Source organism: Pavona decussata, unplaced genomic scaffold (assembly GCF_977016875.1).
Source record: "Pavona decussata unplaced genomic scaffold, jaPavDecu1.1 SCAFFOLD_4, whole genome shotgun sequence".
In the NCBI taxonomy this organism is placed as follows: Eukaryota; Metazoa; Cnidaria; class Anthozoa; order Scleractinia; family Agariciidae; genus Pavona; species Pavona decussata.
Window position 1 is genome coordinate 1,520,858 of NW_028145428.1, and position 71,430 is coordinate 1,592,287.

General features: G+C 38.3%; 3 protein-coding genes, 2 long non-coding RNA genes and 1 pseudogene across 8 annotated transcripts; 2 read left to right on the top strand and 4 right to left on the bottom strand.

Moving 5' to 3' along the window:
* The first annotated feature begins 4,453 nt into the window (after positions 1-4,453).
* Positions 4,454-5,690, top strand: LOC146489704 (uncharacterized; annotated as a pseudogene).
* A 1,057-nt stretch (positions 5,691-6,747) lies between these two features.
* On the bottom strand, positions 6,748-27,542 carry LOC146489705 (NAD kinase-like). Of its 2 annotated transcripts, XM_085104022.1 has the most exons (11): positions 27,414-27,542; positions 24,590-24,691; positions 13,502-13,631; positions 13,286-13,394; positions 12,733-12,815; positions 12,002-12,104; positions 11,592-11,686; positions 10,993-11,092; positions 9,980-10,137; positions 9,524-9,606; positions 6,748-8,402 (listed from the first exon to the last, which is right to left on the bottom strand). In XM_085104022.1, exons 1-11 carry the CDS (start codon positions 27,512-27,514, stop codon positions 8,255-8,257), a joined length of 1,212 nt encoding a protein of 403 aa, XP_084960148.1. In that variant the 5' UTR covers positions 27,515-27,542; the 3' UTR covers positions 6,748-8,254. The 2 variants fall into 2 exon arrangements, with proteins under 2 accessions (XP_084960148.1, XP_084960156.1); XM_085104030.1 differs by lacking the exons at positions 24,590-24,691; positions 27,414-27,542 and adding an exon at positions 17,640-18,179.
* Positions 27,543-29,583: 2,041 nt separating this feature from the next.
* LOC146489706 (DBH-like monooxygenase protein 1) lies at positions 29,584-45,951 on the top strand. The gene is made up of 14 exons (XM_085104477.1): positions 29,584-29,874; positions 33,127-33,273; positions 34,501-34,671; positions 35,177-35,260; positions 35,639-35,824; positions 36,397-36,499; positions 37,216-37,382; positions 38,046-38,118; positions 39,967-40,052; positions 40,853-40,891; positions 41,422-41,481; positions 43,046-43,170; positions 44,777-44,915; positions 45,677-45,951. The coding sequence occupies exons 1-14, from the start codon at positions 29,584-29,586 to the stop codon at positions 45,833-45,835; spliced, it is 1,830 nt and encodes a 609-aa protein (XP_084960603.1). The 3' UTR covers positions 45,836-45,951.
* Positions 45,952-48,062: 2,111 nt separating this feature from the next.
* Positions 48,063-53,379, bottom strand: LOC146489707 (uncharacterized). Of its 2 annotated transcripts, XM_085104483.1 has the most exons (5): positions 53,220-53,377; positions 52,340-52,393; positions 51,386-51,534; positions 49,385-49,534; positions 48,063-48,251 (listed from the first exon to the last, which is right to left on the bottom strand). In XM_085104483.1, the coding sequence occupies exons 3-5, from the start codon at positions 51,510-51,512 to the stop codon at positions 48,244-48,246; spliced, it is 285 nt and encodes a 94-aa protein (XP_084960609.1). In that variant the 5' UTR covers positions 51,513-51,534; positions 52,340-52,393; positions 53,220-53,377; the 3' UTR covers positions 48,063-48,243. The 2 variants fall into 2 exon arrangements, with proteins under 2 accessions (XP_084960609.1, XP_084960615.1); XM_085104489.1 differs by lacking the exon at positions 52,340-52,393 and having other exon boundaries at positions 53,220-53,379.
* A 3,135-nt stretch (positions 53,380-56,514) lies between these two features.
* On the bottom strand, positions 56,515-62,083 carry LOC146489708 (uncharacterized). The gene is made up of 3 exons (XR_014863572.1): positions 61,634-62,083; positions 60,144-60,298; positions 56,515-56,705 (listed from the first exon to the last, which is right to left on the bottom strand). It is a non-coding gene; the product is annotated as an uncharacterized LOC146489708 (long non-coding RNA).
* A 2,116-nt stretch (positions 62,084-64,199) lies between these two features.
* LOC146489709 (uncharacterized) lies at positions 64,200-66,049 on the bottom strand. 2 transcript variants are annotated; one of them, XR_014863573.1, is made up of 3 exons: positions 65,891-66,049; positions 65,206-65,352; positions 64,200-64,432 (listed from the first exon to the last, which is right to left on the bottom strand). It is a non-coding gene; the product is annotated as an uncharacterized LOC146489709 (long non-coding RNA). The 2 variants fall into 2 exon arrangements; XR_014863576.1 differs by having other exon boundaries at positions 65,206-65,337; positions 65,877-65,948.
* Positions 66,050-71,430: the final 5,381 nt, after the last annotated feature.

Consider the following 71,430-nt stretch of genomic DNA (forward strand, 5'->3'; position numbering starts at 1 on the left):
AAATCTTCTGACTGGCCAGCCCGCAGAAACAAGGTGAATGTCTTTTCAGAGTCAGTCAAAGTAATTTAAAACAGTTTTGTGAGAGTTTTGTTGAACTGGATATGTAGTGCTGAATGAAGATGGCCAGAACTGAATCAACTGAATTAGTGCCTGTGCGCCCTCTCGCACACAAGCCCTATAGATTGTCGGACAATCTATAGGGCTTGTGTGAGAGAGGGCACGTAGGCCATTGGTGGTTTGTTTTGATGTGACAGTCTAATCTTATGTTTACCAGGTTTTGTTTTTATTAATTCAAAAGTCAGCAGAGTCTATTTACACCCTATGCGTAAACCAAGGAGTAGGCACGGCAAGCTAATAAAATAATAAGGAAGGGAGAGATTTGTAATCCACTATTGATTACATAACACACACAGCCGTTTTCGTGAAGTTACGCACCCCTATTTACCACAGAAGAGTTTACAACTTGAGTCATTAAATTCTCTCTTAGTCCGGCAGATTAAAAGAGTTTGGCATCTTTTCGTGATCTGTTGTTTGACCAAAGTGAGATTAAAAATGTTTATCGACAAGTATGTACTAGCTAGACACGACAATGTTTTCATGTTATGGCTGTCGAATTTGTTAACCGACTGTCGGTTTTTAATTCATGACCTGTCTTCAGTAACATTTTTTAAGCTTTAAATAAGTTCAATGCTAGCCTGATTAACCATCCAATTCAGTCATCAGTTTCACCTGGTTTCACAAACAACATTCAATTAACGTCAACATGATTATTTTTAGCTCAATATAAACGTTTTATTTCTTAAATTAGAATTCTTGTTTTGGATAGTTTGCTCGCGGCGGAACTAAAGCCTCTCAGTGCGAGGACCTGCAAGTCGGTTGTAAACTACGGATCGGTGTCTCACAAGCTGAAGGCATGGCGGTGAGAACATGTGTGTGGCCGGAATGGCAGTGAGTAGGCCTCTCTTGTTAAACATAAACAATGACGGCTCAAACATCACATGCTTGTCAGTTGAAAAACATTCTTAAATCCTTGGCAACAAAATGAACACTCAAGGTAAAAGGCCAAAACACGTTCAATGCACTCGAAATATCGTTGTTTCGGTAAGCTAATTAAGAAAATTCTTTCTTAACAAAATCATCGACGGGCAGTTTAAACGAAATTGCATGACTCTTTGATGAGTACGTACCCTGCCAATCTTAACAGAGTCTTTAATCCGAAATATTACCTTAACTGGATAATAATCTGCGGCCGGCGATATAGCTGGTTCGTGGTTTACGGGCTACGCTAAAGCCGTGATAATCAGATTCTTAGCACGGCTTCTTTTGTTTACTCAATTTTTTCTATAACACGAAAACAAACTCTTCATTCAATTCAAGTCACGGACATGAGTAATGTTTAAACAATGTGACCGACACCTGACCCACCCTACATGCACGCAACCTATGCCTACCTTTCGATGATTTGCAATAACAAACGGAAACGAATTCTCCGCTGTTGTTCACGTATCGTCACGTGTAATAACTGATTCCGCACGCACTTAGATTCCACAGCGTGAAAACTCGAAACCCTTCCATCACTGAACACAAACCTGCAGTGATACAATAGATGGCTCTGCTAATTATGTAGGACTGTCAATTCACATGAAAATTAGTTTAGAAGTATGTGTTTTTGTTTTTGTCCCCATTCCTAAGAAAATGGCACTCGAGCGATGTTAAAAATTTTGACCTTGATTACTATCCAGCTACCGTTTGTTGATTACAGGTATAATCTGTTTTTCATCACCTTCGCCCGACCTCAAATGCATAACAGTGAAGGGTTCATTGACTTTCACAAAATGTAGAGAGGAAAAAAAAAAATAGATATGGCACCGACACCAGGACGCCGGACGATTTATGACAATGCAGAGATTTGTTAAAGGTGAATTGGTAACTGAAAAATCAGTTAAGGCGCAATCTCAAGGTATAAGCTTTGCAAATTGATAGTTTTTTAAGTCAAGCCTCTTGTGTGATAAGAAATTCGACGGAATTAAACTTAGACAAATGAAGCTGAGGAGGCTACTTATTGCTGAACAGCGTGCATTCAAGATTGGTGTCACCTACAATCTGCTTGTTTGAATGTGCAATTTCTTTCGTTGATACTTTTCTTCTTTTCGCTCTTTCTGTCGTTCTTAATGTATTTTCCTTGGTAGTCTTGGTAGGATCTGTAAACTACTGTATTTATCAGTAATGAATTTTATCGTGCAACGAACAGTTGAAAAGATAACTTGGAATGTAGCTTGCCTATTTCCGGTGTCCTCTTGATCTTACTTGAAGAAAAAATACTGTTATGAGCAAGCTTAAAAAAATGCTAAAATGGGACGGAGGATCTAGAGTGTCTTTGAATTGGGTTGTTCACATTATTTCGTACAGAGACAAGTTCGCAGCCGTGACGGAACGATGGGCATTGGATGAAGTACAAGGAAAAACTTTGTTTTTCCGTCTGCTCCGAAGCGTGCGTGAAGCAATTTTTGACATCTTCCGATGGTTCCGCTTTGACAACTTGTTTACAGCCTTTTCTTATTGGCCTATTTGAGGTTGGACAAGACTCCCACGTATTCAGTTAATCCTCCAAGATACGTCAAGGGTCTGAACGTGCTGAACATATCCTGGCGGAATTTATCTCAGACAAATAAACGCTGGCTTCTATCTCCCTATCTTAGTATTTTACCAAACCATTGCCATCGATTCGTTTCATCGATCCTTTCTTTTGATTGGCGAGAAACAACTCCACCTGCAACTGCAAATAATCAGTCTGACATGCGCTTTACAGTAGTTAAAAAAAGGAAGCCGACCTCAGTTTACCACCGGAATTCCAAAATCGTGAAAAGCAAGCGAAAGAATCAAAAATAACACACTCACTGAACTCTGTTGAATATCGCAGATTGAAAAGACCTTATTTTCCTGTTGAATCGGTTTTCAGCGATGCCTTTGATTTTTCTGTGGGTTTTATTTCAGTCTATTCACTAAAATAACTTCCTTTCCATTCGAATTGGCATGGCATGGCCGCCGGCCGTTTTGAATTGCGTCAAATATGGCTCGAATTACACTATCTGTATGGGAATCCGATGATAGATAATTTCCATTTGAATTCATTCCTGAAATATCGAAGCTCTGTAAACTGAAGATATCTGGCCAAAGATTTTACTGAACAATCGTGTGACATCTACAGTTGTAGATGCGATAAGACGGTCATGTAATCGTTCTAAGGAGCTAAGGGTGGCTTTGTTGGGCTAACTCAAAACGGATTGTATATATTGCCCTCTTTGTGATCCCCCGAACCTGACCAAGTCCCTTTAAAAGACATTTTTTCTTCCGAAATAACGGTCGGAGGATCACAGTGATGAAATGGTGCAAATTAGGTATTTATCCTCTGACCACCACGTGCAAATTCCACGCATTGATTCGCAGGCGTTCAAACCTCCCACCATGAAAATAGGGTAAAAGTACAGGCACTTAAACGGATTAAAAGAGCTAGATTTACAAGTATGGCTCTCCCGGACCCTCAGCTCTGTTAAACTTCGGCTTCTTCATAATAAATGGACTTAGAGCGTCACTGCTCCCTTACTACTCCTGGATGGGACGCTACAAGCTAGCCCATGTATTGCAGTCTTTCCACCCAATATTTTGTTACCGTATCCCAACTATTCCGGCAATTTGCATTTGTTTACCTGGGCCCAGTTTTTCAAAGCCCGATTAAACTAAGTCTGGATTAACGTGAACTTTGATTCGACTTTAACAACTAATCAATAAAGATTCTTCAAAAAGAGGTTTGGCCCCCAGTTTGAACTTTTCCTTACCTTTACGGCTTGAAATTAGCCTTTGAACCATTTTTAACGAGCGAGATGAAAACCTTGATTAACTTTTAATCGTAGATTAGCGTTAATCAGCTTTCGAGCACCCCGGCACTGCTGTAAAGTAAAGGAACTGACAAGGATTCATGTAACACACCTGCATGCAGAGATCAAGAAACAAAGAAACCACAGACGATTGGATGGAAAGACCACCACTCCGGTATACCCACGAATGGCTTTATCGTCACCGTCAGGGTATAGTTGACCGCTGCTGGGAACTGAGACTGACAGGCATGTCAGTAGCTGCTCGACACAGACCCGATCGATGTGTTTTTTTTTTAAATTTTCCTTTTTCAAAAAAAAAAAAAAAAAAAAAAACACGTTACCTTCTAGCACCATGGCTGCTAAGGTCCTTACAGGGTTGTTTGTAGTCGGTTACAGTATTGGTTCTACTGTACAAACACACGTCACTGCCGTAGATCAATCAGTTGAAAAAGCAACAACGCGTTGTGGACTTGACAATACTATGCCAAAGATCCTTAAATTGAGAATGATGTGTTTTTCTAGAAAGTGACACAGGCGAACTCGCTTGATCAGGAGTGGAACCTAAGACCTTCATTGTCAACCAACAATGTGTAGTATACAAATTTAAATGTAACCTGTGCGATGCAGGATATGTGGGCACCTGTATGAGCGCGTAGCCACGGACACAAAAGAAAGTCGTCTTCCATTTACAAACACTACCATCTTCAACATAATGGACAGATGCCACAGCGTTTTAGAACAGTTTCACGTGCTTGCGAAATGCACCAACAAATTTGATTGCCTCATTCATGAGATGCTATTCTTACGCAAACTCAAACCAGAACTGAACGTGCAAACTGATTCAATTCGCGCTTAAGTATTTGTTTAACCATCTATTAGTGTGTTAATTTTCAGCTCTAGCCTATTTACAATAATAATAATGATGATGATGATGATGATGATGATGATGATGATGATGATGATGATAATAATAATAATAACATCCCGGGGATGTGAAGTGTAGGCTATGTGGTCATGCCCAGGAAAGTGTCCCGCACATTCTGGCCGGGTGTTCTTCACTAGCTCAGAACAAGTATTTGCTCAGACATAACATGGCTTTAAAAGTCCTGTTCTACGAGCTCCTACGTGACCAAGATCTTCTTGACGAAGTACCACCATGGTACTCGCCAGTGATGCCAAAGCCGGTGTTCAAGTCACGGAACAAGTAGAAGCGTGGTGGGATGTACCTGTGTATGCAGATCATCAGGAGGTGCGAGCCAACCGGGTCGATGCGAGGGTTGTGAATCATGAGAACAAGAAAGTCATGACCATAGAGATGAGTTGTCCATGGAGGAGAAAACCATGAAGTATGGTCCCTTAAGGTGGGACCTGAAGGAGCAATATAAAGGATATGAGGTGCACCAGTATAACATTATCATGGATGTGCTAGGCGGCTGGTCGGAAGAGACAGAGATTAGTGTGCGATCACTGGTTGGGCGGAAGACTACTCAAGTCCTAGAGAAAATGCAGAAGGCGGTTTTATCGGCGACGCTGAACACTGCAAGAACTTTCAAAGTAGTAACATGATGTTTTATTATACCAAGATTGATAGACCAGCCATGAATAGACCAGCTATGACTTTTATACATTTTTATATAAACTATGACTTTTAGATATTTTTATATAATTTATATTTTTAGACTATGCCTTTTATATATTTTTATATACTTTATATTTTTTAGATATGTATATATATTTTATTGATTTATTTACGTGATATTTTAAGTTTCGCTTGGCTCACAGGTTACGAAAATGCGAATATAACCCAAATCGGCGCGTAAAAAATTGGTTCTTTATTGACTTGAAAACGCTCTTTCAGATTTTTTTTCCTAAGTTCGCTGAAGAGTCGTCTTAATGGAGTAGTTCAAATCCTGGAAGTTTTGTTGTAAAAGTCAATGTCCGTTACGAACAGAAATTACATAGATAAATCGGAGCTTGAAAAACCTTATCACTAGAGAATGTATGAAGCACATGCAGCCATTGAAGATAAAGTTCTTGACAGGGAACACTAATATGATACGAACCATGCAGCATTGCATGCGTGTTCACGGTAGGGGAGGGGTGGGCAAACGCGTGTTTCTGGCGATGGCTTATTTGCATGCTGCCGTAATTTTCATCTAACACATTTTTAATATAAAGATAATAACCTTTTTAAAATAGAGAGACAAATAAGATAGATCACAGGGCTGGTTTAGGAGAAAATGACCATTTAGTAATTGGCAGGTCTTAGCATTAACCATGGTTAAACGTACAAAATAAGAAAAGGCCGTTAAAGAAAAGGTTTTTACTTTGAGAGCTCAAAGATAAGTTTTTTGTGACTGTGAAATGTGAAAATGTGAAATGATTAAAATGAGTAAACTCACTGAGGCAGAAAAAAGTTATCATCTTTGACGGTCTTAAAGCTAAAACCTTATAGTTTGACTGCGGTCTAGGCTTAGCATTGAGAAAAACCCGCCTTTACAACGTGCGCGCTAATGACGCGAGAAATTCTGTGCTCTAAGAATGCGCAATGCAATTCAATTCAATCACCTTATTTAAAGCGTGTCGTATATATAAGCTGTTGTCTCCCTAAAGGATCACTTAACATGGGAATAGGGCAAAATAATTCTCGCGTTTATTGCCAATGCGAAACTACTCAAAACGGTAACCAGCGACGCAGGACAATCATCACGTGTCAATTTTGCCGTTGCCGTCATGACACCTCGCGCTCCCCATTCTACGTTCGTCTCCAATCTTCTCTCGCCCCACAAACAAATAACGACTGGGTGCGAGTGGGTGACCTCAAAAGTTACCTGCGTCGTTAAGATGTATGAAAACCCAACCCAGAACCCGATTGCGGCTACACATTGTTTATTTATGCAATATTTTATTACAAGCAATTTTCAAGAATTACCCTATACAACGTGTAATCAATTGATGGTGATATCAGAACTAATAAATAGCCCTAAAATGTATTATACAACTAAACATAGTAAACTATGTAACTTGTTAATTTAAATATTCTTACGAATACCATACGAGTTGTGGCTGGAGCATTTTGGATACACCACAACACATTTAAGTTTAAGTAAAGCATCCAAAATTCACGGTATGGATTCATTAATATAATTTCAAAACTGCGCTAACTTAGGACAATTCTCACCCTTTTTTTTTTTGACTGGATGACACGCTTTAAGGGGGGACTTAACGTAAACGCCATTTTATCGCACTTTACATGGCTTTAATGGAAATATCTCGTTCACGTTTCGAGCGATCCAAAAACTCTATGTTCATCCCGTAAATCTATGTTGTGGGGTGTTTTGTGAATTTTGGGGTGATTTTTGGGTATATTTGGGAGGGGATAGTTTTTCTAGAAGGATTGGTTAATTTAAGAGAAATAAGAAATATTGAAGAATTAGTGAAGTTTTAAAATGAGAATTTGTAGCTAATAATTAATAGACGGATACCTAGTTAGTCCACTAGCGACCTGGGGTGCTCTTGCGTGGGTTTCAACTGTCTGTTAGTGTTCCAAAAATCACTTTCTTTCTTTTATCCCTTCTTAAAACCACTTCAAATTTCATTAAAATTTAGGTTAAGTCCCCCCTTAAGCGCTGACAGGATCATCATCATAAAAAAGTGGATAAAACATGTACATTACCTAGTTATAATCCTAGGTGAACAAGGAAAAAACACTGTAAAAGAAAGCATCCCCATAAAAGTAGAAGACAAAAAGAAAACATAACAAACGTGAAACATCAAAATAAGAAAACCCTTCTAACAATTTTCCAATAGAGTGTGTGCACGGCGGCCATGTTGGAGGACTAAAACAATAGAAAATATTTGCATAAAAATAGAATTTTTTTCCCAAAGGAAAATTATTGTATTGTTTCGGTCCTCCAACATGGCCGTCGTGGACACACTCTAGACACCTTTTCAATCCCAGGGAAAGATTCTATGGTCTTAAACGAATGACATCACGTGTCAGTAAAGTGTAACTACCTCAATAACTCCTAATTTGATTCAAGCATGTTAAACCCAAACCCACTTTCCAATTCAATATGTATCTAATAAAACTCCGATTTTTTGTTAAGTCGAGGCACAAGTATGTACTTATGACATAGGTCAGTGTCACGTGACTAAGTTGTTATGTGAGGCGACGAGCATGACGCTGACTTGTGCACTGGAGTTCTTCAAGATGTGTTACATGGTGTAGTGTGTTGTTAATGAAAATTTTCTTTCTCGAAGGTGTTGTGACTTGAAGAATTCAAACGTGGGGGATAGGCAGAGCGGTCACGTCCTGCATTGTTGTAGGGTGTGGTTGTGAAAATGTTTCCTTTCGGCGGTGCTGTGACTTGAAGAGTTCAGACGTGGCAGTCAGTTATTGACAAGTGGCGCTGTCGCCGTCTTACATTCCAGTGAAGGCACTCGGCCAGACTTTTGAACCAGTCCGCTATCTGATTCTCGCTATTTACACACGGCACCGGATAAATGGAAGTCGTAATTTGTATACTGCGGAGAAGAAAAAATGAAATGAGAAAATTCGAGGCGCTTCACAGGAATCTAGATAAACATCAGATACAACTGTAAAATTCCAAATGTAAGTCTTGGGCTCATATTCGTTCAAATGACTTTTCTATTGCTTATTCATTCAGTTTCGGGGAGGGATTGTTTTCCGATTTCGGAGGGGATTTGTAACTATATGGAGGAAATGTTGTTTGACAGAAGAAACAGCTTAGAACTGTGAAGTGACACCCTAAAGCACTTTTGACAGCCCATATTATCAAATGGATAGGAGGAGAGCTCAAGCTCATTATTTTATGGTATTCCATGATGGTTCCAGAGTTTCCTCATTGACACTAAATGCCCTGAGGCGGTGCTTGGGCACGACCATTACATTAACGCGTCACGTTTTCAAGTAGTGCCCATGCCCAGACACGTGAAAGGGTACCCATCCGCACACAATTTATGGATGTTTGTGGTTTACCTTTCACCCACCGCCTAACGCCCAGGTTCCCAATTAATAATGCCAAAATGATTAACACTAAAGAAACCTTTGGAATTGTGCTTTCCAAGGTAAGAGATAGTTAACACGGTGTCTGAACATGGTTTCCTCTAGTATAACACGAACACCAACTCTAAACCGGGCCTCATTACAGTCTCGCTGGACATGGAAGGGACATGAATCGACGAAGATACATGCTCCTCTTCTACGACCAGCAGTAAATAGCACCAAGAAGCACAAGATATATTTCTATAACATCGTAAAATGAAAAGAAAAATCTCTTTCAGTGGGGATGCAGTGATCACCAAATTGCTGCGATGTACCCTTGAATTCGGCTGAAGAGTTACCGTGGAGGGTTAATTCACAATTGTGGTATAACGCTATAAGCAAAGTGATTGAAGTGGGGTTGTGGATCACAACGCACGTTTCACACAATTGTTCTAGAATTTTACTTTAGTTGAATAAAGATATATTTTCTTCTGGAATATTAAATGCCCTGGGTCGTAACAGACTCCTATGCAGCCCGGTTGCTTGCCGAAACAACGACTACGTGGCTTCGTAGGCCACTGTGGGTCATAGCAGCCGCTTGGACGTAAGGCTATGTAACACAGCAGCATAACTCACTTACCTGTCACCCACGTGAAGCTCTTGACGGTTTCTACCATCAAAGGAAGTCCACGCAGAACTTCTGCTCTCTGGACTCACCACAATCTGAAAAAAATAAAAATAATAAATAAATAAATAAAGAAATAAATAACCAAAGGTTGCCACTAAATAAAATGGTTTCGAGAGCTTCTGAATCTCTTACGACGACCAATCCAATTTAATGATAATAACAATCCTTATACAGGGAGCCCACATCACGAAAGTGATATTCATTGGGGCTAACTCACTTCACAAAACCATTGCGATTTTTCATTACCACTCATAATACCTAAATGTACAAGAACAAACAATGTTCCTAACAATTCCTGCTATCCCCCTCCCCCACCCCCCCCCCCCCCCAACTAAATGCTGGGTGGAAGTCAGAAAGCTAAAAGTACACTTTTACAAGTGGGAGGGCCGAAGGGCGTTCAAAAATTACCTTTAGTTCGACTCCCGCCGGAAGAATGATGGGCCTAAATGAGAGTGAGTGTGGGCAGACTGGGGTCACTAAAATAGCGGCCACACTGGGATGAACCATCGAGGCTCCTGCAGCCACTGCATATGCTGTGCTACCAGTTGGAGTGGAGACAATTAGACCTGGGATGAAAGCAAGGAAACAAACGTCACATAACACGCTACTACACAGGCCAAGGCTTATAAGTGGATGAATATAAGGGTGCCGAAAGTACTGAGGTTAACAACAATGGAGCTTCTTTTCTCTTTTGAACTGGCAACTTGTTTTGCGCCGCACTGCATGTTTTGTAAACTTTCGTACTGTTACATGCAAGTTCCTTGTTAATCACTTCCCAACCTCCTTCCCTTTGTAACATCATGAGGATTTATCAATCTGGACAAAACTGCAAAATTCCTCGACCTTGTCATAACCCACTGGTCTGTTTTTTGCGATCAGACTGCCTGAGTTTTCCTTCTCTCTCTCTCTATAAGCCGCCCCAATGGGTATGGGTTTTGAGCCATTTTGGTCTGAAAACGGGTACAGATTTTGACCATTATGGTCTTAAATCGGGTATGGTTTTCAAGGGAACCACGAGAGCGTATAAACGTATTTTATTTTAAAAGAGAAAGAGAAGTATGCAAAATATATCATTCGAGCTGAATTTTTCGGGTGAATTTTACCAATTCTTGACTTCGTCACTGATGCGAAGCTCAATTACGCTACAAGGTCTGAAAACGGGTATGGAAAACGGCAAGTTTTGGTCTGAAATAGGGTCAGGATTTGGAGAACCGGGCGGCACACACCTACCGCAATTTCACTTAATGCGAACACGTGGAACAAGTAATTGACTAATTGACGCTAAAGCATAATACATTTGTTTCGCAATTTTTATGAACTGAAAGGTTTCAGGCTAGGAGGAAAACGATTATAATAAGTCTTGAGTTTATTTGTAATGATTAACAAGTTACTGAAATATAACCGAGAGCATTTAATCTTACCGTCTCCTTGTACGGATGTGATGTGATTGTCATTGCAATATATTTCCAAGTTTGTGAGATACGACGACGGACCACGGTCAACAACGACTTCGTTCAGAACCTGTGAAACAACATTTTTTATGCTCACTGAGACAAGGAGAAAGAAACATTAATGGTAGTGAAGCGACACGTTAACACAGAAAAGAAAACCGGGAAAACTAGAATTAAACGGGCTCCAAACTCGTGACTAATGTATTATCTGGACAAATCCTTTATTGACTGAATTGTGCCGAGCTGTTTTGTCTGTTGATTTAGTACCCGGTTTTCCTTTTCCCTTACGACTAACAACACAATTTCCTTGATTTTTTATTATTGACTTTTTTGTCGCCGTGAAAGAAGAGGACGAGTATCAGAAATCAGAAGTAACAACTAGTTCTGGAGATGCGTTACTACGGTTTTTCCAAAAGTATGTCGATGGAACAACTGCGCACCCACATTATATCTTTGCCTCTCTGAAGTACCAGAAGCGCTTGACTTAATGCCAAGATTCCTTAATGCTGTACGGCTCTCTAAACGAGTCTCTCATGCATGGAATATCACTACGAGATATGTTAACTTACCAAGTAGCGTGATTTGTTTGTTTTAGTTTTATCTTCCTTGTCATGCTTGAAAAAGTCACACTGTAGTCTACTCCTCAGCGTCAAGCCTGCACGACCTAGAAGAGGGAGATGGTTTAGTTGTCATGCGTATATCCAGTGAGTCTGTCAGAGCGGTAAAATATGGTGTATAAATGAGCAATGCCGACTTGCTATTGCTAAGGCAACTCAACCAAATGCTCTGGGGATGACCTGGGATGGCCAAGTGTACTACTATTCCTGTTCCTCTAAAATGATTACTGTTGTATTTGATATTTTACCATTACGAAGCAAGATTACTAGCTTGTGATCATCGTCTTCATTGTCGGTCACTTTTGTGTTATACGCCTTGTGCTCTCAACAGTTTAACCTCTGTCTCACGAACTAGAATTTACCTTCAAGAATGCCGGTTACTCTCTCTTGAAAATCTTGAAATCTGAAAGACGTCAAGAATCCCAGCGAACCGAGATGAAACGCCATGACAGGAGGGCAGCTAAACTGTGGAGTGAAAAAGAAGAATCAAAACTGAATAAATTTACAACTTATAGTCATAGTCGGACAGGAAGAACTTCATTTCCAAACTGAGCATATTACAATGGAGAGGCGACGTTCTTATCTGGGGTTGCCGGCTTCATTTTCTCTTTGGACTTCTCCAGTGTTAATTACCCACTGGTAAGAGTAGCTGTTAAATTACCAAAGCCAGCAAACTCCAAAAGCATGCAGAGGAAGAAGAAGGAGGAGGAAGGGGAGAAGGGGGAGGGGCGGACGCAGAGACAGAGAGGGATGAGAAGGAGAAGGTGCGCTCCTCTTTCAAAGTCAATAAAACGGGAAACGAGTGAAAAGTTAAATGGTATGGAATCTTCCGAAGTGCGTACCGAACGACTGGAAAAGAACAGTACCTCTGAAAATTTTGTGATCTATTTGATTTCCAACTAAAACACCCAAACGCTCACACAACTCTGTCAACCGCGGAAAGTTTTGGAAAGAGGTTTTGAGACTAGTCTTACTTGTCTCCAGTAGTTTGGTAACATGTTTGCCAGCTGTTCTTTTCACGATCACACGCGCCTACTTGTGTTTACAAACACAGGTTTGCCAATTTGTGGTGTTAACGCCCCTTTTTTCTCACCTGAAATAAAGAGGACGCATGCAGAAGTGTACCGTCGCCTCCCATGCACACTATGAAGTCGATTTTGTCATCTAGCTGATCACCTTGAATAAAAAATATTAAAAACATAGAAATGATCATTGTTTGTTTGTTGAAGTCATTACTCATGACATTTCAAACCGAATGTCAAAAGCTATTACAAAGACGACGCCTGGATAAGGATGGTAGTATACCAAGTAGAGAATTCGCCCTTTTACAAGTCGGAAGATCCATGATTGGTTCTTACAACAATGCCTTTTCTGCTGGTCCATTAAGGAAAACTATTTGAATATTATATACATGCATTAAAGCCATTCAATCTCACTGTAAATGAGGTTAATAGTCCAGGCGGTGCTGCTGGCTAAGATAACGACGAACAACGGCCAGTAACCTTGTTGCGGTAAGATGTTGGCTCTGTGTTGGTTGTTTAACCGCGCAGTCTTGTCCGTTAGCGAAACCCCGACTTTGAATCCAGAAAAAATCATCAAAGGAGCTGCTTATAAACGAAATGTTGAAGGTAGTTTTCACTAATTACCTTGTTTGAAAATACAAAGTTTGGACCTCACAGCTGAGAATTTTTCATCCTTCAATACCGTAGGGTCATCAACAGCTGACGCTTCCACAAAAATTACCATTTTCTTCTCCTACAACAAAAACAGATAAAAGGTATTTAACTCCCTTTCCGCAATGCTCCTTCGGGAAATAAAGCCAATGTCCAAGTTTCCAAAAAGGTGATGCCAAGCCACCGTACCTCGACCAGCCACCGCGTGAGTTCTTTAAAGCACTTTGTGACTTCAGGGTCCATGAGTTTTTTAATTACTAGTACATTGAGGGCCGGCTTGTTCCACGCTAGGTAGTGTTCTGAAGGATCTACATGGCTACTAAAAGGACAAGAAGAAAGAAAACAAAGTGAGGTGATTCGCTGAGTTCAAGGTGTTTCGGAAATAAGCTAAGCTGCCCAGCTTTAGCACAGAAATGACCGCCAGATCGATGCGCACGGACGACCACAGAAACGGAAATCACCACAACAACAAAAACAAAAACCAGGTAGCAAACAGGTAGGTCAGATAGCAAATACCAAGATCTGAAGAAGCTACACTCTTTCTGGAGTAAAAGGGTAGGTCGCCAAATTACGATGCCAATATTTCAGGGTTTCTGAATCTTTAACTTACTTCTTTTGTGTTAATTTAAAAGAGGACTACTGTTCGTGTCTATGCTGTCATGCCTAAGCTACTCGCGTGTCTAAAAAACAGTCAAATAACTGTTCAACTCGGTATCGTCAAACAGTTAAGGGCGTTAATAATTATACCACGCTGCTTATATCTGACCGCATTCACAAACACTAAGCTAAATGACTGCATGTTATGAGCATAAATAAATTGTTATATATACACAATCTCGGCGACTTATCTTTCGGTTTTGGCCAGCTTGCGGACAAAATAAGCGTTTCAGTAACACGTGTTAACAGGTTCGACTGTTTGCTCTTTGCATTGTCCTGATTCTACGGTGATCAAATGTTCTCCTGGTAGGAATTCACAAAAGAGATCCCTCTGTTTTCATAACCTAATCGTTACCAAGATATGTTTAAATTGTATTTTATTTTCTAAATAGTATGAAGTGTTCGCCTTAAATCATTTATGATCAAAAATTTTTACTTTTCCCATCTTCTTTTGTGATTTCTTTGTTTTTTATCGAGCTCATACCCTCGACACCTCTTCTGATAAGAATTCTTTAGTCGTGATATTCAAATTTCAGTATGTCGCACCGCAATTAAAGGAATCATTGTACAAGTGGTTGTTCATCCATATTGAAACATCACTATTTGCAGTTGCTGCAAATCTTGTAACTGTTCAACTTTTTGTCGACAGAAATGTGCCCCGGCCATGTGCCGGGCCATGACTTTAATATTCCTTTTCTTGCTCAGTATTTATGCATAAAGAATTAGCTGATGAAGAAGGTCCAATACTAAACACAAATATTGACATGTCACTAGGCAAAAAGAAAACAGCTTCAAGAGGTAATAGATGTGTATTGATAAGCCGCCATTTTATAAACAAACGACACTTGAAATGATGTCTTTGTGGAAAAAGCTCAAGAACAATGACGAGTACAATGCCATGTTAAATTCGTAAACCAAAAAAGATTGTCATTTAGCAAAGAATAATTATTCCGGAGGAAAAGCAGATATCGAGTCACGCCACCTATTTTTAAGCGAATAAGCAAAGGAACAAATAACTCTACTATTTTTAAACAGATTCATGGATGTTCAGGATAGAAATGGATTACAACTTTGACAAAATATAGACAAGTTCTTCCTTCATTTCTCGGAAGATTACTAATTAAAAATCGTTTACGGTTTGTTTTTCCTTTCAGAACTGAATCACTAAATAAACTATTCAACGGGTATTTTGTGTACGAGAAAATATACTTAGTTGACCCCCAGACACAGAAAGAAAGCACCTTTAATAATAACGGTTGGACAGTGAATGCACACAAATTAATGCGTGAAATTCACTTACAAAGCAGATGAATTTAGCAGTCACCCAAAACATCCTATTCGCTGAGTGATTGAACTCTCTACTTGCCTATATTAACCTGAGCGACGTCTTATAGTGTACCATATGCCATTTAAGAAAGCAAATGTCAGTTTTCCTGCGTCCCAGGTCCTTATAATTAGCTTGTTATGTACCAGTTATTGCCCCAATCGAATATATCTTAATGGAGAGAAGCGGGGACGGTAGGTTTATTTTGCAAAACGGAATGTGAGTATAAGAAAAATTAATTCAGCCGAATGAGGGAACGTACGCTGTAGTGACAAACAGTTAGGCAAGGCAAGACTGCGTGAACAAAGACAGTAAAAACCTGCAAACTTTCAACGGAACAAAGACCCGACAGTTTATGAAGAAACTATATTTAACACTCAGAACGTATTCCATTTGAAAGAAAACAAACATCAATGTATCTGGCACAGGATATAACGTGGACAGTCATTCGGAACACAATATCGGACTCTTCAGTTCAGATACGTGATCAGCGCAACGAAAAAAATGGACATTGCCATTCTAGGTGCGATTAGAAGCTTGTCATGGTTTTGGTAGAAAAAAAAAATCATTGAAGACTAACAATAGCACTTTGAGAGAACAAACAACCGAACATTAACATTCTTTCTTGGTTCAAACTCAGAGAGCCTTGTAATGTGTTTAGTTCTTCTTTCGATAACGCTTCCACTACTGTGATCACTAGAGTAGACAAGCAGGTTTAAAACAGCTTCAAAGATGAACTTTTCCTAGGAGTTAGCATGCTATGTGGACTTGAGACTACTCAATGACTAGTTCGAATCAGCCATAAGAACAGCATGGCTTTGAAGTGAACGTTTCGCAAACCCAAGACAGTATACGTAGTGCTGAGGAAGAGAACTAATTGTTAGAGATTGCCGTACCAACGTCGACACGTTCTGAATGGTCAATGAAGGTTTTTTCAGAGTGGCAGGCACCTAGAATAAACAAGAAAGCGTATGAGGAGGAAACAATTCTGCTGTTTACATTTTGCAAATTCAAGACTTCGAAGCTAACGTGTGTGACCTGACGACGGCAGAGTGACTGAAATTTTTAATTAATGATATTTATTATGAAGGTGTGTTTCAAAGTTCATCTTGTTGTTTATACATATACATTTATACGTAAAATTTCATTCTCATATAAACAATATTAATGAGGGTATTGAAGAATACTACTGAAGTGGAAGAATATTACTGAATACTACTGAAGCATACTACATGTACTGAAGTGAAAGACAATCAGCCCCACTCTCTCCAAGGACTGACCAGTTTTTCAGATTGATGGTATCTCATCGGCTTTAAACTCTTCTCCACGTGACTGATTTTAGCGATGAGCTAGGCTATAATGCTCATGAATTATTAAGTTAAAAAAAAACGTGATGAGCTAAGCACTTCAAGAGATTGTTGTATCTTGATGTTAAGAAACAAGCCTGGCAAAGCTTGTAAATTATAGCCACGGTCCTCTTTTATTAGTCTCCTCTGACGCGAGAGTGCTCGTGCCTCTCATTAACACCCTCTTTGCACGGGAAGCCTTTCTTCGGGGTCTACCCTTTGATCAAACAAATTCTCCAGCAATCTGCAATAAATTGAATTGCTTGTTCTTTCTGTGTGTCTCAAAGTAAATTTGGGCCGGAAGGATGCGGTTAACATTTTGCAAGTAAATCATACTTACATTGAAAAAAACTTCTTCCACTTTTGCGAAATTCAGTTACGCCCTTTCTACACCTCTCACAAATCTTTCCACCACGTGAACTTGCGGTCTTGAAACAGGCCGTGAAAGTGTCTCTATTTAACGTATCCCAACGTCAATCGTTTTGTCGTTTGATATTAATCTTTTGCCACAAACAACACACTTATAATCCGCTAAATCTACCGAAATTACGAGGCACACGAGAAGAATCTCAATTCGAATTTCCCGCGCCATCTTAACGCCCCCAATCACGCAATCACCGTTTAGCGGATACACGTGTGATCATGTAAATTTCCCTCCTGCTACCACATACAGAGAACAACATTAAACAATGATAAACAAAGAAATCGCATAACAGGTTTAACGAACAAAATTTAAATTGACCGGGCACGATTTACACTGCTAATGGCACGGAACATACCGAAAACATAAGGGACCAAAATGCCCGTCTGCATGTGAAATAAATTTGGAGGCTCTTAAAAACATCAAAGAAATTCCTAGCTGAAACATGTAAATTTGTCCGGATCATTCAATCAATGAGCATGATCTCTGGATACGAATTTTTTATAAAAAGATTGTGTCAGTGAAGTCGTAGATTGTGTAACTGTTGAGATTCGCTTTGAAATAAATAGTGCTATTTACCATTGTGGACACATCTCTTGTAAGATCCTAAAATTCGGCTCTCGTAAGGCAAACTCAATATGTCCACTCGGCTTCATGCAAGAATGACCACATCTCCATTTGCAGCCGGAATGCGCGTGTCTCTTCCAGCACCTTCTACCTGGACGTGTCTTGTGCGAACGAGGCATCAGACAGCAGCAAAGATGCGACGAAGATGTTGTCATCGGTGCGAATTCCCCGTTACCAATATCAACAGGTCAGCTTATCCGTTACAGCTGACAAATACAGTCTATAACAAGCGTGTTTAAGCCAAACACTTGGATGACGAACAACACAGACGAGCACGCACTTCCTTTGTCGCTTTTAGGAGGGCTTGCGCGCCAATGATTTTGACAGAAGAAGCTGAAAGATGACGTAATGAATTAAGGCGGCTTTCCACTTTGTTAAAGTAGTCTCAACTTCGAACGAATAGCTGGTAAAATTGACTATTGTTTATGCCGCAGCCACGCACAGCAGAAACCGAATATATTAGTCTCAAGTATATATTGTTGAATTGTTCTAATAAAAAATTTGAATGCTTAATCAAGTATGAAGCATACTGCAGGCCAAAAAGGAAATTTACTGCGGGAGTGAGATTTCACCAGTATTTTTTCTGTCACCATTTTACTGTGTGTTTGAGGTGCTCCACGCTAGTCTGGATAAACTTACAATCTGACTATATGTAGACTCATTATTACTGCATGTAAATGAAAGATGGCGTTTGTGGTTGACTAAAAGCACGAGCGCTCGACGAGGAAAATCACCACAATATGATATATATTCAAATGATATCAATCCAATCTAAGCTGAAACGGACAGAAGCTTAAGTGGCAAACTCAATCAACGTTAATTTCTTAGTCGACTCGAGCTACAAGCTGTTAAGGTCCCTTTCCTCTGACGCAAGATTTGGTTCTACGTACACTGTATGACGCAAATAGCATGTTTGGTTTGTTCTTAAACCAAAGCAGATATCATTTTGTACCCCAAAAGTGTAACGACCGCAAATATCATTAATGACGTTTATGAAATTTTATTTGTTCATGGCACTCACGATTTAACAAAAGATCCTTACAAAAACATTACCAACAAGTTGACTTTTTATAAGACAAGTATCCAAGTAAACGCGTTTTCGTTCGGTTGACCGACTTCATTGTCGGCGCTAAAAGGAAAAAACCGACCGCAATATATTTCATAAATACTTTTATTTATAGAAATCAGAAAACTTTTATACAGAAGGAATCTAGTCTTTTGCGCATGCTTAGAAATCAGCTGGAGCCTGAGCCGACACATCACCTGACAATTTCTGCAGGAAGCAGCGCTCTTTTAGGATAAAAACAAGCACTGATTAAGAATCATACGCACCCATTTGTAACAATAAAAAACATAACATAAATATAAACTTGACTGTCAAGCTGTGCATCTTCTTTATCATGATGTACTGCGATTTCGCGTAGATAGCATTCTGCTCATGCGCTTAGGAAAAGGGTATAACTGGTTTGACAAGTCACGAATCATCACCAAACCATGAAACGCGGTGAGTCTGTGAGCGAGTGAATATTCCAGATAGTCGAGGCTGCGCGCGAGAAAACGAAGGAGCCAAACATGTTCGACGAGAATGGAGCAAGAAAATCAGTAGCAGCCAGCAGTTTACTCGAATGAGAACAAGAACCCACTCGGCGCTTGATTAGCTCTAAGATCTAGAATGCGACTGTTAGCAGCCTATACGTCACAAGAAATGATGAAGTACAAAATACAAATACAATAAACTGCGAAAATACAAAACACAAACTGCAATATGTCTTTGACGAACAGGTTGCCTTCATTCTAAATTGATAGCTAACCGCCATTTTCAGGACTGATAAAAGCAACTCATGGCCTGGAGAAGGAGAGTTAAACTGTTGGCAACATTGCCTTAGAAGCTAAATAGACTTTAGTCTCGGAAAATCCCGTTGAAAGACGCATTGGAGTTTTTCTATTGTTTTTACGAGAATATGCATAAAAGAGTAAAAGTTTCAGAAAACTATGTTTCAAAGTAAGCAATCTGGTGCACAAAACAAGTTTCGCCAATGAAAATTGGTCGTTCATTTGAAAACGTAGCAACGGAGTTGTCCCCAGATTCTCTTTTCACTAACCTTCAGCAGCGGAATGTTGGTTTGAAATTTCCACATCATTCATGAATCATCATCCAAACAAACCTTACTTTCACCATATTTTGCTCGTAAAATTAATCCAGTACCTAAGGAATTATTAATGGTACAAAATATGAAAATTTGCTTTGCTCACCACTGACACATCACTTCATTGTAATCCTGTCCAAAAAATGCTTATTGACCGGAAGGCCGCCGATACAAACACCTGTTTCTTCCTCGCGTGCTAAAACTGAGATGACATTCTTTAAACAGAAGTTAAGGCCATGGCAGTTGCTTAGCGAATAACGACGCCACAACAAAAATAATTGTTGAACAGCTGTAACGTTATCTATGAAAAAGTTCAGCGGAAAACTCTTCAGCGATAGCGATTGTGGTTTTGACGGCTGCTGTGGTCTCTGTGGTTTACCCTTACTATTAAAATTTAATATTTTTCAGCTGGTTAGAAGATAAAAAACAAAACATAAAGGTAGAAAATGTCGCCGCCAAAAAACAGAACACAAGTTTTTCTTTGCATCGAAGGATATTTTGAATTATATACTGTAAGTACATCAGTGGAAGGGACATTTGTAAGTCCTTGTTGAGGTCCATTGCCGAGCAACGACAACAACAGGAACAACACCAATAACAGATTGAATATACTATATACTCATAACAATATTACGCGGTGGCCGCACATCTTACAACGAAGACACTGTAGCCGTTTAATTAAACATCGGAATCCCTTGTAAAACATAATTTCAGCCTAAACATACTCAATTTTACATATTAAAAATTGCTGTAATCATCCAAAAAATGTTGAAATTGAATGGGAACGTGCAAGCTACTTGCTTGAATCAAAGTACTCTCCTCAACCAATTGCTCTGATCGATTCCTGATCACTTGGCTATCAGCTTATACCGTATTCAGCTTTGAACTTTCTCAAGTGTGTGGTGAAATAAATACTTTTTTCTACTAAAATGTTTCTCCTGATTATGATCAGTCGTCGCATTCTAGGCATTCTCGATCCCGTCGTAAATGGGTCATGTTTTAGGCTGCTGCTCAATTCCTTTATTGCGACATAAATGCAACGAAAACTCTCTTATCGTGAATCCACCACGACAAGGAAACTAAATTTATGCAAACAAAATAAACCTAAGCAACCAATCCTTTTCGCCACGGTGGACTTTTACCATTCTTTCCGTTTGAATCAAGCAAGCAAACAAACAAACAAACATACAAAGCAACAAAAACCCACAACAAAAACAAAACAACAACAACAACAATAACGAACAAAGCACGCCTTGTGCACGCTACCCTAAGATTTCACTATGTCCAATTCACATGATACGGTAGCATGAAATGTGGGAAGTTTCCTAATATTTTTGTTTCCTACAAGACTTGTAGCGATGAAATAATAAGATGGAACGTCAGCGAAGACGCAGACAATCTTGTTCCAAAGAAGGATAAGGCAATACGAAAACTACACATGCACATGCAAGACACTGACACAAAAATTAATATCGATCAAGATCATACAAGCCTAGTACTCATATTGATACATGCAGCTGCATTTACCTTACAGTGTTCCGGCGTCTGTTGGTTATTTGCTTCTTGTACATGGATAACAAAATGTATTCTAAGAATTTTCACGGCTGGAGGCACGGCGGTTTAATGCCCTCCTAGTCGTTTCATTCAACGAATAATTTGTTATCTCGAGTGAAACCGCATTGCTACTGAATCAAGGCGGCTAACGAGCACTCAGGTGCAGTGTATTTCAAGATACAGTTCAGAATTTTTTAAGGGGCATCAACAAATCGTCATTAGGCGTCCAGCAAACGCACAGGGAGAATCTACATTGTCGGTGTACATGACGAAAAACTCGGAACAGCAATAACACTAGTAATGGTAAAGCACTTCAATAAAACTTATGAAGCAATATAAAAGCAAAAAATTAGTAATTGTACAGTGAAAAGCGTGCTAGCCTAAAAGCTTTTTCTAACGATACGAGTATGCGGTTTCATTTTGCACTAAAAATAGTTTTGGTTATCGCTTCCTTCTTTTTGTCGCAACAATTTTCAACCAAAGAATCGTTTACCCCGCTTTCCACAACTATTTTTTCAAATTAAGTCAAACTTCGACCGTTTAACGTTGTATCATGTAGTAGCAGAGTATTCATGAAGAAGGTAAGTGTGTCACTTACGTTCAACAATTATAAAATAAGCTTATCCGACTGGTGTCGCTAAATCAGGTAAGAATCATAGAGTGTAACCGGATAGGATCAACCAACAGACAGTGAGAGAAAAAAAAAATAACAATAATAATAACATGTAATGTATAACATGTCACGAGCCTTGACATGACCTTCCGCACACCTGTTAGTAACCACTGAGCTTTTGGGAAACTCGTGGCGAGCTACGCCATTTACGAGGTTCATATGTGACACATGTCAGTCCTATGTACGGTAGGATCAGCAAACCATAAGCTCGGTTGATGAATGGTTCATTTCACCATGGACATGAGACTAAAAAAACAAACAAACAAACAAACAAAGAAAAAAAAACAAAAACAAAACAAACAGCAACACTAACAAACAAACAAAACAAAACAAAACAAAAAGAAAAAACAACCTCAACAACCAACCAACCAACCAAACAAATCCCAGTCTCCTGTAGACTGGTTGTGTGCTCTGATGCCAAGGAGTCTGGGAAAGTCGTGGCGAGCTATATGTAGGCCATTTACAGTAGTACTGAAGATCATCATATGCGGTAGTAAAATATGTAACCTTTAAAAGGACGGTCTCCTTTTGCAACTGCGCATATGTTCTGCGCATCTCAAGATGGTAAGAGAAACTCTCATTTCTTAAGGACGGTGACTACTAATTCAAAGCGAGGTTTATGACTATCCCGGAAAAGAGGATCTTAGCAAGGGTTATTGAAATTCAAAAAGAAAATTTGGTGCAACCGGACATTTTACAGAGATAATTAAGCATCAGTTTGGGAAGAAATACCGTACTGTACATGTATTTTAAAGATCCTTAGTTATCGTTTAGTTCTTTCTTAAAAATGCGTGGCTATCCTCAAGATTCCTTTTTGGATTTCAATAAATTTGAAATGTTAGAAATTATTTCTAACATTTACATGTGGGTTTTGATTCAACTAAATTAAACTCAATTTCTAACACAGCTTATACATGCACATGAGTAAAGGAAACTTGCCTTGGAGTTTCAGTTCCAAGACATGAACTCATAAAATCAGTGCCTTAAAATATTGTATCACTTCTGACCTAATTTAAGAGAATAAGATATAGAAAAAAAGTGGAATTGTAACTTGGTGGTGAAGCAATACCACCTCAGAAAGTTTCTGAAACTTTCTAAGTAATTAATTATATTACGGGCTGTATAAGGCTTAAGCACTTCGTCATAATACTGTTGTACAGTTTTCTTTATTGTAGCAGGTTTAAGCCTTGGTAAATTTTGTTTTTATGCATTATTATTATGTACATAATATTATTATATGTTTGTAAGTGAAGAAATAGATTTTAATATTTTTCAGACATTATGTTGCAACTGAATGTGACACCATGACAATCAAACATGTCTGGAAAATTAAAAAAGTCATTTTGTTTTTGAAGATTTCAACATTGTTGCTGTTGTCTTGACTATAAGCAAGATGCTAATAGTCACTATTGGTACTTAAAGGGTCAAGATATTCTATAACAAATTGCAGGTGCAGTATCAATCTACAGCTATATGCATAAACTGTTGAACAATAGATTAGTTCCCTTCCTCACACCTGTGGGTACTTTGCACAAAAACGCAACATTCCAAAATTCTATCTAATTTCACTTACTAATATTTCTAATTGATCTGAAACAAGCTTATTGTAAGTTGTTAACTGACAATTTCACAACATGGGCAGTAATTGAAATGTACATGTAGCTCTGTCAAAATGACTTACCACTGGGTGAAAAATGTGCAAATATAACAGCTACACGTAGGACACTCTGGAAAACAACAGCTCAGAAGGGTGAAATATGGTCTGTGTCTCTTATCTCACTCAGGGCAACTACACTGTTGCTACTGACTGAATGAAATCTACACTGTAACAACCTGACTAAAAATGTAAATTACTGTAACTGTCTAATTAAAGACTACTAACAGTAACAAACCAATCACTTTTTAATTTGATCTTGAGTTCATAACTAACCAATCATATTGACAACTAGGAGGAATCAAAGATGACCTCCACTTACAATGTAGTTTATTGAAACATGCATGCATTGTTTGCAGTAGCAAGGTTATATAAGGACCTGCATTGTGTAACATCTGAGTCTACAAGGAATACAGAAATAGGACAAACACTTATACACCATAATTATGCACCACAAACTATATCATACACAACACTGACATAAAGAAGAGAGATGATGACATTATTGCCCATTCTGAAGTTCAAAAAGAGACTGGGACCTAGCTTACACAATGTTCAAATTGCGTCTGAAGTCTGGTTATGTTTCGATGCATAGTAACTAGGCTGTGACCAGTTTCAGATCTTGCCCCAAATTCCACACAAATGTCTCTAATTCTGTGATTGCATCCCCCAAATCCATAGCCTCTGATTTTTCTGATTTTTGAAGGTTGCAAATTTCTATTTTCTAAAGACAGAGCTGACCTCAAACTTGGTAAACTGACAAAGTTTAATACGATCTTTCTTGTGATGGACTCCAATTTCTGGTCACCAGTCACCACTTGAAATCCGGAATGGGCAATTACTGATACTCCTGGATTCCAAACAATTCTCTAACCTGGAATGAGTCTCATCTTCCCACAAGTGTCCTTTTCTTCCAAAATTTGGCATTGGTTGAGGTGGATTCAATGATCGTGTCCTTGGTCTCATCCCTCCAGATCTGAAAAGAAAAAGGAAGTTGTAGTGTTGTGATAGTAAAAGTACCATAAAACTCTGAATACACCCCTTCCCCCACATACCAGCCTCCTCAACTCTCAGATCTAATGGTAAAATCTTACTACAAATAAGTCCCACCCCCAACACTCAAATGTATATCCATAGACCATTAGGATTAGTGTTTCTGAATTAAGCTGTTTCAGTTTCAAACTCAACCATAATACATCCCTTAACCCAAAAATAAGTACCTGATAAAAGTCCTTTGTGTGAATACACCGTTTTTATGGCTAAACAACAAATGGGCACTCTGTCAGTGCATGTGGCTACCATAAGGGAAATTTAAAGCTAACACAGACCATTTTATGAAAAACAAACTCTTTACTTCTGGCAAACTAAAACTGTATGTAAATTTAGCCTACATTGTATACAGGTATTTCAACCTTCAAGTCAGTAGCCGTATGCACAATTTGCAAGCCTTTTCAGTGCTCGACACTAACTTTTTTGGATACTAGGCAGTGGGCTAGTAAGCACAGTAAATCACTAGCCCACAAGGACAAGCCACTAGTCCAAAACAAGGCCAAAAAAAATACACCTACAAAAGGCTAGAGAATTAGGAACCATTAACCTTCAGTTCTGGTGTCCTGCCTCTCCCCATTTGTCCAGTTACACTTTAAGAAACTGTAATACAGCATATATCAAATGAAATAAAAAGGAATAACACTCACTCTGATGTCATTATTTTATTCTCTCATATTAACAGTAAATATGAACATTCAAGATACTAGCCTGCCAGAACAATTTTATCAATTCAATGACTTAAGCAATCAATGCCCCTGTGACAAAAGTCGAGTTCGGATTTGCTAATCTTTCAGCGCTTTTGTTTGAGTCCACACAAGTTGCACAGTACATTTTTCTTCAATAAATCGCAGCCATGGATATGTTTTCTTCCAGCTCAGTTGAAAATTTCTTGAGCATTGATCGCACTTCTTTTTTTCTTCATGCTGCATGACGTAGTCCTACAATGCTGTGATGTTGAAAGAGTATTTTTGGCAGGATTTAAGGTAGTAGGACTGAGGTAAATTAAAATAAAATATGCACACATACACACAAAAAAGATAATGGGAAACACAATCATAAAACTTAGGCACAAAGACAAGAAATGTTGACCTTCTCGCAAAATTGAAGCAAAGAAAACCAAGGCCAGAGTTGGTTAATACCAGCGCTATTCCTCAGAAATGCTGCAATTATTCTGACATCCTGACTCATGATCCTATGTTACCAGTTTCAGTAAAAATAAAGAAAATTTGAGCATAGAGAAATTTTTTCTCATATTCTCAGCTTTGCTAATATTACCTTCTAAAGCCTCTGGAAAGCTCTTGGATATATGCAGCCCTTGTGATTGGTTGTATTAATTAAGTTACAAACTTGACAAATATTTGGTAAGTGTGAAGTAGCTTTCCTATGCAACACCAGTGATAGTAAATTCTTAGCACGGTATGAGCTAAATTGGCCCTTTGAGAACAGAAACACTAAGAGTGGTTTCTAATTGAGCACTCAATATGGCAAGTGACAATGACAAATTGCTTGGGGATTGTGGTGTTAAATAGCAGAAATATAAAGGCTGTGACACACTAATGGACGGTAACTTATAACAACTATTCTTCTGTGGAAAATCAGTCCAGCTGTACACAAAAGCCCAGATCATAGAGAGCTTTCAACTTAATTTTATTGCCCTCCATATTGAAAGAATGAGACTTGTACCAGTACTTTAAAAACGGGTTTCTTGGGAAAGATGACTGGTCACTGGCACTCTCTGGACTTTCATAGGTTTTAAATATTATTCATCATACGGTGCAGGTTCAAAAAAAATGTCAAGCTACAACATAATTTATTTCATGTATTTTTGAGCCCACAATTCAAATGAGATTTGTCACCTTAGATGTTAGATGTGAAAATTATCACCTTGATATCAATTTTCTAAAAGTTCAACTTCAGTTCATCTAGTCATTCCTGAGTAAAATTTGGACAACTTTATGTTAGTCAGTCCTACATGTACAGTACTTCATGAATTTCAAGCAAGACCTGTGTATATTATGTAATCAAAGTTTAAACTGGTTGGAAATTTCACTGGTTTATTTGTTACAGGTGGTCCAATACCCACACAAACAATGCACTGAATTACTTAATCAGTTATCATCAAGTATCCCGTTGGCAAGTATCGACCAATGGTAATACACGATGCTTGAATAACAAAAAAGAAATCAATACTGATTGTTTCTTTTGCATGAAATACACCAGTGTACTTGTTCAATCTGAGCAATCAAGAAATTTGTCAACCTTTATAAAACTGTTCATGGAATAGTTAACAGTGCACATCGTACCCAGACTAAACTTAAAGATCATACTGCTGTATGAGTTACCTGCATCATTGAAGTGACTGTTGCAGGCGCAATATTATATGCAGCGTCTGGCCCTCCGATTCGATCGGACGGTTTTGGTTAAAAAAACGACGGTGCGTTTTGCTATAAAGCTTTGTATCAGTTGACCAGTTTCTAAGTAAACACTCAGGGAATGTGCCATCGCATGAAGCACGAATGAAGTGCCCAATATAATAAACTGAAATAAACTTAAGCTCAATATATTAGTCATGTGCACAGAACAATTGTATTATTTTTGTTTTTTCACTTGTAGAAGGACAAGCAAGGACAATCCGCAAAGAGACTTACCCAGATCTCAAGTAGCCGTTTGCGTTGCACACCAACCATGATCTAGGCTTTGTCAAATCCCCCGGCTTTTTGCTTGATTCGCAAGGAGTACTCCTCTCCATTTCATAAACATGTTATTCTCGAGATTCTCCGAAATGATACAAGCCGGGGATAGACTGGGTACTGACGTTGAAACGAGGCTCGATATTTCACAGGTTACCCAACGTTCTGCACAGTGCTAGTAAATACAACTCTCATTAACCGAGTACTGTACGTTACGGATCGAGTTTTTTCCCGTTGATTTATAGCCCAAGTGCGAAAAAATCAATAAATCAACGGGGAAAACGGGCATCCTTAACTTACAGTACGGACCGAGAAAATGAGGTTAGTAAGATATTTATTATATCTCTGAAGTTAATCGGGCGCGCTGGAAAGGAAACTAGTTGATGCTTAGCGGGCCGTACAGTGAAATACGGCCCGCAAAATTGACCAATCACACCGTACTAACTGAGATATAATAATAATAATAATAATAATAATAATAATAATAATAATAATAATAATAATAATAATAATAATAATAATAATAATAATAATAATAACAATAATAATAAATTAATAGTCCATTGTAGATCTGCCGGTTAGTGGTTTTCTTTTTTTGCCTACCATTTAAGCTCGTGAGGTAAGCATGATTTTAAAGGCGGCAGGAAGACAAACTCGGGCCAAGCTCACGTCATCAGAGAGTGAGGAATAATTAACAATTATTCACCGAAGTGGAAGTGAATAGTACTTGGTTAAGCACCTCCAAGATAGCCAATGAGCGAAAAGCACTATTCACTTGTGCTAATTTGATCAGTACATGACCTAGCATCTCAGTCACCATTTTGAAAAAAATAAATTCGTAATTGTTTTCGAGGGCAAGTGACCTGCTAACCATTTGTAAACTAGAGAAGGGTCCTGGAAAAGAGATTGTGTTTTTAGGGCAGCGCATTCATTTCTTAGCCTAGTTCAACTTGACTTTAATGAGTTGTCATATTTCAGATTTTCGTACAGCGTTCTAAGCATGGACCACCAATTCTTCCTAAGGATGTCGTTCTCGTTGATCGAACCTCTCCTTTAATCTGTTGATTGCATCGCTTGAGTAGCATTCTATATCACCCAATGACACAGAAATGCCTGCAAGATGGTCCGCGGCATTCCTGCATCAAGCCCACGGATGTAAACGATTATGAGTGCAGCCCTGATCACATCAAGTGGGGTGACCCAGCTAGGCCCTCTTTACCTTTTCCTGCTGTACAAAATCTTAAAAGAAGGATCTGAGAGTCCGTAAGCACTTTGGCACCGTTAACTTGGCTTGTGTTTCCAAAAATCCAGACCAAGTAATGGTCAAAAGCCTCTGCAATGATCCGTCAGTCACGATGATAACGTCAGCATGCACCAATCGCTTCAATCAGGTAAGCTTCTATTTCTATTAACCTCTCAGTTACGTAATACATTATTAGTTTGAATGCTGTTGCGGTGATAGCATTAATGAGTCAGTCGATTAATAGCTTTCACGAACATCTTTTAAAATAACATTGGCCCATCAAAATAAATAAAAGAAAAAAAAAAGAAAAAGAAAAGAAATAAATCAGAAAATAAATAAAAAAAATCCCACAAAGTATGCAGATATTTCTTCTAGAGAACAAACTTGTGTTTGCAATAATTTTGATGGTTGCCAAGCAAAACTAAAAACAAAGTCATAAGACTTGCGGCGAACGCACAAAATCGAACGGCGTAAATTCGGCGAGTAAAACTTCCTGGAAAGGAAAGGCTGTTGGTGACGTCGTTTTGTTTTGCCACGGTATTTGGCTGTTGTCGTTGATATCTGTTATCCGAAGGCCAAAAAATGTTGCAGCCGTTCAGATTTCGTCGGTATTATGCTAAAGAAATGGCAAGGTCTCAGCAAAATCCCGGCCAGCTAAAAAAAAATTCATTAATCCCTCAAAAGGGTGGTTGTTTACAAAACGAAAAAAAATTCTTTTGTTATAACTCCTTTATGATGGAACATAATTATTTTTTCTTTTGTTTGCTTCGGATTTGATTATTTCGTAGCTAATTAGCTAGGTTATGTAACAGCTTATTAACAGATGCAGTTCTAAAAGAACGAAAGTTAATGCCGTGTGATAAACATTGTACAAACTCCATCAACATGAAGCTGCATGTTGCTGTTTTTTTATTCGCTACTCTGAAATGCTGTCAAGTGGCATTTGCAATCGGAGGTAATCTCTTAGTCGAATACACAAACTCTGCCGCTTTGGACGCAGCAGAGAAGGTCAAGCTTTATTGGAGTGTCGACTGGAATGCTAAGTCGGTGTCCTTCGCAGTGGAGGCCCAGACGACCGGATGGGTTGGTTTTGGGATCTCAACAGGCCGTGGACAAATGATAGGAGCAGATATAGTCATCGGAGGTGTTACAGATGAAGGAAAGCAGTATTTTAAGGTAAGTCAATTGACGTGATGGTGGTTCAGTGTTTGGTCAGGGTGCGGCTTATGTTTTTTGGTGCGCAAGTAATTTTATGCGCGTTTACTGGCCTAGGGAAATAATGTCGTGTGCTTTCCCTTTATTTCGTAGCTATGAACAGATAGGGATTCCAAAATCTTTCAACGACACCAAATCAGGCGCGTTTTAAGGAGTGCAATTCTCGTCTGCGGCTCCATCTAACTTTGTAGTTTGAAAGTTTTGTTTTGACGTGTTCGCTTTCGTTTGAAAATTTTAACTTTTAACGTTCGCCTTAATGAAGACATTAAGGGAATGGGTGGGTACTAGCTAATGAAGAGATAAAATTAGAGATTTTTGCAGACGATTTTTAAAGCATCTTTTCTAAGAGACTGTACCTCGTTCAATATTCTATATGACACCATTGAATGTTTTACTTTATGGTCTGGCCTGAATTGATTACGGAAAGATAGAAGTACTATTATTGAATAATCAAAACTTAATCCATAAACGATAGATTAAAATCCAGGTGTTTACTTTATGTACAATCAAGTCGCTTGGAAGAAGCTAAATTTTAAAGAAACTTTGAAATCTATTAACGAGAAGCTGCATCTTTGGAACTAGAGGAATCTAACGATTTTAGGACAAATTCAAATCGTTAAAACATTCGCGGCTGTTCCGATCTTTATGTACAGAGCTGGCTGAGTCTGTATGCACAAGGACATAATCAAAGAAGCAAATAAAATCCTATTTAATAAAGACTATTTTGAAAGGACAGGACAAAGTCAAACGATCGTCCCTTATAAGGGACGTGGAAAACGGAGGCCCCACTGAGAGCACCGCAGTTTGAACCAGCCATTAAAACACAGCGAATCATGTCTTGCCAAAAATTTGTCGACTCTCAACAAAGCAGTTGGTTAACAATTCTCCTACATTATTTCATAGTTACTTGAGGGACTGGTTATGAAACCTTGCCATGAAAACAATGGTGCTGAAGTTTATGTTGGAAGGGCCGCGACCCTGCACAATCCTTTGTTTTAACGTTCACGCCACAGTTGAATATCTTAACATAAACATTTCGATTGGTCAGTTGCCTCAACACATTTCAAATTCTATTGTTGTTTGTGCAGGGTCATGGCCAAAGGCAAACAAAAACATGCAACAAAGAAGTTTGTCAGGTCTCATAACCATTGCCTTCAATTAGCTATGATTATTTAAAACCATTTGGAGGCTTTTTCAAATTTTCGCCGAGCATTCTGATAGTAAATCGATCAAAATCAAATTCCTGTATAGATGTTTAAACAGATATTTATTGAGATACCCAACAACAAACTCACTTATTCACAAAATCACATTTGCGGTGTAGAGCACCGCGGAATCCCTTGAGCATTTCATTTGTTCATCACATGTTCATTTACCAAAGATTTTTGGCGGAACGCTATTGATTAGTGTAAAAAAGTCATATTGCCTTAGATGGACTTTTTAAAACATTAGCTCTTTGGAATTTGGTGAAGAAAAGATTTCTTATTACTTAATCATATATAAAGAATGCAAATGTATCAAAATTGTTGTTAGCGATGAAACAAGTTTTATTGTGAGCACGTACCAACAGCACTTGAAGTAGTGCTGTACCTACGTAATGAATGTACAGTGCAATTGTATTCGTTAATAGTATTGTTAGCATTATATGTTAATGTGTGCGTGTGCACGTGTGTACATACTGATGTAAGTCATTTATTGATGAATCAATAAAAAATGATAGTAATAATAACAAAAAACAAGACAAAACAAACAAAAAAGTGTTCGTTTTCTGACAACCTTCCGAACTGAAGCTCTCAGTCATAAATTTTCAATTAAGGACGGTGCCTACTTTTGTTACTGCGCATACGTTCTGCGCATCTCAAGATACCAGGGTTTCCTATGGACGGTGCCTACTAATACAGGGATATTTTTGTGTGGTTTAAAGCTATGCGGAGATTTAAAGCAGAACTTAGCAAGTGTTCCTAGTAAGGCCAAAAAGAAACTTGGGGATAACCATGCATTTTTCAGAGATAATGCAGCTTCAATTTAGAAAAAAAGCCATACATTGCTTTGTATTTTACTGCTTTTTTATAATAAATTTTGGTTCATTATCTCTAAAACATGTCTGGTTACCCCCAATTTTCATTTTGGATTCCAAAAGCCCTTGATAAGATCTGCTTTCCCCGCATAATAATAAACCACACAAAAATACTTCTTGGTTAGTAGGCCAACGTCCTTAAGGTTGAAACATTGTTGATACTGATGGGACATGCATCCGCTTTATTAAAAGGCAGGTTAAGATCGGGTGTATTTGATTATTAACATCATCATCAACAACAACAACAACAACAACAACAACAACAACAACAACAACAACAACCTCAACAAAAACATTTATGTATCAGTTTAAAACATTTCAAAACCTTAATACAAGACTTCCATCCACACGCGAAAATAAAAAAAGCCTAATCGAGGCGAGGAAAGGACAAACTAGAAAGAAAAGAAAAATAATGAGTACATTATTTACAACTGATAAAGCTTCATTGTCAGCTTGCAATCCGTAGTTAGTCAGCCATCTAGCTAGTTAAGTCGAAGGCCTGGCATTCAGACAATCAGTCTCTCAAACGGCAACCAGTTTAAGCCAGTGTCAGTCAGACATTTATTCATGAAGTCAGATCAGTTAGTCAGTCAATACAGCGACGGTCAGTCGGTCAGGCGTTCAATCTATCGGCCAGTCATTCCGTTAGTCATTCAGCCTTCGGTGAGGCAGTTAGTCAGCAGTCAGTCAGTCAAATCTCTTTACCGTTGCCAAATTACCTTATTAACACTGTTAATAAAACCAAACATTCGTTTTCACTCCCCACCGACTTAGCACCACTTACCCCATTATCCATTAGTCAGTCAGTCAGTCAGTCAGTCAGTCAGTCAGTCAGTCAGTCAGATATCAGGCAGATTCAGTCATGGGTTACTTCACTTAGCACCACAACATACACAGCAGAGTTAATTCCCTGATCCATCATTTGAGTCAGTCAGTCAGTCAGTCAGTCAGTCAGTCAGTCAGTCGCAAACCAGCTAGCCAGTCAGTCAGTCAGTTAGGTATCAGGAAGATCTAATCACCTAGTCAGTTAGTCAGCCATCCAGTCAGCCTAAGTGTTAGTTTATTAGTCATTCACTCATTCAATCAATCGATTTAAAACGTTGGATTCTTCCAATACATTTGTTTGTCTTCACAAGGACCGCTATGCCTCGGGTTACAGTGTGCCGGAAGAAGATCAGTCTCAGGATTATGAACTCATCTCGCTGACAGAAGCAGGCGGAAACACAACCATGAAATTTAAACGCAAATTTGAAACTTGTGATGGAAAAGACATTAAAATCGAGGTACTTTATAAACTATGTTTTTCATAGTGCCCAAGCAACTGTGTCTATCAAGCCATCTGAGAGTTAGTCTAGTAATCAATTGCTCCTTGGGTGGGGGGGGGGGGGGGGTACTCCGCGGAATTTTTGACGAGGGTGTGCAGCTCTGTTGTCCAAATCGTGACCCTATTTCAGACCTGGTCACGGTTGCTTAAAGCATCTTAGGGTAAGTGCAAGTTTTCTCCAGTCGCTCCCTGTCTTCACAAGGATTTTCTCGCGTTCAGTCTTTGTGTTCCCTATCTCTCTCAAATCTATACCCATTTTCAGACCTGGTTTCTAGAATTCATACGAGTTTCTGTAAAACCCATACACGTTTTCAGACTTTCAAAGCAAAATAGTTAAAATCTATACCCTATTTCAGACCAAAACAGCTCAAAAACCATACCCCTTAGGGCCGCACATACCTATATAGGTTATATTGGGGAGTACCCCGGGTCATTTAAAAAGTTCTTAGACCTCAATTCAGTTAACCCTAACCGTTTCTCGACAGTTGCGAAAATCATGGTGAAGTTCCCTTCTAACTGTTGTTAGTATAAATCTACTAGTGTTCTATCACGAATGCCGTTCTCTGATTGGCTACGCTACTCGCTATCTATTCTGTGATAGATAGTGAGTAGCGGTTTTCAACAAAATGGCGGCCGCTTCTTCACGTTTTCGAAGTGTCTGCGATGAGGAAATAGATAATTTACTTGTTTAGTTTTGAACGACTGGTAGATTTATACTAAAACAATTAGATTATTCGCTCTCGATTTCTATGCGTGATAGCTGATTCGGGCTTCGCCCTCATCAACTATCACGCGATAGAAATCTCGAGCTCATAATCTAATTGTTAATTATAATGAACAAAATGTCAGTTTCAGAAACGTGATTGTAGGTTGTTAATTGAAGTAATCTAACAAATAACGGATTAAGTCAGTGTTGAATTGAATTGAGATGTACCAAAAGGCACCCCCAGTGACACAGGACCGATAATTACCACCGGTGTTCTGTACGCCAGTGGGCCTCATTTTTCCTGGTTACTAAACATACTATATTACAATAGTTTCCAAGTTCAAAGCTCGAAGAATTCAAAATTCATTTTGCAGAATAGATTTGAAATCGCAAACATTTCAGCTGAATTTACAAACCTGCTCAAAAGGCTGACAATCCATGCAAAGTCCCGCTACAATCTGATAATCTGCCTTTTTTCAGGAAGGAACAACAAAGGTCATTTTTGCTTACAATGACGCAGACCCTTCTTCACCCAACGGTTTTCTTAAGCACACATACAAAGGAACCCGGAGTCTCATGTTGCTGAACACTATGGGCAGCAAGCCAAAACTACCTCCGAACTTGAAGTACCTTGACATTCTAAACAACAAGGTAGGACCGCTATCAAGAAATGTTTTTTTTTTCAGTTCATTTTGCTCTGTCAAATAATCTCTTTCAGGATCAGACCGTTTGCACATGCATTGTTTTTTCTGCGCAATTTTTCTCTTCTTTTTCATGCAACTTTTGTCTGGGCTGGGACGACTCGCGATGAAAATCGCAACTCATAGTAAACTAGTGGCGGTGTCAGTCCAACTTAGGCACGATTGATTTGTGATGTGCGCGTGATATTACAATGGTTTCGCGAGCAAGTTCGAAACGTGATGCAGCTTAGCAGCAAATATCGAACCCGAATGGCGAACAACACAAATGACATTGAAATCACCGCAAGTTTCCTGTCGTTTTATTATATATTAAGTATAAAATGTGTTCCTACTAGTTCTCACACGTGCACCAGTCCTATTTCTTTGAATCACTCAGCAACCGCCGAAGCTCACCTGCGCCCTTTTATGCTGGTGAAAACAGTAAAGGCGCCGTACTAACTTTTTTCATCCACCAGACCAAGGTTCCAGGGAGCGAGACCGTTTATTGGTGTACAGTGTTTGAAATGCCAAGAATGGAGAAAGGGCATCATGTGGTTAAGGTAATCAGCTCCATCTTCATGCATAATAGGCCATTTCCGAGTTGCTTTGAACATCGAATAAGATAAGACAATCGAATAAGATATATGTCTTTTGCGCGTACGCGTTCTCTTGACCTTATTTGGTGAAATGACATAACAGTGGAATAATAATACATGTAAAACTTCAGTCTAAACAGTCCAAGTAAAGGGACACAGAAAAACACATTTCACATTTCACAGGACCCTGAAGGATCCTTTGCCACTCTTTTTTCTGCGTTTGCATTTGAAATAACAGAACTTGTTTAAACGTTGTTATCCGGCTAAGTGGTGATCACCCGAGTTTTCAGTTTACTGTCTTTATCATCCCCTAACTTATTTAACCTCCACATTTAATTGTAGGTGGAACCCATCGTTCAGAAAGGACACGAGGCACTAGTGCACCATATTGTGCTGTACGAATGCGCCGTTGACTTTCCCACAATGTATTTGAACCATTCAGGATATTGCTACAAAGAAACAACTCCAACGGCAGTCATGAAATGCGCTGGGGAATCAACAGTGGCAGCCTGGGCAATTGGAGGAGGGGTAATCACATCCTTAGTAACTTAGATATATTTCACTGTTATTTCGTGCAAAGTTTTCATGAGCTAATATTGAAGAGTTGGCATTTTTAATTATACACGAAAATAAATCAAAAGAGAAAGAAAAAGAAAATAACTTTCGTACACACCGAGAATGGCTAAATTCAATAACTGATTTACAGTCCAGGATAATGAGGATGTCAATTACAGTTTTAGTTAGTTATTTCAGTGAATAAGAATGTTGAGTTATTTTAACATTTTGACTTTTAGTGTCACTTAACTCAATCCAGAACCAATCCTATCAACAATTATCAAATTAGCTAATGTAAAACGATGAGGAACCCTTAAGATAGAGAAATCTACCGAAAAAAAGAAGGGAAACAACGACGATAACGTCGACAACAACAACAACAACAACAACAACAACAACAACAACAACAGCAACAGCAACAACAACAACTGTACGTCCAAGCAATCGTCGGGATATCTCATTTATTTTAGAATTACGTGTATCTGCAGAGAACAGAACAGAAAATGAAGGCATTTAACTCTTTTATTCCGCTGTTTGTTACACAGAGTTTTTACTTCCCGGAACACGTGGGAATGAAAATTGGTACAAATGATACACCAAGATATATTCTCATGGAGACACATTATGACAATCCTGGACGCAGAACTGGTAACGAGTAACTAATTCAAATGACGTATCATTCAGTAGTTATGACTTGGGACGCCCCGTTCAAAAAACGTCTATGTGGTGGGTTTAACCTTTCCCCCAAGCCCGTTTTACCTGTTTACGGACGATCGCTTAACACGGGTAGCTCGTTACTTGTCATTCCTGGCGCTTGTACCACTCTGGTTTGAGAAGAATCGCTAACTTTGTTAATCGCTGTTTTTCCAGTGCCTTCGTGAATTTATATGTAGAAATGTGATGTGTGTTGTCCCATGTCCGGGCCGTTTTAACGAAGCAGCTCGACAGCATGAATAGACCTGATGAGCATTCAGGAAAATTACACGCAGAACCCGGCTATAAAACAAAGTGTTTTGTTATACTTTTTATCTGAATGAATAGAATACATCTATATATATAGAAAACAATAAATGATTGGTGGATGAGTGTATGTATGAATGAATGAAAGAATGAAGAAATAAATGAATACATGAAGTAATAGAAGGAAGGAATGAATCAGCGTACGAACGAACGAATGAATGAACGAATCAAAAAATAATTGAATAAGAGGATGAAATACGTGTTAAGTTGATAAGTAAGTACTGACAGACAGTGTTCTATATACTCGTACTTCCCTGTACACCTGATACTACATGTATTACCGTGGTATTATTCTTTCCTCGTCTTGATTACCGAATAATATCAGGCAAAAATTAATTGCACAGACTTTGTGGACAGCTCAGGCCTTCGTTTATGGTACACCAATCAGACTCGTACGTACGATTCAGGAGTCTTGTATGCTGGATGGGGAGTGGAGTACCAAATGATGATTCCACCACAACAAAAACAGTGGAACACCATAGGCTACTGTGCGGCAGCCTGCACAAACAAGGTTAGTGATTAAAAAAAAAAAACACAGAAGAAACAAACGATATCTAAAGATATATGCGGCTATCGGGCAGTGTTTAAATCCTGGTTATAAAAATTGTAAAGCTAGTCAGATTTCAAAGAAGGTTCGCGTTTTTGTCAAATGAATTATAGTAGCACGAAAAGGGAAATTTCATTAGAAATGCTCTCATTCTTGGATGAGAGGTGCCTGTGGCAACGAGTGATAGCACATCGTGTAAGCAACAGATAAAATAGGAAGTAGAGGTGAACTAACACACAACTGGAATACTTTAGGGATGTGCATCGCGATGTAATCTGTGCACTCGGTGAGGACCTAGCTAGTTTGGTGTAGAGCCGGGATACTCAAAGCACCACCCATCTGATGAACCAGACGCCTATGAATGTTTATTAGCTTAAAAATTTGAGAAAGCAAGAAGCTTGCATGGCTAGTTAGACAAGAAGAGAGAAGTTTAAATCTTTTTTTTTCCAAGTTTTGACTTTTGATAAAGGAGTGGTTATACAACAAACGGAGACCGCCATCTCTTTGTTGCTTGGCGGTTGGTCCTGTCCGAGTACAATAGTTTTACCTATTCCTCTTTCAATCTTTTCTTCGTTCTTTGAATATCCCAGTTTAGTATGAGCTAAAGCTGCACTTCTTATTTCATAGGCGATGGAAAATTCCCCGCTTGAAGGACATAAAATCAAACTTTTTGCAGCTTTACCTCATACCCATCTCGCAGGTATTAAAATACATTAAATATGTACTAACATTTTACTTTGTTTAAGGTAGTTTTGTGGGTGGCGTGTTTTTTTTTTAATTTACTGATTATTAAAGGAACGGGGTGGTTGACACTCTAAATGTCATCTAACCTAATTTATTAGCTCTTAACATATTTCCTGCATCATGTACAAGTAAGACCAATAAGTAGCCCATTTTAAAGTTTTTTGCACAGTGTTCTGGCCTAGGGCTCAGAGTTGACTTTCTTTTGATACAAACCTCGATGCTTTTTACATATCGGCTGTCAGTAAAACGCGGGGTCGGGGTCGGGGTCGGGGTCGGGGTCGGGGTCATTTTTTTTTCTTTTTTTTTTTCTTTATTTTTTTCCTTATTTTTTTTTGTTGTTGTTGTTGTTTTTTTTTTCTTTTTTTTTTCAATATCACAGGTGATTTGTAGGTCAAATAAGGATTAAAGCCAATATAAAAAAAGTTAAGTCTCTAAAGCTTACTAGCTTAGGATAGGTCATCGATGACAACACTCGATGCAGTTCCGTATTCTGAAGGACATTGGTTCCGTGAATTGACTACCTTTTATTCTTCCAAGAAACGAAATGAGGCAAAAAATACAAGGTACGAGACAATATATTTCCTTGAACTAACAAATTAGTGAACTAGAATGTGCATGAACTTACTATGAACACCCCCGTCGCCTTCCATGATCGTGCTCGTTTATCTCCGAGAATGAAATAAACATGCGTTCGAATTCCTTTGTAAGGCTCGGCATTTGAATAGAATGTAGAACATTTCTCTGGAAATCTTTCCGAAAAAGACGCATTGACTGACAAAAAAAAGATTCAAAATACTTTAGAGACAATTTTTATTCTTGAAATACTTGTGTTGTAATATAAAGAAAAATTCATAGTTTTATACCGTCAATAAACTAGGGAAATTTCTACGAGAACTCTGAAATCTCATTGCCGACATCAAAACTGACATGTAAATAGGCTTTATCACGGTTTTCGACGCCATTTTGACGAGTAGGCAAACAGGCTTGAAATAACAGTGGAAATCCGATGTCAAATAATTTTCATAAAACATCGCTGCTGAAAAATTCATGAATTGTCTTTTTCGGAAAGATTTCCAGAGAAATGTTCTACATTCCATTCAAATGCCAAGCTTTACAAAGGAATTCGAACGCATGTTTATTTCATTCTCGGAAATAATAGTCATGCGTGACATGGATTGACTGTAACAAACGAGCACGATCATGGAAGGCGGCGGGGGTGTTCATAGTAAGTTCATGCACATTCTAGTTCAAGAATTTGTTAGTTCAAGGAAATATATTGTCTCGTACCTTGTATTTTTTGCCTCATTTCGTTTCTTAGAAGAATAAAAAGTAGTCAATTCACGGAACCAATGTCCGCCAGAATACGGAACTGCATCGAGTGTTGTCACCAAAGCTAGTAAGCTTTAGAGACTTAACTTTCTTATATTGGCTTTAATCATTATTTGACCCACAAATGACCTGTGATGTTGAAAATAAAAAAAAAATTAAATAAAAAAATTAAAAAAAAGAGACCCCGACCCCGACCCCGACCCCGACCCCGACCCCGACCCCGCGTTTTACTGACACCCTTACATATCGATGCTTTTTATATGAAACTCATGTCATTTCCATGGTAACTAGTTTACACTTGATCTCCGTTTGAAAACTACTGAGATTTGTATCAAAAGATAGTCAAATTCAGCCTCGCTTCAATTCATAGCCTAGGCCAGGTCACTAAGAAAGCAACTGTAAAATAGGCTATTATCACGTTTACATCTTTCAAGCTATGATGTTTGCCGGCTAATTTGCCTTATGTATTACGCAGGTAGAGCGGTTAGAGTCCAGCATATTCGGAATGGACGAGAACTCAAGGAAATTGTTTACGACAACAACTACGACTTCAACTTTCAAGTACGTATCCTGTCAGGTTTATTTCTTTGTATTATTATAATGCATTCCAAAACAAGTTAGCTGTGCTTGCCTGAAAATCCTAAGAAGTGCCTTGTACAATGATCCCTGACAAGCATATAAAAAAGGTTGTTAGAAAATACATTTGTATATCAACAACAAAACAACAGCAATAATTTATTTCACCCCATAATTAGTACAATAGAAAAAAAATATATATATACATGTATGCATACAACAGATGATAGGGGTGCTGGCTGCCCAAAATAACCTAAAAGTTAAGAATGCCAGGCAGCCAGCTATACGAAAAGATATTTAAATGCTAAGGTCAGGGACATAAGAACAAACACACATAGATACACACAAAAATAAAGATAAACAGAGTTAAGTAAAGTACCAGTATTTTAAGATGACTATAATTCTTACATTGCAAAACAGTATTATTTATCTTAGAATTATAAAATTGAAGTACAGATGTCTAGTAATCTTTGATAAAGTGCTGTTACATTTTCTTTTTAAATAAAGACAAAGAAAATGATTTAATATCTTCATCAATGGAATTCCACACTGATGGACCTTGAAATCTAATATTGAGTATTCCAATGAGGGGATGTCGTGTCAATAACCTGATTATATTATTACTTGTTCATTTGAATGAGGTTCCGCCTCGCTAGCGCCTCTTGTGATTTGCATGAAGGGTTTAACTCAACCTACACTACTTTGCCAGGACATATGAATCAAGCGCTATTAACTTTCGGGTAGATTTCAAGAGAACTAATAAATTTTGCTGCTTTTTAATGTAGGAATATCAAATGCTGAAAGAAGAGGTAGATGTTCTACCGGTGAGTTGAAAACATTTCACCAAAACTATACATAAAGAAAAAAACGTCAAAAAGCTACTGTACATCATTTTAGCTTGATAAAACCCGAATAAAGGCTATTTTCAATAGATTCGCAATCTCCTTTTCCTACCTTAAGTGTCAATAAACGCATCATATCATTATATGATGACTTGTATTATTAAAAGCTGGACCATTGGCTAATGCAACTTAGAAAAATAGTGGCCATTGAAATTGACTTCTGGTCTTCTTACAGAACAAAACACAGTACGATTTAGCAATAGGTCTTGATTTTTTTCATAAAACAATTATTCCACTTTCGCTTGTTGTATGTGGGATGCACCTTATTGGTTGGTTATCTATCATCTCATGTTCAACTCATTCTCGTTGAAAATTTGTTATAGCTATACCTACTGTAGTTATTTATCGTATTAAAGGTAAGCAAACTCGCCTTTTAGAAAAAAAAAAACTATGTCATGGACTATGAGTGATTTAAATGTGAACAGTTAACGTTGTAAATCTATCTCATTCAGGGAGATGAATTCATGATAACGTGCACTTATGACACCGCAGACAGGAAGCGAGTAACCTCTGTAAGTTCACAACGAGAATATTGAAGAGTTTAAAGGGATAGCTTATCAAAATCGAAGCAAAACTGGTTGGGGAGGCGGAATGGAGGCGACAAGGAAAACGCTCTTCCTTTCCCGTGCATGGGAGGTATCTGCTTACCTCTCTTCTAGACTAAAGCACCTGAGGGAAGAGATAGGGGCTGATACCAATCTAGTTACGTATTTAATTCATTAAACGTTATCAACGATTTCCTTTTTCAATGTTCTGCAGGAAGTCACTTCAAAAAGGCGCGGTATTACTCTTTAATTTCGTTATTTATTCTTTATCTATTTTCTTGTTTGAGTTTCCAACAAGATTCTTTAAAAAACGCTAGGCACACATAGATAAACTTGGCTGTTCATACGTTTAAATTTCCCCATTGTCATCTCCAGTTAACTTTTCCACCTTATCTGTCAATTTTTCGGAGGCAGAGTTTACTCGTAGCACGAGTCAAACCCGAGCCCGAGTCAAGTTCGAGTCACGAGCCAAGTTCAAGTCAGGGTCCAACTATTATTTTTCTCATGTTTTCCTTCTTCTTATGTCTTCTGGTTGTTTTTATCTTTTATATAATGATGTGCTAGTGGTAAACGGAAAAAATTAACTTTTGGGTTTGCAACATTTTTCGTTATTGATCGCTAGAGCCATTACCGCTGTGACTCGCTGCTGCTGTGGAAAGATAAACCACATCCGTTAGTGTTTATAAATTTCTTAGGAAGATTAAGACCTGTAGCCGCATACACCTGAAGCAGAGATCCCGTTTCTACGACTGAGAAAACGGACGGTGATGAAATATTACCTGCTTGACTCAAGCGCCATTTTGTAGCGTCCTCGGGATACCCAGTATAACATAGAATGGAATCTTTACCCTTCGTGGGCAGGCAAATGTAGACGGCCATTGGAATTTTTAATTTTCCCTACACAAGGGTTCCACAGGGCATAGTGGCTGAAGCTTTAGTCACCAACAACATTGGACAAACCCTTTCAGGGAAATTATAGATGGCGAGAATGAATAAGGACATCAGTGGGCACATCATTATGAAAGCAAGAATCACAATCACAGCCTTTGATAAAGACAAAACGAAGCAAAAGGAAAACGAAAGCAGAAGAAACGGAACCTGAATCGAACTTGACTCGTGACTCGAACTTGACTCTTGCAACGAGCAATGAAAATTGAAAATTGACTTAGCTTAAGTTTCAATGCTGAATTAAAATCGCTGTTGGTTTTAAAAGTTAAGGGCCATTTGCGAACAAGGGCTGACAGTAAATTAAAGGGCTAAAGTTTTTATAATATTATTATAGTATTTTTCCTTAAAGTAAACATTCTAACCAATTAGAACAAACACAAACAGCGAAATGAACCAATCCCAATATATACGATTTGGTTTCAGTGGTTTTGCTTCAGTCACTGATTGGTTTACTAACCAACACACAGCGTAGTAAAGCAAAACCAGGGCAAATAGATTAAACCACGATGTTTCCAAGACCTCTTTCTCTTCTTCTATACACATACTATTATGTATCTCAAAATTGTTTATTTGATTGTTTCAGGGTGGTCTGGAAACAAAGGACGAGATGTGCCTCGCTTTCTTGATGTACTATCCCAGAGTTAACTTCACGAAATGTGCCAGTGTAGATACCAATGCTGCAAAAGCTTTCTACTTAAAGCATTTCTGGTATGCTTTGTTGTATGTTACATAAAGTACTAGTTTCAAGAGGGATTGATGAGTCGAGGGATTAATGAGTGCAAGGTCATGGCACTCAAGTCTGACACTTCTCAGAAAAAAACGTCTTCTGTTATATAACACCCCCAAAAGCAGAAAAGAAACTTTCGTAACCATCCGAAAATTACCGCGACGTTTATGCGGCGCTTTTTGGAGTAAGCGGTGTTTTTCTTCGGTGAGGCGCTAACAAAAATTTGAATTAAACGTAACTACTACTCTTTTCTTAGACGACGACGGCAACAACAACAACAACAATTACATTTACATTTTTTACATGAAAATGCTTCTGAAATAAACTCTATTCTAGAACGCAAATGTTTCGAGTAAACTTCATGTTGCTTTAATACTTTGCTGATTACCACTTTGGCTAAAAATTTGCAACGCTTAAAATCGGAGCGGCTTATTCGGGTCTATTTAGTTTATTTGTACCCAGACTCAAAACATTGAGCGTCATTACCAAATTCAAATTTAACCCTTGCCGTAAAGGAGCACAAAAGGTTAAAAAAAATATTGACTCGAGTATAAAGTACTTTTATCTGAATCAACGTATGCCCAGAGGGACAAGGAGCAGTGATAAACTTAGACTCCGTCTGTAAAATTAGAATGTACGGAAAAAGCCTTTTTTATCATGGCTGTGTATTTTTCCTCGCGAAGCGAGGGCCGAAGGCCCGAGCGTAGCGAGGTTAATAAATTTGTCGAGCCGAGCCGTCCCGAGCGGAGCCAAGCCGCGTGAATTCGAGCGAAAAATATATTTATATATTTCGTTGAAGGTGTCCGCACTGTTGCCTAGCAACAGTGAAAAACAAAGTATGAATGACGTCAGACTGTCTGGCGTCGTCTGGAACAAAATTTGCATACATCGGGAAAGTTTGCGTGCCGGATCCAATTTCAACTGTAATGTTCATCAATATTCACTGGATACAGAACTATCTCTCCAGAATCCTTCGCCTTTCTTCCAGAAATCTTTTTGGTGAAAGATTGCATTGAAGAGATTACACGTTTTGTGACCGCCGTTAAATAATTTTCCGTGGGAAATAAATTCATCGAACACGACAGCGCTTCACGCACGTTGTACATTTCGTCTCGTCAGAAATAGATTTTCAACCGCAAATTAAACTAGCCTGTGGAATCTCGAAAAGACCATGCTCATCAAAATAGTTACTATGCTCCTCATTTGATGCTATAATACGAGTAAAAAGAGCTTTCCACCCAGCCCCAGCTTCGCGAGGTTTTGCGAGTCACGTATTTCTAGTTTAATCAGAATTTTTAACCATATTTAGATTTAGACTTTATATTTAGACTTTATGTGACATTTTATAGCTATTTTTATTTGTACTTAATTATCATTATTATTTCCACTCAATTTAGTTTATTATATAGGGGCCTCTGCTGGTAGCAGTTTTTATCTTGTACAAAAACGGAAGGAGTTACTCTATTGAAATAAAGGTTTCTTATCTTGTCTTATGAAAAATAATTGTCTGTCGTATATGAACTTGATTAAAACTCGAACATGCTGTATCAGCTTGATCTTAAGTTTTTATTGCTATTTCTACGTTAGGAACGGAACCCACCGACTTCCTTTCCCTCCAGATGTGTGGACCAATCAGATGACACAAGATCTACGGGCGGCTTACGACGTTGGAAACAGTTCTGAAATTAAAGTGAAATGCTCAGGGGTTGCTAATAAAGAGATTCAGGTGTGTTTGGCTGGTTAATAATTTTAAAAACAACTGGGCCATCGAGGAGCTGCTGAATATTGCTGTGAGAAATGACTTAAAAAATAAGGGAATTTCCCTGGTTTTGACTTTGCTTGACACCGAGTTTTAGCAATATTCATTAGTACACTTAAAGGGGAAGTATCATGGGGTTTTTGATATCTTTTGTTAAAAACGATGAAATAAGACCTTCAATAAGCTGCCAAATAATTCTAGAATGACGAGAGGAAAGAAATCAACTCAATTCTTAAAAGGAACAACTCGTGATCTGTTCTAGCGCATTTTGGAAACAAAAATGCAAAAGACTTGAAAAAACATTAGCCTAATATTTTTCAAGTTTCAATCTGTAACGACCTTTTCTGTTTCTGGCCAGAGACACTAATCGACAGTTTTATCGTACTGGGGTCATAATTTATAACAAACTTGACAATTATTTCCTTGTTTCTGCTGACAGACGAACATTTTTGGGTTTTGAAATAACAGCAAATTTGCGTGATACGTCCTCTTTAATATATATAAAGATTAAATATGTTGTAAACTGGAGTTGAACCAAGAAAGAACGATGAATATTGTATTGTAAATATTCAAGAAGAGTATAGCTTCATTTTGCTGGCCAGAGGAAATTTGTCGCTGTGCATGAAACTGATAAGATGTGACGTAAAATTGCGTTCGATAATTCAAACACTACTTTTGTTTCCACATTAAGGATGTTTCTAAGTTACGTTATTTTGCTTTGCCCACAGGGTGTACATGGTGAAATGCGAATGAAGCCAAGATTCACAATTGAATACGTGTCCGAATCTCAGTGCACTACTACTGTACCGAACAGTGCTTATCACATCAGCCACAGCCTTATGCTGGGCATGTTTCTGGCAGTTGCCGTTGCCACGGTGATCTGTTAGAACTGCGGCACATTTAACCACACTTGCAACAGACTTTTACCTTTCTAGACTTTTCGATAGTGATTTTTTTTCGCATCTGTAAAAGGTAGCATAGTAGACGCTTTGTACAGTGGTCATTAACCAATAGCATTCTACCTCAACATCCTGGGTGGTATGTTTTCCTCAGTTTTGTAACCGAACTCTTCGGTCGTGATTTTTGTTTCATGAAAGGTAGTGTAGTAGAAGTTTTGTACGATCGCTTTTTAATGTAACATTGATTAAGATCAGTATGCGATGCATTAAATTGATACTTTTAGAAACTTTTTCAGGGGCTATTTTTCTTGAGTTCTCCGATTTTGATTTAAGGCAGATAAAAGTTAGAAGAACACAAAATGGTATTTCACCGGTCAAATTTTCTCACGCCCTCATTTGCTAATGTTCAGAGTCTGATATAACGAGCCGGGATGAACTAAGCCATGGGCCATGTTCAAGACCGGCAGTAGAATCGTGGTTAATGGACTGGTACGGGGGGGGGGGGGGGGGGGGGGGGGCGTACCGTTTGTGTGGCCCCAAAGGGTTTAAGTATGGTTTTCACAAGAAAATTGTGGTTGGAAAGCCTACACACCTCTTACTTACATGTTGCCCACTTTCATCTCGGTCTTTCGACCAATTTAGCTTCTTCTATAACTTGTATGGTATGGAATAGTGTACCATATGAAGGTTCTGGTCGGAAATAGGTAAGGGAAATCCCTCCCGGACAGTAGGCCATTTTGAGAAACGTGTCAGTTGGAATGTGTTACTTTCAAATTTCCAATCGCTCATCGTATTACGAAACTTTACTACTTTGAAGCTTAGATCATGGGCTTCGATGACCTAATTGTGGCTATCGAATCTCACATTTACTCTCTTTCTTACAAGTATTTTTCTTCTGAAGTAAATCAAGTCATGGGTGCTCAAAACCTCGTTCCCAGGTTGTAAATTGGGAGGGGCCCAATTTACAAGGGAAATGCTCTGGGAACCAGGTTGGGTTCTTTCGCCAAAAAAGATGAGGGTGGTCTATCTCCTAACTACTTAGGTAAAAAAAAAAAAGAAAGAAATCCTTAAACTTTGGCAGACTTGTGGTATGCAAACCTTTTCATTTTGGTCTGTATGACGTATGCAAATTAGGACACCTGAATTGTTACAGTCAGAAAAATGCTGAGAAATTGGTGAACAAAAATGGGAACAGATTATATTAGAGGTAACTTTACTCATGTTTGTATCAGAGAAGTCAAAGTACTATGCTTGAAGCTTGCTGATTTTTCAGTTAATTGCAAAAAGGAACGACGTTTTGTATTATTGCACAGTCTCCTCTCAAAGCCGTTGCTTTATCATACGTTCATTTTAAAATCTTAAAATTGCCAAAAAATATGACTGATGTACCCTGGCAGGCCCGTAGCAAGGGGAGGGGCAGGGGGGGCTTGAGCCCCCCCAGAATTTTTGGAAGTTAAAAAACAATGTGCTAAAAAATATATAATTAAAACAAAAAAAATGTGCCCTGATCAATCAATAACTGTTTACTACAGTACCTGTCAGGTTCCTTCGCTAACAGTTTGTTTTTATATACAACAACAACAAAGGCACTCCTACGGTACCTTGTGAATCGGAAATAAGAACCAAAATGGATCGAAAATAACCAATTTCAAGCCGTGAAAGCTGTTGAAATAAACTGACATCCGCTCATTGATAGCAATATAAATGCCCTTAGTTTATAACAATTTAGTGTTCACGCGTTGCTAAAAGCCACACAAATATGTCCTCTCAAGAGCCAGAGAAATGGGAGCCTGTTCACAGGCTAAAACAGATTATCCTGCAGTCGGATTCTTACTGCCCGATTCCAAATTTAAAATGTGAAAGAAAAATCTGTCGTCGTTTATTTATGTCCTCCTTCAAGCGTGAAATTAGGAAATTTCATGTGGTAGTCTGCGTAAAAGAAACGGCAAAGGACTGTACCAAAAAGTGTGATGCAGGTGCAAAGTTATTGTTTTGCTTACTAAATCTACTGCTTTTTTGATGTTCTCGTTGTATTTTAAACTGCCTAATTGGTCTGTTTTTTGAGTGACCGGCCGGGGGGGGGGGGGGGGGGGAGAGTAGTTTGTTTAACCATTTTTTGCTCGGCCCCTCCAGTTGTTTTAGCCTTGCTACGGGCCTGCCTGGGATCAGGCATCATAACATGTTAAGCCAGCATGAACCAATTAATGACAATTCACCTTCTAAAGCAAAAAGTTTAATCAACATGTTTAATCAACTCTAAAGCATTATAACACAATCGCTATCATCACATAAGCATCTGGTGGTTTATTTTAATCTTATTTCGATCTATCCCGTGGATGTTGTTTTTTAGTGGAGCAACTATCCCTTCTCATAAATAATGATCCGTTGTCTTCTTTTTAGCCTCCTAAAAAGGAGGAGAAAGAACAAAAAAAAGCATAGAGTTAGGTGTCTCCCTACTGAATGTGCTTGCCGGCATAAATTAAGGCCAGTCTGTTAACTAAATTTTTCGCTTTGCACTAGATTAGTTGACTCGATTAATAAACAAATGTATTGATTTCTGTCATACTAATGGACGAATAATGTCATATTCACTGGCAGTTAAACTATTTGTTGGCTGAAAACATTAGCAGCCCCATGGATTTACAAGTATGTAAGAGAGTGAAATTTAACAATTTTAGGTTGAGGTTGAGCGTGGTAGGGAGAATAATAATAATAATAATAATAATAATAATAATAATAATAATAATAATAATAATAATAATAATAATAATAATAACGATGATGATGATGATGATGATGATGATGACGATGATGATGATGATGATGATGATGATGATAATGATGATGATGATGATGATGATGATAAGTTTGAGGCGGATGAACACAAACCGAGAAATTGACTATTCCCTTTATCCTACAAAACCGAGTCTAATAATTGTTTTAGAATACGTATAAATGGTAAGGGAGAGCTGCACTTCGGACTAATGTGGCCACACGGTCTTAGGAACTAGGAGTATTGCTACCCCTCCCCCCACCTCCCTTGATGGGATGCAAGGCTATCGCAGGGTTATCCACAGCAGTATGCCGCCAGTTCCCATTTATACACCTAGGGCGGAACAGAGACGATGTGAAGCAATGTTTGTTCGCTAAGGAAACAACACAAAAATATACGAGAGACTAGTTCGTAATTTTTTTGTTTTTTCCTTCGTTGGTTGTGTTATATTTTGCAATACCTTTCCTGTTGCCACTACATAAGCAGGCATGGTGTAACTACTTCACATATAAAGTGGAACTTGGGTAGATATGATCTCATACTGTAGTTATGGCGTCACAATTCTATCTCAGTGTGAGGAAGGTGCGTGTTCTTAACCAATGAAAATATAGATATTTTAAAGAATGTTTTTGAAGACAGAAAAATGTTAAAGCGGGTTCGACCATTATCATACACAACTATTTTTCAGCTCAAAATTTTGACAGGGTTTATGCACGGGGTAGTATACGTTTTATCATTAGAGTATTTAAAATTGTCCAGCTTACGGCATTGTCTGCATGTTGCTTTGCAGTTCCTTTTCATGGATTTGTGTCGGCAGTCATGAAAGAACAGTTTTCTGAATTTGCACCAACTGTGGCTCTTCCTGTCCGTACAAACTCTTCGCTTGTCCTTGTCATTTAAAACCGTAAACAAATCTACACCAAACGAACAAAGAAACACCAAATAAGTATCGCAATGTATAGCTACGGTAAATACTATAGAGTATTTGCAAAAGGAATCTAGCTTTCGTATCAGGATGTGATTACACCGACACTCTCAAGGCCGATCCGACATTACCGGAGCGCGAATTGTACGTGTATTTTGACCACCAATTTTAATTTTGAATTTCGATTGACTTGATTAAAAAGCAATGGCAAATTTTTCTGAATCGAAGCGACTGTCTTGTTCACCAATCAATCAATCAATCAATTAATCAATCAATCAATCAATCAATCAATCAATCAATCAATCAATCAATCAATCAATCAATCAATCAATCAATCAATCAATCAATCGTAGTGTGCAACAACAGTTATGAAGTTAACAAACTCTGACACGCAAATAAGCAAAAGGAATGCCAAATAATACATCCTAATTGGCTCTTCACTTCCTAAAAACTAACTGTTTAATACATGCATCCAACTTCTGGTTATTGTTCCAGCACTAACACAAAAGCTGTGACATTATTAAAATAGCAAAGCCATCACTGTCTTAACTAACGTTAAATCCCCATGTCACCGCAGCCATGGACAGCGTAAGCACATTTGATCTTTCTAGCTTTTTCTCTGGCCATGTACCCTCTTGACCGTACGGTTGGGCAGTCTTAGAGGGCCTGCTGACCTTTTCGCTGGACCCTGACAACCTGCAGCTCCGTTGTATTTTCTATCTTGGCTCATTGTATTGTTGTTCGTTCTTTTGTTATCTCGACCAATAATGCAAGACGATGCAAACGGTACAGGTCGCTCCGCCTGTGTAGTGAAGTTGCATCTTCTTCGGGCCGCATTGTACTTATTTGGCCGCCGTTTTGAAATGATTATTTTGTCACGCATACATTGCATCGGTACTGAGTTTGAAATAAAAACGGCGGATGTTTTGACGGACACGAGGATCGGAAGAATTTGTTTTTTTTAAATCGCTGGAATTGGCTTCACATTGGGAAAAAGTTCCTTCTTCCGTCTAAAGGTGAAGTAAAGTATGGGCTTGACATTTGATCAAATAGTAAGTTTCATTATTACGGAGTTGAAGCAGATCGATCGTTGCTCACTGAATTCACAGTCATTGACAAGGTTTGGTGGAGTCCGCTGGAAGACTGACTGTGTGAGACTGACACAATAACTGAGCAGTGAATAACTAAATTTCTCATCCTTATCCCTTTACTGAGTTACATGTTGGACTCTGTGCTATCATAAAACAGCAGGATAATTCACAGGTTGTTTGGCAGCAGAGGTCATCGACATCATAAACTGTGTATTTCGGGATTTCGATTCGTTCAAATCAGCGAAAATCTACTGAAAATGCCTTTTATTTCTCATTGTTTATGTGTGTACTGAGAGTCAAATCAACTCCGCACGCACAAGAAACACTCCAACTAAAACTGAATGTGATACAGGCTCAAATATAATTGAAACTGTACCGAAATGTAATTAAAAATCTCGTAGTAAGGCCTAGACGTTAATCTGAGAATTGAACGATTACTTCTAATTTACTGGGTTTGTTTGCTGTGAATCATAACCAACGCTCATTGGCCAGTATGTAGCACATTCCTTGGAATTCAAACTTTCACTGACTAATTACAAATTCCTATTTCAAATAATTAAGCAGACTTAAAAGTACGCGCACGAGAGAGAGAACCGCGGCGAAGCTGCAGCAACGAGGCGCGAAGCGTCGATGTGGTTATTTACTCATTCTTATCTTTTAGAAAACGGGACTCTGGAGCCAGGGTAACTTAAAAGTCTCAACGGCTTCAAAAATCTTACGCATATTTCATACATATTTTATAGGCTTACCTTCAAGAGCATTCACCTTTGCAAGTGTATCATCTTCTATATCTTCATCAGAGTAAGCTGCTGGTGTTACCATGGCAATTCCGATACAAAGAATCAAAAGTAGAAGGACAGCTCTGGTGGGGGCCATGATGCTTTATTTAAAAGTTGTCCTGAAGAAATGACAAGGAAGAAAACTTAGAAAACTAGTTTATAAAACACACCTATCTCACTTTTATACCGAAGTTATGCTATCGAAAATTTCAAACCAAGACAATCAGATTAGCAAGAAGAAAAAAAAAAAACCGCGATTTTACTCAACGTCGTCTAAATAATTTGTTATCAATACTTGTGAAAGAGATGCATTATGAGAAAGGAAATACTTTGGTATGTATTTTTCGTGGTAAGTTCCTAAACTCCGGTACTTACATAATTACCATAAGCTTAACATATTTTTACCCAGCGAAAAAAAAAATAGTTTGACTACCCCGTCTACCACACCTACATAATTTGTAAATAAAATTCCTTTTCCTGTTGTTTGGAGTAACCCTCCGCTTTTTCGTGACTAAAGCATACAGAAGGAGTAAGGCGTAATAGATTCTGTTCACAATTACTAAAGCGACTTGCAAAATTTAATGTTACTTTTATCGAAATGTGCCCCGTGAATTTGACTGTGCATAAAGACTGGACTCATTTGGGATATCAGCGACTTAATAAGGAAAAGAGAATTATATCAAAGAAAGCTTTTTCAAGTGAAATGAGACAGAAATAGGAAGTATAACGTTCTATTGAAGACTAAGTGCACAATGAACTTAGAATCAGATGAGACAGAAACAGCTTGAAAAGGGAATGCTAGTGATTTGCGTAACTAAATATATGATTTTTGTCAACCGAATGACAACATGATGGCGATTTTAGGAAAACCAACATTTACGTCAATAGGACAGAAGATAAGAAAAAAGTTCACACTAATTTTACCTTATTGAAACTCCTCTTCCTCTGAAGAAGCGGCTAAAATGTGTGAAACTATCACTTTCGGGGAAGATAAATGATATAGATCATGTGATTAAGTAGCAACCAATCGACATCAAGGTAAGATTATGGTAAACTTGTTCAGGAAACAAACAAAAAAAAAGGAGGGAAAAATCTGCGTAGGCTTAATCGACCGGCTTCTAATGAGATGTTTTGATCGAGCGGAGAAAGAAAAACTTGTTAATGAATTATGAGTAAGTTCTGTGATTACTGTATTTTCATTTGATTGCAATGATAGCATGAACCATATGTTTTTTCTTCCATTTTCAGCCAAAACACATACATGTATTTCGAAGAGATCTGCTTAAAAATGGTAATACATTAATGGGTGAGGAATTATAACAAAATTGTACTAAAGTCTGTAAAAAGCGTTCAGTTTTGACAGTCATTCACTGTCATATGGTCTTTACACTTAAATGGAATATTCTAGACTTATTAAAAATAAATACAGCGGCTGATGTTTGAGGGGGTGTTCGGTGTCTTTCCGCTAGTCGGCAGTATTAATTAAAATAAGTCAAAGTTGAAACTAATATTCTCAAGCTCATTAATAATTCATCAAGAGAAAACAAAGAAAATTACTTCTGTGACCGTGGTTTGGATGTGTTCTTAAATACCATAAAATTTTGCCAACTTTGGCTTTGAATTTCTCCAAATTTTATTGATAATTTGAGAAGACATATTAAACACTCGAAAGTGTGTTTAAATAAACTTGGCAGCGCCTCGTTTTTTCAACGTACTTGTCAGTGTTTGGATATCTGATGAAACACACCTTCTCGTGTTTGATATATTACTTCAAAGGTTACTTTAAAGTTACAAATAAAAGTACCTTCCAGATATGTCGAGTTAAATTGAAATTACACGCTTTAGCCAGTGGTTTGGGAGGAAGATGCGTTTCTGTTTGCAAATTCAATCACGGCTGGTATTCCTTGATGGATAAAAAAGAACAAAGAAGAAGAAGAAGATAGTAATACGAAAACGAGCTGATATAAACAAGAAATATCTGAGGTTGGTTGGTGTAGCCACATGCGTAGAATGTTCTGAACGTGGGAGGTTTCCTGGTTAATTAATAATCTTAATCGAAATGTCGATAAATCCGAAATCGAACGTGGCGTGTACATACGTACGCGGAACGCTTTCATAGGAGAATAAAATAAGCATCAGAGGGCAGCATGGATCTTGTGCCCATTTTCATGATATTGTACGACTAACAGTAATCATGCAAGGATTATAGGAGTGCGTTTGACCTCTTTAATAAATAAACTGGTTTACCATTTCGGTATGGTGAGCCCCATTCCGCCAGCGGAGTTTGTTAAGGCTCTGCTAGCAGGTTGGGTGAGACCTCTTTGCTCTCACTTTTCCTAGGCCTGTTGGTAAGAATTTCACACATTTCTTCTTTTTTATTTGATTTTTATTTTTATGCCATTTTTCTTACTTTTGCTCTTTAATCAGCATCGTCACAGAATATTCGAAGTTTCCAAATAACCGCCGTTTTACGTAAGGGCGTTCAAAATGAAGAGAGTGAAATCTTCATTTTCAGTGATGAATACGCGACAATATTGAACAAAAGCTAGGGATTACTCTGAATTCACTTTTTCTCCTGGGGCTTCAGGTTTGTCAGGTTAATAATGGCAAGTGGTAGGTCAGACGAAGAAGCAAACAAAACATAAATTTCTAATTTTCAAATTTTCAAATTTTCAAATTTTCAAAATTTTCAAATTTTTAGGAAAAAGACATTTTAAAGTTCAACCCGCATGTACTATTTAAGTCTGCTTCTAGAAAGGCATTTTTTCAAACTTCTGCGGAAATCTCATAATTACGAAGGCGAAAAATTTTGAATAAAGCGAGCTATAATTTGCATTTTTAAAGATTTCAAATGTGTATGGCTTTGTGTAAAATGCGGTTTTTATAATTCATCAAAACAAAATCTAACAAAAAAAAAAAAACTCACCAGTGTGTCGACCCAGAATCACTGATAAACAGAAAAGTCTAGTAGAACCAAACATTATTCAAATAAACGCTCTGCGTTGGTGTACCTTGCATTCAAAACAAAACGATACTTAATATTCCAACCGAGAAAATGCCCGCTCTAGAGCCTTTCAATGAAAATTATTTTCTACAACAATTATTATGAGGTTAATTTACAAGATCACCGTAATCTCCCCTTAGGAGTATTTGAATCCTATTCATTGAGTATTTTCCCAACTTTCTCAATTTTCCAGCGTCTGGGTTCGCATGAAGAAATTTGTCAAGATTTCTTGGCTAAAAAAACAATGATATCTCTTTCGGGGTTTTACACTCAGCTGAACAATGGCAAAGCATGCTTTCATTCTCATTAGAAGACTCTAAAAAACCATTGAAATCTTAGGGCTTCGGCGGATCGAGAACAAAATAGTTGTCGATAACAATTTGTCTAGTCAGTCGAGACCCTTAATCACCAAGTGACCGATCCTAATAAAAAGTCTAAAACCAATGTTGCGTGGCCGACAAGTGCGAGTAGGGCGGAATTGAGTGGCGGCTGAAGTAATGCCCTGTGATTGGTTGATTATGTTTGGCGGATGATATGCTCTGCTTTCATTGACCGGAAGGTAACAGAAGAGTGGCAAACACAGGAACGTGCTTGCAAGGGTTTCGGATTGCTTCACAACCAGAAGACTCAAAAATAAAGAAAGCAATAAATTAACTTCAAATACGAAACTAGTGAATCGATATCTCAAAGTGGGTGTTTCCTGGTCTTGGTAAGTAAAGTTTCACATGTGTGTTTGGATGCGCAGCAAACAACGTGACTGTACTATCGTTTATAAGTCTTTTAAAGTAACAATAACCACTCGACATTTTTCAACACGTGTTCGTGAGCACTAGCCACTGACAGGGTCTCACGTATTCAAACATTTACAAGATTCCAAAAATGCCAGAGTTTGTGTTGGCCTAATTGTTTTAATATTCTAGGTCATGTTTTCACCAATTTCCATCTCAAGATAAAGGAAGCTGTTCATATGCAATGGGAACAACCTACTCGAACCAACAATTGCACCATGTAAATTTAAAACTCTTTTTCTTGTCACGCATTATCACGTATTCTTTAATTATTCTGTTAGTTTTTTTTTGTCATTGGCATTCGTATGTACCTATATTATTAATAAATTCAACTTTGTATTCACAATTTAAACTGAAGATGACAGGAGAGCTGTCGAAACATGTTTTCAAAAATCACTGAAAACTGTTGTCGTTTTGGCGTAAACTTTTAACTTAGTATAAGGCTTTGATTTTTCATAAATGCAAATCTAAGCTTATCTTCATTTGTTTCACATCTTTATACATTGTTAGCGTTCCTTTATCGGTTTCGATTTTTTTGAGTCGTTCTTTAGGCTTTGGATATAGTCACGAAATCCAAGATGGCTGCTGTTCAGAACTCGTGACGTAATTTTCACAAAAAATCATCAGGGAGTTCATCATCCCATTATGTGGATCTGAAAGGAAACAGTTTTGGACGTGACAAGTACCCTCCATGTTTCAGTGTCATTTTTTTAAATACTTTTGAAGCTTTGGGGAGTGGGAGGGGGGATGGCATCGGCTCTTCCTTTAGGCTCAGTTATTAACTCAAAACAAGCCTCGTCCGTTCGTTGATTTATTTGTAACAAAAACTTCTAATAATTGTGGTGTAGTTTTCAAAAATAGCCACGACAGTCATAATGGGTATGCAAGTCATACGGCTAACTAAAACTTAAAACTAAACACGCTATCGGTTAAGGTTATCCCTGCCGTCCCGAACTCTATTTCCAAGGGTCTTTGAGTCGTTCAAGTGAGGCTTGCGTATTCAGCTGTTTGGACAAAGGTTGTCCAAAAAAGCGTAAAAGCATACGCGACAATGCCCAAAGGTTGTCTGGGAAGTACTCAATAAATTTCAATAAAAAGCTCAGAATCCATAATGCCTCGACTGTACAGCGAAGAGTTGAGATGGCGGGAAACATGGATTCTGAGCTTTTATTGAAATTTAGGTATTAGGTATTTCCTAGACAACCTTCTGTCTTGCACGCTTTTACACTTTTTTGGACAAACTTTGTTGAAACAGCTGTATATGATTGTTTATCGTCGTGCATCATCACATAACAAGAAAGCAGAAATCCAAGATAATCTAAATTTACTCATGAAATTAAAATACAGAGTCATCACTAATCCTAGCAGAATTTTTCACAGAAGTCGTTGCATTGTAATTTCATTTCTTCCGGGTTATTATTACAGGCGTCGTTGTAGATGAAATCAAGCAAACAGGCAGATAGATTGCTCGGGTCAGCACAACCCGACTCTACAGAATCTGAAAAGAAAGATGCAGAATAACTGTGTAAACTGAATTGTGCAGACGAATAAAGGATTAAAAATAATAAATAAACAAACAAGCAAATAACTAAATAACTAACTAACTAACTAACTAACTAACTAACTAACTAACTAACTAACTAACTAACTAACTAACTAACTAACTAACTAACTAACTAACTAACTAACTAACTAACTAACTAACCAACTAACTAAATAAATAAATAAATAAATAAATACTACTTGCTACTACGCTGTAAATGTACCCGTGGCTTTGTTTCTTTGCCATCAGTCAAGACTCCATCTGAACAGCTTAACTTCTTACCTTGGGATCTTTCATACACAAAACGTTTCCTATTTAGCACAGTTGTCTAGTAAACTTTGCGAAGCTTCAAATTATCTATAGAGGGGAAGGGTAAGCGAAATCAAATTGGAACTTTTTTTTTTGTCGTGTTTGAATGCAATTCTTAGATTCAAAGTTCATGGATGAAGAAATTTTATCGCCAAATCAGCCTGAAATGGCTTAGCTAACATCCATTTTCCAAGCAACTCGATGGAGAGAAAAGGGATTGAACGAAGCACTACGCAGCTTTTGAAAAATAGGCTTTGAAAAAAGCGACGTTTGATGCGGAGTAAAACGTGGTGGAGAGTGCCCAAAAAGTAAATTAAAAAATTCGAATAAAAGATGGTGGCTACCTAAAGTGGTACGATTCAATGTTCCTCAATTTATTCCTATTTTCTAAGGCAATTTAATCTTTTAAAGACGGGAAATAGTTCCTCGACTGTTGTGGTAAAGTAACTCTCTCCCGTATAGATTTTCTGGTGAAAATACGTTGTGAACATTGTTGTTAGGGATTGCGAGACTCATAGCAGCATGCTATGATGGGATGTAGTGTAGTCGCTTTAGAATTGTAATGCTCATGAAAGGTTTCCCTTGACCCACCTAGCGTGTGTGTGGGAATATACTTTGGCGGGGGGCTAGAAACTTCTGCTTCCACACTTTCTATATATGGTTTCTGTCCCTTTCTTGGTTGTTCTTGCCTCGGCATGCTTTTTTTTATGATTTCTACCACTTAACTCTGCCACACTGGATTCCATTCCTAGTACCAACAAATATCATTTTCGCTCTTCTCTATTCTTTGCAGTTTCCCTTTTGCATGTTTATTAGTGTGTATTTCAGGAGAGTTTAAGTTTTGCTTCAATTCAGTACGCATGACATGGTTACTGATACTGATACTGATACTCCGTATGCTATTGGAAAATAAGACAAATTTACCGGCCGGAAAGTAGATGGTAGCAATCTCTCAACAAATACTAATCATGGTTTGCTATCTCATAGTGGTACACACAGAGACAAATAATCATGTCACATTTAGAGTCAGAGGAGGACAAACGACTTGTCTTTGTGGTATACACACCCTTGTGACCTGTAATTTTCAAATCTGATCAAATGTTTGGCAGGCAGGCGACAGTCTACATGTGATGTAGCCTGATCTATTTTGGCTTCACCCTTCTACATATAAATACAACTGTCCATTCCATTCAATTCCCACATAACTTGGGAAGTTTCAAATTAGTTTCCTCAAGGCTCTACTCTCTAAAACATAGGGTTGTATTGGTCTTGTACAGAACAATTTACAATCACGACCTCAACCGGCCGATTAATAACAACTAAATTACCTGCTTCTGTAGCCTCTGATTTAAAAAAAGTCAATCAAAATAAAATTTAAGGAGATGCGTGAAGGGCAAGGCTTGCCCTAGATAAAGGCTAAAATTTACGCTTTATACTCCCATAGATTGTATGAAATGAAGTTTGAACTTTAGCGTTTACGTGTATCGAGCTTCGCGATTCGAAGAAGTTCGAATTAATTTGAAATAAAATCGTTGTTAATTCAGAAATCGACACTTGTTCTTTAATGCACATGGCTTCAAAATCATAAATGTTCATCTTACAAAATGGAAGCGGAAATTAATTTTTTACCGTTCGTTTGTAGTAATCCATTTTCTGAATCAACCATTCAACTCTATTATCCGAAATGTTTTCAACCTGAGTTCTGACTTGAGTAAACTCGATCCAGTCTCGCTCTGCATCAAAGTTCGCTCACAAGCCTTGTCGCCGCCCATTCAAATTCCTGTGCCCTGATTCATACTGATGGCCCGTGTAAGCGACAGTTATAAGAAATGGAGATACAAAACTTCATCATTTAACTCGGGTAACAAGAGTTGAGAATTTACACTCACAAGCGTTGTTTTCTGGCAAAAGGGAGTTTAAGAAACGAGGACCGCAACGGTAACGAGAACGTCACAAAACAATTGTTGGCTTCACACTACAAGCTAAGCTAGTTTCAAGTAAGCACTTGATTCAAGTGCACTTGAAAATCTCAAGTCGCACTTTAGAAAACTTGGCTTCACACCTGGTGACAAAGTATATACTTGAAGCACAAGCTGTCAATCATCGTTCGCGGTAAAATCAGAAATGCGACTGCTCGCCGGAAAATCATGAAGCCTTTACAACGGAAAATCGTTTTGTGTTGTTTACTCTTTATTTTGTCTTTAATTTTAACTCAGAGAGTTTTAACATTACAAGAAATGCATAGGTACTTCATTGTTTACGAGTACTTGGCGACAAAACAAAAGAACAGGCGACATCTTCTGAACTGAAAATCGATGGTTCAGGCTGTCCGTAAAGATGAAATTCATATAAGATCGTAAGTTTAAATCTGCTTTCCTTCTTTTTTATGTTTACTTACAAAAAAGACTGTTCCATGGAGTCCTCAAACTGCGAGGCGTATCTCCAACCATCCATTTTGATTTTTTTAAAATTAATTTTAGTTCACGGCAAAATATTTATCTGTCCTGGCACCGCGGCACGTGGCTTTCAATTGGTTTCCCTTTCCCTATTGGTCAAGTACGTTCTCAAGTGTGGTGTTGGCCATACTTGGCGGCGTCTTTGAACTGCGAAAGTTTCCATGGTCACTAAGTAAAGTTCAAGTTGGTAGGTTTTACCCCTTCACACTCAAAGTAGTTTTCAAGTGCACTTAGATTATACTTACAAGCTCTAGTGTGAAGCCCCCTAATGGGTTTAATGAGCGAAAACAATTGCTCTGCACGTGCGTTCGACATTTTGGTACATTTCTTTACCGTCCTCTGCAAAACAACAACGTGAAATGACCAAATTTTAGGTTTTCTCGAGAGCGGGAGCGTATGACGCAAAATCTTCTTTATTTTTCCTTACTTTGACGTCGTTCATACTAATTTAGTTCCTGGAGAGTTCGCCCGCATTTTCCAAGTTAAACAAATTTAAATGATTGCGAAAGAGTTACAAAAACGAGAAGTTATATTTTTAAATGACCTTCTCGTTACCGTTGCCGTCCTCGTTTCTTAAACTCCCTAAAAACTGAGAAGAAAAACTTGGCATGATGATAAAAAGAAGTACCTTCCGTTGTTGATTCCACAAATGATGTATCTTGTAACTTCAGCATTCTGTGGAGAGGTACTGGGATTGCTAATTGAACCAATGAAAATAGCGCAGCCAAGACGAATAGAAGTGTAGTAGACAACATTTCTTTTGCATATATTCCCTAGAGACAGCTGTTTGAATGAAATTATATAGAAAAAATCTATAGTCAGTTCATGTTAAAAATACGTAATGTGTTGAGAAAGACAGCACGAAAGTGTTGGTAGCTAGTTTGTTACGCTGTGACTGTACCTTTCATCCTTTCGTCTATATTTTGATGACAATTTTTTAAGTATTCGGAACTGAATTTTATGAAGTATCGGCTTAGCGGAATTTCGCGGCAATTTTTCGGATTATCTATAAGATACTGAAATACGGATTACTCGGATTATCTATGAAATATCGAAACTTAGGCCCGGTTCAAACTTCGCGCTATTGTCATGCCCAACTCAGGTCATCCTAATTGACATAAGTAAAATTCAACGTTAGCAAGATGTCTGAATAAACTTTCCTACCAATTAATTTTAAAAGCATGACAAGCTCCTTCTCTTTAACGCGTAAGTGCTAAATGGCTTAGCCCGGTGGTTGTTCAAGGGTCGTGTTTAACTTGTCTCAAACTCAATGGATATATTGTGACACCCTCTCTTGATTGTGATGATAATGCAGTAACTTTGGTCTTACGCGACTGAATTAAGTTCGACGTTTGAATCAGCTGTTGAGCTATCAACTGACTACAGCCGAATTTCATTCAATTGAGTTCGACACGACGATAGTACGAGATTTGCATCGGGCCTAGCGAAAATCACGAATCTAAAAACTAGGCACGATTTTCGATTCAGTTGCAATCTAGTTACAATATTCCGAGCTGAAATCGTAAAATAAATGTTAGCTTTATAGTAGAAAACCCTTTTCATTCATTCTTTTGCAAGGTCGCCAACTTTGTCGCCTGTTTTCTGTCTACCAGTCATTAAGTCACGTTTCATTGTGTTTCAAATAGCGTGAACAACACCATGATTTTACTGATATGGGTGAACTTTATGAAAAAAAAAAAAGAAGAAGAAAGGAAGGGGTCTCTGCAAGAAACTATTCGGGTTTATTTAACGTATTTGGTAATTGTCTAATACGAAGAAAAACAAAGTTGAATGCGTTCGTTCTATAGAGATAACCATCTCGTGATGTTTAGTCTACACAGTGCGCTCATGTGAGGAGTAATTTTTGCAGAGGACTCGCTCAATAAATGCCAGGGCCTCTAATGGCGGTTTTACCAAAAAAAGGAACTAAATTTAACAAGGGAACTTGATGGCAGATCAAAGAAGAGCATAATTTAACGAAAAAATAAGGTTGACTTAAAAGCACGCGGCGTGTTTCCTTTTCATATGACAATAAAGCTCTAAAAAATTCACTGACTACTGAAGGAAATCAAACAAGAAAACAAACAAGTAAGTAAATAAAATCTCCTCTTGTCTTACCTTTAAAGCACGCCGAACAAGATCACCTCCAGTGATCGGTGAACATTAAACACTTCACGTGATCTTCGCACCAGCTGCCAGCATGTTGTTAAGGCGATTCATGTTACCGCGTTAAAGGTGAATATACAAGGCATATAGGTAATTTATCTCTGTTTCTTTTAGACAGCGGCGCCTGATTTTGATTATTTTGGTCTTTTTTTTGTTGTGTTTTATTCCACGGGAAAATTAAAATGTGGCTTGGGAATAACTTCCTCTTGGCATATTATATTTCCTTTGAATTACTGACGATTATATGAATTTTGTAGGCGGCTTCTAGAATAAAAAGAAAAGGAAAAAAGGTTGAGGATTTGCCTGTGGCGTCTTATTCGGTAGTTATTTAAAGGAAATCTTCCGAATAATCAGCAATTCAGTGGCTCAAAAATCCACAGCAAAAATGAAATGTCTCCGACCTATTTATGAAAATTATGCCATCTACATTTAGCCACAATTTGATCAAAGGAAGCCAAAATACAATACTATTACCGCGATCCTGGGGATCTTCCCATTGCGCTGAGACGTCAATATAAAGTCGTCTGATTGCCGTCTCAAAATGACGGTTTCTGATTAGCTCAAAAACTGTCATGTTAGCATGACAGCACGGCACTTAAATGGGTTTGGCGCGCACAGATCAAAATTTTACTTCTGTGGATGAACATGCGACGTTGGATGGTGTTGTTTATTTCTTTTCATTTGAGTTTACAAAGCTTCTGACACTGTTCAAGGACCACTTATAATATTTTTTTGGTGGTGAACATGTACCATGGTACAGCGGTAAGCGAAAAAAAGTGATTATAAATTCGATGAAGAGAAGTTTACTTAAAAGACTTTCTTGAGTGTGAAAGCGGCCACGGTAAACAACGACGAGCTTAAATTCCAATAAATTATGGCATTTTCAAAGCAAAAGGATCTGTTTCTTTTCTGATGTCTCTCATCTCCAGAAAAAATTGTTCCAAGAGCGCTGCTGCGTTCTCTTTCATGGCTCAGGTTTGTCAATTTGATCTTCTTGTCGTAGCGCCGAACAGCAGACTCGGTAATTTTTACAGTATTCTTCGCCGCTTGGTTTCTTTCAAATTTCTAAATTTCCACGGCATCTAAGCTAGGATAACAATGCTCTGTTTTCGTTTTTGGTTACTAGTATGGTTGCTCTTTTTATTCTTGCTTCTGGTTGTGAGGTTTATTCATCACTGTTTTCATGTTGTTGTTTTTGTCTCGGCGGTAACAAATTTTCAATAACATTTGCTGGTAAAATGTTCAAACCTACTAGCTCGTCTATTTCATCAATGGTAGGTGCTTTATGGACTGTACATTTTTGCATTTTCTTTGTTTTGACGTAAAAATTAAAGCCAAAAATTCAAATAACCCACCCCGAGAAAAAAATTTCGCGCACGGATATTACCATGGCTACAGTTTAACTGAAGTAAGAATTTATCTTTCAATCAGCGCACGATTTGTACTTTATCCGTTTGCTCTCTCCAACAAAATGTCAATATCGCGATATAAAACTAAATTCGATTTTGGAACGGCAATATGACTTTATATTGACGGCGTTGGGAGAAAATATATTCCCAACTAGCCGTCAATATAAAGTCGTATTGCGGTCTCAAAATCGAATTCAGTTTTTAATATCACTTGAAAACAGCCCTACTAACGCACTCACGCCTGAAATCATTCATAATATCTTTGGATTTTCGACGTTCATAGTGTTTCCGTGGCTTATTTATCTTTTTTAGATGAAATCGGTAAGAAATTTATCGTGTCTCACCATGTCTTTAAAATTTCACTTGATTTCGTCCATTGTGATCAAGAAGCAATTCCGATACAGGCACAGAATGTATGAGCGAGATATGTCAGCAAATATTTGCTAAAAAACGGGAATATCCTTTATTATACAATGAACAGTGTAAAACTCGCGTTTTGATTGGTGCAGCGGAGTTGTGATTAAAGCATAACCCACGAATGACGTCATCAAGTGGTGTGACCAGCGCTTGTAATCAGAGTCTAGAGTTCAGCCAGAGAGTGACTGGTCAACAAAGTTTTGCAAACTGTTTTTGAGAGTAGTAGACAAACAGACAAATTTTAGCAGGAAGCTTTCTCGGAGTGTTAGCATAACTTACGAAAAACAAACTAGAGAACTGGAAGAACGAAAGCTGTTTTGTGCAAGTACAAGCCAAACTTTTCACAGAGATTTTGCGTTGCTCCAAACTTTCGCGGAGTGTTAACATAACTTACGAAAACAAGAGAAGAAATGTTCAAAATAAGTATAATCTTGTTCAAAAAGTTCTGTTTTGATTAGTAATTATTGAGGTAGACACATAACAAAGAAGTTTCGCCTTGTTTAATAGGCTTTTAATCAGTGAACATATTTTGGTCTCGGTGTCAATAGCCAGAAGCCATTAAAGTCCTTTAAGCGTAAATTATGCTGAGAAAAACGGTTAGCACACCGGCTAACTCAAGTCAACAAAACGGCCTTGCTGATTGATCAGTGATCTCCCAACACCCCTTTGTAAATAGCAATTAAACATGTAAATTTTTTATTCCTGATTTTATTTATCAGTTGTCGGTTTAAACCGTTACACATCGAGAAAACGTCATGCACAAATATTCAGAAATTCTGGTATCATCAGTAGCAATATGTATTGCAGAAGTCGTTGCATTTTGATTTCATTGCATCCGGGTTAACAACGCAGGCATCGTTGTAGATGGCATCATACAAGCATTCAGCAAGGTCACTCGGGTCAGGACAACCCCGTTTCACAAAATCTAAAAAAAATAAATACATATTAAATGAATAAAACAAGCAAACAAACGGAGAAACAAGTAGACAATCTCATTTAATAATCGAGATCCAAAGCGGCATGGCTAGTGGAACTTTTATCTATGATGTGCCCGTAATTTTTTTGTGTTAGCTGTTGATGTACGAGGTAAGTGGTTGAAAGGCGTATCTTTCTTGATTTGTTAATTTCTTGTATGATGTATGCGCAGTTGATCATCTCGCCATAAAAATGCGCAATGTAAGTAAATAATTTATTGATTATTTATTTTCAAATTTCTAAAATGAGAATGACAGTATGCTCACAATAAGATATTGTAGTTATCACCAATCTTATTGGCTCTTTGAGTTCTTAAGTGACACATGGAATATATATCAAATCTTATATATTTTTAGAAGAAGGAGAGAAAATCGTACAATTCTTCTGACGTTTTTTCTAATTTTCCTTTGGGTAGTTAACATTTTATCCGTTGGATGAGCGAAAAGGAAAAGAGTTACTTCACTCAATTTTGTCATGTACATTCACTGAAAGGTAACTCGGTGCTTAACGCCTCGAAGGGCCGGTGAGTCTTCATACACGACTCGATTTTGTTTAATAAAGTGTCAAACAAACATTTGATCATGACTCATGTAGTTCGTGACGCAGACGTGCTGGTAGTTCAAAATCTCAGAGGTTTTCCGTCAGCTATCACCAATTTATGGCTCACACAAAATGCCTCCGGTCCGCGCGTGTATGCATGATCTTTGTCAGTAATGCATGTACCTTCTGATTCCGCTTTCTTGTCATCTGTCGCTTTTGATGACAGTAGTGTTTTGTGGAATGGAAGAGCGCTTGCCAAAAGCACCAACGAACAAAGTACAGCGACAACAGTTGTGTTTGAGAACATCACCACTGCTTTAATTGAGACGGCTGTTTGAAAAGAGTAGAAGAGAAAAACCGTAATCACAAAAAGATATCGCAAGGCAGATAGCAAATCGAAAACAACAGCGTTACACGGCCAGTTTAACTGTTCATGATTTGTATAAAGGCTATAAAATTATCCTCGCCCCTTTTGATTAGAATATTTTAGTAACCTTTATTTTAACAGCGTCTTCGACCCTATAGTTTGATATCCGGCTTAAAACAGCGACAAATTGCAATGTTCTCTTTGACAAAGAGATATTAAAAAGAGGACATTATTGTATACCATTCATGGCGGTTTAAGTTCGTACAGCTGAAGACAAATAAACAAAGCTAGAGGTAACTTACATCAACCTAATGCACTGAGTTCTTTGTTTTAGCAGTGGGAATCTAAAAACAACTTGGCAGTGCTAGTCTAACACGGAATAATTTCATCGTTTTGTAAGCTATACCAAACGAAGCCGAGATGAACATTAAACTTTAACTGGAAGTTCTTAAAAATCACACCCAATCATCTTCTCACCAGAGAGAACATAAACTGTCTTACCTTGACACACGATGAAAGGATCTCCGGTGTTATGCCTTAAGCGGTGAATCCTCCTCGTTATTATATTAGGCTTGACACCTGCTGTATTATGCTGGACTTAATATTTATGAAGCTTTTAGAAAATCGGTCGTGATAAATGATTTTGTAATTAGAAAACAATCTGGATATTAGTGCAAGATAGCATGGCAAAATATGTTAAATTTAAACGAAGTATACGTCTAATGAAATATACTGTGAGTGTACGTCTCTTTGATCACAACCTACTCAAACTGTTCAAATATCTGGTGACCACAAATTAACCCCAATAGTGAAAAACGTCGAATTTTTCCTTACGATCTCATTGCATTATGAAGTATTCAAAAGGTTAATGTTAATAATTTATTTAAATAATAATCTAGTAGCGGGAGCTATTGAATGAGAGAATTTTTTTTAACAATGAAAACTTGTTTTGATGCAAAAACAATGTTTTTAAAACTTAACCACAAGCTCAACTACCGCCGACAACAGACGGATTGTTGCAAATGAGGAGGATAGTTGGGGCTTTGATTAAAGGTTTTAATGACGGCAGCCGGTCTAATTAGCAATTCAATGGCTCAAAAACTTATTTATTATCTCTCTAGCACTTGACGCTGGTTTATTTGGAGCTAACGGCGCTTGTTTATTTTTTAAAAGTTGCTTTTGGGGGCCACGCCAAATTCTCTTACTCAGATTTAACCACCAGCCAACTTACTACAGTAATTAATATTTGTGAAGAAACCTTAGGGTGCGTCCGATTGACCCTATTCCAGAATAGGAATACATACAATGATGACAAGAAATCCCTCATTAGAGGTTTTTGGAGCTACCGGAAGACAAAATGGCTCTTAAATTATCGTGAATCACCGAACGTTTGTAGTCACGTCTTCCCAAATTTACTGAAAAAGAGAAATCTAACAACTAGTTTCACTTATTCTTTTTCCGGAATACGGTCAATTGAACGCGAACTTAGAAGCAAGGATGAAACATTTCATTTCTTTTCATTCTCGACGAGCCGGTTTCATCAAGTTATGACTCACTCACGTTTAGTAAACAGAATGTTTGTTATGGCATTGTAATGCAAATCTCCTGGGTGTCATTAATTTTTAAGCAGTTTTACCCTGACTAGTTTAACGAGCTAGGCTAAGAAGCACTTTTTACCTCTGTAACTCACGATACATTTGTTGTGATATATAGAAAGTAAGCTTTTCCTTTGAGGTCGGTTATTCCACTAAATGAAAGTTTTTTGAAAATTTGCACCATTGCTCATTAAATCTAACGCACCAGGTGAATGAAATCAATTTAAAAGGAGGGGGGGGGGGGGGGGTGTTACGAACTTTTTTTTCCCTACGCATATCAGTAGAATTGTTAACCACTTTACTAGCTTGTGACAGCATGCCATGTTAAAAAGCCCCGCAGTCTTGCGAGAGCGGTGTCCACCACTTCCAGAAAGTTATTCGAAGGAATGAAATATTCTTGTGATAGCCCAACGATGTTAAAATAGCCCAATTTCGGTATATTAAAAAATTCAGTCTGGAACAATAAACATGCATCACTTCATGGTTCAGGGACTGATAAACCCATATAAACTCTACAATTTATTCCCCAGAGCCTCGCAGTGATGTTAATTGTTTCAGGCTGAATTTTAATTTATCGAAATTGGACTATTGCAATGCAATTCAATGGAATCGCCTCAATAGGAAATTACCCACGCTTCCAATAAGCTTTGTCGCTTTTTCACTAGAATTTGGATAAAAAATTGCAATGACTGATTCGTTATCGCATAAACCGGCACATAGATATCCCGTTTACTGATATTACTTGTCTTAAGCCGGCGACTCACCTGGCGATTTCATACGCCGATCGCGGCGAATTTAATCGCCATGCAGCGAAAATCGCAAGCGATTTTCGCCACCGATTGATGCGGACACACCTGGCACTTCAACATTGTTCATGTGATAAAATCGCCCAACCTGATTGATTGATTTCACTGGCAATTCGCATCTATGAGCGTAGAAAATCGCGGGAACGGGCACGCTCGGCGAATGCCGGCGAATTTAATCGCCAATATCTCAGGAGTGCCCAACGACACTTTTAGAGAAAATTAATCGTATGTTGGACTAGCTGAGTGTCCCTATGTCAAAAAAGAGAAAAACTTCCCGGTCTTCACTGCCAGCGAGCAAGACTTTTAAGAAATGAAAATCTCAGTGAGCTGTAAGTGTGATGTCTGTCAACTAGCCACCTGTTTTCGTTTAGTAGGGAGCCCACGTGGTCCAAAACTTCCAAAAGGTTGGAGGTGCATAATTTCCCTCTAAAGAAGTAAGAAATGGTAAGAATCCATCTTACCACCCGCATACAGTCTATCTTTGAAGTGTTAAATACACATCGGTCCAAGACTTTGGTTACCAGTGACGGTAAGGAGATGGGCCTGTAGTTCTCTGTGCACTCAACCTCACCCTTTTTTAAAAAAGGAACAACGTTAGCTTCCTTCCAGTTTTGCGGGAAAGAACCAGTGCTTAATGACTTGTTAAACAGCTTACAAAGTGATGGTGCAATTAAAGAGGCTGTTTCCTTAAGAAGTTTCGCTGGGATTTTATCAGGTCCTATAGTTTTCGTGACATCAAGGGCTTCGAGCACGGATTGGACTTCACTAACCGTGAGCGTTAATTACGACATATCACAGGAGAGGCTGCTGCATTTGCAGCGCTTACAAATGAAGGGGTGGGTGAGTGGTTGGGGGGGGGGGGGAGGGTGATGATGTCATTGGCGAAAACTAATGCGAAGTAGGAGTTAAACAGATTGGCTATTTCCAGAGGATTTCCAGCTGAAGATCTTAACGGCGTACGATTACCCTGGTCAGCGAATGCACTGGCTGATATTGGCGTCGAGACTCGATCAGGAATTGTATGCGATTTGGAATTCAGCTTCAATATAGACCAAAAACGGAGGTCGGACTCAATGGAACCAAAAAACTCATCACGACTGTTCCACAGCATGCGCTTAACTGTTTTGCGCAAGTTTTTTAAATTTCTCCCTTAGGTAGCTTGAGGGAGATAATTTCAGCTTTTGTCTTATAGATTCCTTTTTCTTGATCAAATTAAGTATTGCACCAGACATCCAAGGTAAGGGATTCCGTCCCTTAAGCCCTTGGGCTGTATCTAGTCAGAAACCGATACAAGAAACGTGTCTTTCCATTGATGCCAGTCAGTATTTATATCGTCATTGGCTATGATCGAAGAGAGGTTAATTGCTGCCAGCAGACCCTCAAAGTCGCCTTCAGTTTGCATAATCGTAGACAAATCTCAGGGTTTTTGGTAGGGTTTTATAAAAGTGTTAAACTGGAAAATTATGATGCTGTCGTCTGCAAAAAAAACCCTGTATCTTTTGGAAACAATCAGTGTCGGCTACATTGACACGGTTCGGCACGCTCGTGATTACAAAGTAAAGGATGTTCTTGCCACAAGTGCGTTTTTGTTGAGTTGTGTCAAGAGGTGGTCGTGAAGGGTTTCAATAAAGGCTAGTTCGTTAACACCCGATGCGCTGTCAACAGAGTCCCAGAGGATGTCTGGCAAATTAAAATCACCTGAAACTACCATATTGGGGAACTGGTCACAAACTTCATGCAGAAAATTTCGAATACATCCATCCAACTTGGGTCTTCATTGGGTGGCCTATAGCAAAAACAGAATAAAATTCTTTGACCAGCAAGCGTGGTAATATTGGCAAAAAATAATCTCAAGCTGTTGTAGCTCGGCTTCCGATTCAGGTTTAAATTTTTATGAAAGCTTTGAAGGCGGCTGTTTTGATTGCGATAAGAACTCCACCTCGATCAGACCGATCTCTCTTAAACATTGTAAAGCCAGAATGCAATCTTTCAGAGTTGCTGATATTTTGGTTCAACCATGTCTCATTGACGCATATATCGTCAGAGTTTTCGGCGTACACCAGGTTCTGAAATCGATGGACTGGAGGTTACGCACGGATTGTCAGTTTTATTGTGCTGTCTTTGGGTTAACTTTTTAAGCTTCTGGCATTTATCACGAGGCAATTGATCCTACCAGCATGTCGAAGCAGAAACCGGTCCAAGTTTAGGATTGATGTCACCAGACGGCATCAGGAGGTGAAAGGGAGCATTTGAGTTGTTGTAGAAACAAAACGTGGCACGTTTTCATTAAATAAAACATGACACGGTAATAAGTGTTAACTTAATATCCAAAAACAGAAAAATAGCAACGGCTTTCACAGAGCTCTTCGAGTGCCGACATGATTCCCTTAACAATGTCAACAATCCATCGAAGGAGCCGGAGCAATCGTTTTCGGGAAAACGGCAATAAAAATTGTAAGAATGAAATAAGGTAAAAGAGTCTTAAAAGACTATAGTGGTACCTCCAAGACTACAGGTCGTTTGAAGTTTGACCAAGAGTTATCCTTCTGTTATTATATCGTTTAAGCCCGTGCACATGTTCAAACCTCAAAACGTACCACATGGAGGACAAAATGACTACATTGTCATATATATACATGGCTGAACCTCAGTTTAAGTAAGTCGTAGGAAAGGAGCGTTTCATTCATGTCCCCTGTCATGTCCTTGTCAAATTGTCGACGGGTATCGTGTACAATAGGCCATTTCCGAGTTGCTTTGAACCTCATTATGAAAGCGAAGCTAAGTTGCAAAGTTATTATTATGAAAATTAGTTTTCATTCATATGCAAACAAAACTAATTTTCATATGAAAAGCTTCCATCTTAGCCTCGCTTTCATAGTAAAGTTCACAGCAACACGGAAATGGCCTGCACAGGGAGCATTGCAACCCTTAGGTGTCCAAGATCAAGGGCCTGTTTCACAGGAAATACCTCCACGAATCTGGAGAGATTTTCGGAAAAATGCCAGGGAAACATGAAATAATTACGGCACAGCAGGATATTAAAACTGGCAAAATTCGAAATCTTTTCCGTGAATGTCACCGAAAAATTGGGAGGATATTCCAAATTTCTGGAAGGGGGTAATTTTATTGGACAAAAATGCCAGGAGAGGCCCATGTGTAGTTTACGACCTTTTCGAGTGGAAGAAGAGCACTGGTCATGTTCTGTGTAAAATAGTTTCACATACAGCAGTGGAGCCGCCGTTATATCCTGGCGAGCTACTTGCCTTCAAATTTCATTGGTAAAGACGGTGTTAGAGCGAAAAGTCAAATACGGATTTTTTACGAGCCTGACAGGGGTCCTGACAGGCAGGAAAAACAAACGAGACAGTTCTTACCCAGAGAACCAGTGTTTTAATAAAAAATCTCAGCAAACTAGATGTTTAGAAACGTTCCAGCCAGTTAACCGTCTAATGTATTCCGTTTCCAGCCAGCGCTCTTCCAACCTGAAGAGCGCGTTTTTAGTCGAGCGCCCCCAACGGGTACTCCTGATATCTGACATGCCAGATATCGAGATTTTATTCGCCGATCGCGGCGATCGGCGAAAATCGCAATCGCTAGCTGCACCGGGCACACCTGGCCCCAGTTGTTCAAAGGCCGGATA

What these genes read in the sequence shown, in the direction of transcription:
- LOC146489705 (XM_085104022.1), bottom strand. Translation starts at nt 27,514, where the DNA reads ATGGAGAGGAGTACTCCTTGCGAATCAAGCAAAAAGCCGGGGGATTTG. An exon ending in AACGGCTACTTGAGATCTGG is followed by an intron (nt 24,692 to 27,413) that starts GTAAGTCTCTTT and finishes TTTTCTTTTCAG; the next exon opens with ATCTGGAGGGATGAGACCAA. An exon ending in AGTAACCGGCATTCTTGAAG is followed by an intron (nt 11,687 to 12,001) that starts GTAAATTCTAGT and finishes TCCCTCTTCTAG; the next exon opens with GTCGTGCAGGCTTGACGCTG.
- LOC146489706 (XM_085104477.1), top strand. Translation starts at nt 29,584, where the DNA reads ATGAAGCTGCATGTTGCTGTTTTTTTATTCGCTACTCTGAAATGCTGT. An exon ending in CAATCCTGGACGCAGAACTG is followed by an intron (nt 36,500 to 37,215) that starts GTAACGAGTAAC and finishes TTAATTGCACAG; the next exon opens with ACTTTGTGGACAGCTCAGGC. An exon ending in ACTACGACTTCAACTTTCAA is followed by an intron (nt 40,053 to 40,852) that starts GTACGTATCCTG and finishes TTTTTAATGTAG; the next exon opens with GAATATCAAATGCTGAAAGA.
- LOC146489707 (XM_085104489.1), bottom strand. Translation starts at nt 51,512, where the DNA reads ATGGCCCCCACCAGAGCTGTCCTTCTACTTTTGATTCTTTGTATCGGA. An exon ending in AAAGGTGAATGCTCTTGAAG is followed by an intron (nt 49,535 to 51,385) that starts GTAAGCCTATAA and finishes CGTTTGGTGTAG; the next exon opens with ATTTGTTTACGGTTTTAAAT.